At 40.3% G+C, this 69,738-nt stretch overlaps 1 protein-coding gene across 1 annotated transcript; it reads left to right on the forward strand.

Moving 5' to 3' along the window:
* Positions 1-13,734: 13,734 nt before the first annotated feature.
* ndufs6 (NADH:ubiquinone oxidoreductase subunit S6) lies at positions 13,735-33,702 on the forward strand. The gene is made up of 4 exons (XM_067997796.1): positions 13,735-13,929; positions 24,130-24,183; positions 32,130-32,252; positions 33,527-33,702. Exons 1-4 carry the CDS (start codon positions 13,777-13,779, stop codon positions 33,593-33,595), a joined length of 399 nt encoding a protein of 132 aa, XP_067853897.1. The 5' UTR covers positions 13,735-13,776; the 3' UTR covers positions 33,596-33,702.
* Positions 33,703-69,738: the final 36,036 nt, after the last annotated feature.

Genomic DNA, 69,738 nt, shown 5'->3' on the forward strand with positions numbered 1-69,738 from the left:
ATAATAGGGGGTAAGGTTGGTATATTTAAAAGGGGTGATGACAGCAGTTTTGAAAGGGAAGGGAACAGTACCCGAGAAGAGGAAACCATTTACAATGTTAACTAGGATGGTGTCCAGGAAGGGAAATTGGATGGTCAGCAATTTAGTGGGAATGGGGTTAAGGGAGCATGAGTTGGATCTCATTGAGACATTATGCTCAGTGAAGGCATTGGGGAGATGGGAGAGAAACTAGAGAGACAGCAGAAAAGACTGAATGGATGGTCTTTATCTTAGTGACAAAGAAGTCTACAAGCTCCTTGCATTTGTTCTTTGAGAGTGGACGGGGTAGGGGAGAAGGGTTTAAGGAGATGGTCAGTAGTGGAGAAAAGAAGCTGTGGTTATCTTTGCTGTCCAGGGCAATCCTAGAGTAGTGGGCAGTTTTTGCAGAAGAGAATGAGGCCCAGCAATGCTTGTTGTGGTCCCCAGATCTGGTGATGGATGGCTAAGCCAGTTGTGTACCAGATACACTCAAGTCCATGCCTCTTCGATTTGATGGGACCCATACTGGGGGAACGTTTGGGATGAGAGTGGTTAATATGTTGCAGGGCACAAGGGCATCTAAGGTAGCGGTGAGAGAGTAATTGTGCAAATTGAGCTGCAGAGGTACCATGGTGAATGGATGGCCAAAGGCTAGGCAGCTGGGAGTTTGAAAGCGCAGTTATGTGACTTGGGAAGAATTTTATTCTAGGGGCAGATGCAGAAGGAAGCGAAAAGGGGTTAGAGCAGTGTAGGTAGTGGGGAATACACAGGAGTGGTCAGAGATAGCCTTGGCAGAGATCGACAACACGGGAGTAGAGTCCATGGGATATGCAAGGTTGGGGAATGGCCGTTAATATGCTTAGGAGAGTTTTGATGGAGGGAGAAGATTAGGAAGGAAAGGAGGGCAGTCAATTTAGAGGAAAGGCGGCAAAGGGAGCAGAGATTTTTTTTAATCGTTCATGGGATGTGGGTGTCACTGGCAAGGCCGGCATTTATTACCCATCCCTAATTGCCCTTGAGAAGGTGGTAGTGAGCCACCTTCTTGACAACTGAGTGGCTTGCTAGGCCATTTCAGAGGGCGATTAAGAACCAACCACATTGCTGTGGGTCTGGAGTCACATGTAGGCCAGATCCGGTAAGGAGAGCAGGTTTCCTTCCCTAAAGGACATTAGTGAACCAGATGGATTTTTATGACAATCCGGTAGTTTCATGGCCACTATTACTGATACTAGTTTTTTTTAATTCTAGATTTTGTTTAATTAATTGAATTTAAATTCCCCAGTTGCCATGGTGGGATTTGAACTCATGACTCCAGATTATTAGTCCAGGCCTCTGGATAACTAGTCCTGTAACATAACCACTATGCTACTGTACCCAATATGGAAATTGAAATAATTGAGGATGAGGAGTCAGAGTCATAGCTGGGAGGAAAGGAGATGATATCTTGAGATATCTCGGTGAGAAACTCACATTGGGATTTGGAGGGCTGTAGTAAATTAAGAATTTTAAATGAGACGAGAGGGGTGTAACAGGGTGAGGTGTTTGAAGGAGAGAAGATGCCAGAGAAGTAGGGGAATAAAACAAGGGTGTGACCTGCTGGTAAGGGACACAATACCACCACAAAGGTATTGGAATGTATAGACAGGCGGGGATGCTTTGATTAGAGGCAAGATGTCGCCACGTGAGCCAAGTTTCAATCAAAACCAGGATGTCAATGCAATCACAGTAAGATTCCTGTTGGTGAGTAAACAAATGTTCTGGAAGGATAGGCAGAGGGGGACAGTAATTGTTGATCTGCCAGCACAGTCTTAGTCCATTTCAGCATACATTAAACTGACTATAGATAAAGTAAAACATAGCTGTAAGTACAGAAGAATCACTTCTCACCACTGTGAATCTAACGTGTTGTCTCCAACTGAACTGAAGCAATCACCAGCAGTTGTCCAAATTTATTCCCAACCTACACTGCCCTAGAAACTGAACTGTCTACCAAAAATCAGAACGAAGACTCATTTGTAGAATGGTCAGTATCCTCGCTTGTCACTCAGGAGACTGGGGTTCAATTCCCTAACATAGATATAGCAAACTTTGTCAGTTATCAGTCATGGTTCAGTGGTAGCATTCTTGCCTCTGAATCAGCAGTAAGGGCCCAAAAATTAGGTTGGTAGCCTTTGGCTCGCTGTAACTATCCTTGGGCGGCCAAATGCCTGCCTACAACAAGCAACAGGGCTTTTTCCCCATATAAAACGGTGTCCTAATAACGTAGTTAGCACCCCGGTTGCAATTTTAAGGGACACATGGTGGTATTTCATAAAAGATCTTTTTACTGATCAGGAAATCACAATGTTGTGGTATGAAATAGTCAATTAATTATTTCCTGTTGATATTACTGACATAATTCACATCAACAGAAAGGTGGCTAAAAATAAAGGCTATTGACAAGATTGGTAGTGCACTTAGAGGTGTTTTGATGAACTTTGGTGCCCATCAAGAGATACCAGTGCTTGAGAAAACCACAAGCTATGATGTCTGTGTCAGCCTCTGGCACAGGCTAATCATATATCTTCAATAGTGACACACAGTTTAAAAATATTATTGAAAATTCATCAGATTATTATTCTTATACCAAGGAAATAATGATTTGGAAAACTATATCCATTTAAAGCTTTATTAACTTCAATAAATTTAAAGCTTATTAAGGTCAGCAGTGTTGGTTAATAGAAGGGGGCATAGTTCTGCAAAAACCCAAATCAAGGGGCTGGCTGAAACTACTTTAATATTAACTCCCAACATTCAAGAGATAAGTAAGTAGATAATTAAAAATATATATGGACACAAAGGAAAGAATTATAGAATGTTCAGTTAGTCACAAGTGAAGATGATGTAATATTTTTCACTATTGTACATTGCATTTATTCAACAGGTGAGGGACTGGCTTTGTTTAAATTATAATTTATTTTACTGGAATCATAGAAAGGTTACAGCACCGGCTCGATGCAAGAGCATTCCAGCTAGTCCCACTCCCCTGCCCTGTCCCCATAGCCCTACCTATTAGTGGAGATTATTATAGGGAAGATAGCAATTTCATGGTGGTTCAGATGATAGTAAATGAAAACATAACATGAGATACAGGCCTGACTTTTCCAATTGTAATACTTCAATGCACATAGATCTTGAGTAATGATAGAAATATTTTCTCCCCTTGCCAATTTTCACTCCTCCTCTGAAAGTACTAGGATCTTTGCTGATATGGTTCCATGGCCACTTGGATGAACTGCCTTCTGACAGCTTGTCCAAGTTTCCACTATTGTGCAAACCTTCGAGCTGAACACTGGCAGCCTCTAACTACCACAGCAACACTGCCAAGCCTGATACTGTACCCACCCGATGCCCATATATGCACCCTTCCAGCAAAGGTGGGGGTCAATGGATAATGATTAGTCCAAGGAGGTTGAGACCAACTGTAGTGTCCAGAGTGTTGCTGAAATCAGGTAGCTCAGCACAGACTGGGGATCAAACCCATGACCTTCCAGCTGTAATATCTCAGCTAGTCATTGGATAAACTCGAACCATTGAGGTTAGCGAAAGAAAAAATATTCTAACTCGTTGCCCCACCTTGGCCCAATGTACTTCTTTATAACTAAACATACTTGGGAGAAAGACCAATATTTGTTCTGGCGTTTGTTGTATGTACTGACTTTCTCCACAGAGTTTAATCTTTTCAATAGCATTTAGAAAAGCTTTTTAGTGTATTGCAGTTCTAGTTGTGAAATTGTTTTTAGAAGATTGCTTTCACCTGTTAATTACAGCAAGTACCATGAAATAATTTGCCTTTATAAATAATTAATTAATACTCTGGTTTCTCATCCCAAAGGCTTCGATAGTTTTTGAATCCCTTTTGGTGACGTTATGGTTCATTACAGCTTATTTGACTGCCGTTGGTGGCTAAAAATAATGCACTTTTATTGAAGGTACCACCCTCCCTCAAATCATACTTCACTTAAAAATCCAGTAGCTGAAATGTAAAGGAGATGTTAAAAATCTATCTAATTAAATGTCACTATGATACTTCAGGATTTCTGACTATATTTCATCAGAAATTATTTGGAAAAATGGGTTACTGGGTGCATTTTTTTTTAAAAAGCAAAGAGGTTCTTAAAATACTAACAAGCTAAGTTTTGATGTTGTTTCCCCATAGACTAAAGATAATAAGCAATTTCTTAGCTTGTCTCAACATTCGATAAACACCTCACCCACTCTGTCGGGATGTGTCTCTGTCCCTTCTGGCTGTGAACACAGAGCAATTCAGAGACATAAGCAGTCAGTTAGGTTTTTAAAACAGAAGCTGTGAGGTCATTCTTTGATCAGGCTAAGGAGAATACTGGAGGGTAATAGGACCTATTTTGTTTAAGTAAGATACCCCACCGATGTGGGGAAATGTAATATATTCATTATTTTGTATTATTGTACAAAGATCAATTGTACTGATTGAACTAAGTGAATCAGATCATAACTTTTGCTTCATATGTTCTCTTGCTGTAATTTAGAAGAAGCTTAGTGATTCGAATATTGACTTGTCTCACCAAGTGTTTTCTCAGTCCACCTTCGAAGAAATTGAAAAAGCATGTGCAAAAGACACAAATATTCAGTTATGATCACAAGGGGATACTATTGTTACAGCCCTTGGTTATGCTACTGTATACAGATATTGGACAATATGGCCACACCCCCTAAACGCAAGACACTCAGACCACATACGGGATGACTATCACTGCTGTACTCGAGAATATCCAAGGCAAGACCTTAAACTTCTAACATTCACATTCAGTTCATGAAGAGTGAATTTACAGTTTGCTAGATAGTAAACATTTTGCAACCTCATCTATTTGATACGTTTTATTTGCAGAACTTGAGACCCTCTCCCTACCTTCAACGATAACAGTATTAATTTACTACTATATAGCACATCAGAGTTCAGAATATAACTATTTCAAACAAAAATATGGAAATTAACTCTGTAAATTTAAAAAATACATTTAATAATTTTGATTCAAAGAAAAACAAGTTATTTTTTAAATTAATGGTCACATTATTGAGAAATGCAAAATTCTATGCTGAATGCACATTAATTTCCACATTGTGGTTTATGGTAATTAAAGTTTCTGTTCCCAGGTTAGCCCTGCCTCTGTTTGTGCCTGGGGTGGGTCTTGCAATATACATATAAACGTCCCCGTCTACGCACAAAGAAACAGTCCTTGCAGCGTTTCTTTAGAGCAGACTTTGTTTTCATTCCTGCAATTTCCTGTACGCCTTGCAGTTGACTTGGTTCAAGAAAAGATACGGCAGTCGATCTCATCGTCTTGTAAGGATCTGGCCAAATCTTGGGCCTTATTGTGACCGCAATACTCAAATGCTTATATGTCACAGAACAGATCGATGGCCAACGGAGGATTGAACACCAGTTCAACCGCAACAGAGGCCTGTTGACCACCTGGAACAGATTCTTGACAAAACAAGCCATACTGTTAGCACCTGCAATGAAACGTACATGTTTAAGACAACATTAGAATATTGTTACAAATTCATTTTCCTCTATGAAATTAATACAAAATAAATTTATGAAAAAGCAAAGGAATCTAGTTAGTCAATTTCACTACAGATTTTTAAGTTTCCCTACATATAAATTACTTTGAAGCATAGTGATTGCTGTGTGAAGTGCTTTCTTTTTTCTATTACCTTATGTTTACACTACAATGTCTTTTTTTATTAAAAAACTGTCTAACCACTACAAATGCAATACAACTTATGTTTGATCTGATTTATTTAATATCAAGTATTCAGACCAGTTATGTACCATTGCAAAGTTCTAAAACACCATCACATTCAAGATAAAAATGATCATTTGACAGTTCAGTGTGTAGCTGAGCAGCACCGACCAGGAAGGTACCAGCTTCAATGTCCATACGCTGGTGAGTTAATTGATTTCAGCTGGTGGCAGCAACCGTGGTGCTATAATTGGCCTCAGCATTTTAGGGTTAGAGAGGGAATAATCAGCCAGGGTTCCTGTTCCTCACTGCCATCCACAGACCTCTGCTGGAAGCATGTTAGTGTGGATTTTAAGAGAGGACAGGATAGGGCTCAACTGTAATTATCCACTGTGGTAGAATTGCCCACCAACATTCACCATCAAAGCTTGGATAGTTTCTTCATTTTTGGATTTTGATCCTATGCAGCCTCAAGACAGCCAGGCTACCGAAATGGAAGAAAAAATGATAATAAGATCCTGCCGTAAAACTCGGCAGGACCTCCACGTCCCCGCCACGTTGGGTTTGTCGGCCGTTTTTGGCCTCCCCCTGCACCTCGTAAATATTGGGGCTCATATTTCTGATTTATTTTTAAATATAGAAATCTGTTTCTTTCCATTTACTTCCATGTCTGAACAACCCTAACTCAATGACAGTAGAGATTAATAACTGCTATTCAATCAAAGCATATTTCATGGCAATTGCCTGAGCTTCAACTACCATCCCAAATCAATCCAAGATCAGGGAATTGTTAGGACTGAGACTTGCAATAAAAGAGTGTGAGCTTAATCACTAACCCACTTAAATAAATGGAGCTATGTTTATTTTTTTGGTTAAGAGCAAGATAGATAAAATAGAATTAAAGAATGTTACAGCACAGGAACAGGCCATTTGGCTCATGAAGTCTGTGCTGGCATTTTTCTCCACACGGACCACCTAGTCTACTCCCACTCTCCTGTCACCTGAAACAGGCGAGATTGGCAAGTCAAGATAGGACTATAACTCATTTACCCACCAGAGTTATGTACCATTGCAAAGTTTAGCATCACAGCATCTAGCAGTCCCTTGGCTCAACTGGCTTGACAACATGCATTGATCACTGTTTGTCTAAAGAACTTCCTGATACCAGTCCTAAATTCTTCTTTTGCTGGTTTGAACTTATGTCCCCTTGTCCTACTCTCACAATGTAATTTGTATTGCTCTGATCTACTTTTTGTCACATCCGTTACTATCTTATATAACACCATAAGGTCCCCTCTCAGTTATCTCATTTCAAGGCTGAAAAGCCCAAGTTTTCTCCATTCTGTCCTCATTGCACCTTCCTTGGATGCTAGAGATCAGCCTTTGGAGTTCTTTGCACCACCTCCTGAGCTTGAATGCCTCCCTTGTGTCTCACTGACCAGCACTGGACAGAGCACTCAAGGTCAAAAGTAGCCGGGTTAAGCACAGACCCATTTAAACATGGAGCAGCCATCACTTTGAGAAACATCGAAACAGAGGAGGGGGGGGAAAGAGGAGGAGGAGGAGAAAGAGGAGGAGGAGGAGGGGGAGGGGAAAGAGGAGGAGGAGGGGGAGGGGAAAGAGGAGGAGGAGGGGGAGGGGAAAGAGGAGGAGGAGGAGAAAGAGGAGGAGGAGGGGGAGGGGAAAGAGGAGGAGGAGGAGAAAGAGGAGGAGGAGGGGGAGGGGAAAGAGGAGGAGGAGGAGAAAGAGGAGGAGGAGGGGGAGGGGAAAGAGGAGGAGGAGGGGGAGGGGAAAGAGGAGGAGGAGGAGGGTATTTTAAGCCGAGTGAGACTTGCCCCTGAAGCCCCTGCCCGGCCCCCTGTTGAACCCTCTGTGACTGGCAGTGTCTCTGGGCCTCGTCACAGACCCTCGAGGTTCCAAACACAGGAGCTCGCGCGCAAACGTTTTCCGAGAGCGAGCGCACGGGACGTGAACACAACGCCAGAAGTGACCGTTGACCGACCTGCTCCCGCTCGTGCTCCGGCTGCCCGTTATGACGCCGCTGGGTTCTCACTTTCCCCCGAATCGACTTCAGGCGGTTCTGCGCTTGCGCTGTGAGGGATGTCGGGAAAATCAAAACCCCTTCCCCCCCCCTCCTCGTATCAGTGACGTTGATGACTCTGCCTGGTTGCATTCCGCAGGGTCCTTCAGTCCGCCTAAACACAAGAGCGAACGTGAAAGTGAGATGACCATTAAGGACAGAACACCATAATGTACAAATCGTTAATAATAGCAAAATTGAAACTCTCTCTCTCTCTTTAGAAGAAGAATAATCTGTTCTACTGTGTTACAATCATAGAAAGGAGGCCATTTGGCCCTTCGAGTCCGTGCTAGCTCTCTGCAAGAGCAATTCAGTTAGTCCCACTCTCCCGCCCTATCCCCGAAGCTCTGCACATTTTTTCGTTTCAAGTACTTATCCAGTTCCCTTTTAAAAGCTATGATTGAATCTGCCTCCACCACCCTCTCGGACAGTGCATTCCAGATCCTAACCACTCGTTGTGTAATAAAGTTTTTCCTCATGTCACCTTTGGTTCTTTTGCCAATTACCTTAAATCTACACCTTCTGGTTCTTGACCCTTCTGCCAATGGGAACAGTTTCTCTCTATCTACTCTGTCTAGACCTTTCATGATTTTAAATACCTCTATCAAATTTCCTCTCAACCTTCTCTGCTCCATGATGTGGAGATGCCGGTGATGGACTGGGGTTAACAATTGTAAACAATTTTACAACACCAAGTTATAGTCCAACGATTTTATTTTTAATCCCACAAGCTTTCGGGGGCTTTCCCCTTCCACACCACCTGAGGAAGGGGAAAGCCCCCGAAAGCTTGTGGGATTAAAAATAAAATTGTTGGACTATAACTTGGTGTTGTAAAATTGTTTACAATTCTCTGCTCCAAGCAGAGCAATCCTAGCTTCTCCAGTCTATCCACGTAACTGAAGTCCCTCATCCCTGGAATAATTCTAGTAAATTTCCTCTGCACCCTTTCTAAGGCCTTCACATCCTTCCTGAAGCGCGGTGCCGAGAACTGGACACAATACTCTAGTAGTGGTCGAACCAGTGTTTTATAAAGATTCATCATGACTTCCTTGCTTTTGTACTCTATGCCTCTATTTATAAAGCCCAGGACCCCATATGCTTTTTAAACCACTTTCTCAACCTGTCCTGCCACTTTCAATGACCTGTGCACATTTATCCCCAGATCTCTCAGCTCCTCGACCCCTTTTAGAATTGTGCCCTCTAGTTTATATTGCCTCTCCTCATTTTTCCACATTAAACTTCATCTGCCACGTGTCCATCCATGCCACCAGCATGTCTATATCCTCTTGAAGTTTATCACTATCCTCCTCACTGTTCACTACCCTTCCAAGTTTTGTGTAATCTGCAAATTTTGAAATTGTGCCCTGTGCACCCAAGTCCAAGTCACTAATATATGTGAAGAAAAGCAGTGGTCCCACCTCGACCCCTGGGGAACACCAGTACACACCTCCCTCGAGTCCGAGAAACAACCGCTCACCACTACTCTCTGTTTCATGTCATTTAGCCAATTCTGTATCCATGTTGCTCTTGCCCTCTTTATTCCATGGGCTGCAATCTTAATAGCAAGCCTACCATGTGGCTCTTTATCAAATGCTTTTTGAAAATCCATATACACTACATCAACTGCATTACCCTCATCTACCCTCTCTGTTACCTCATCAAAAAACTCTATGAAGTTGGTTAAGCACGATTTGCCTTTAACAAATCTGTGCTGGCTTCCCCTAATTAATCCACACTCATCCAAGTGACTGTTAATTCTGTCCCGGATTATCATTTCCAAAACTTTCCCCACCGCCGAGGTTGAACTGACTGGCCTATAGTCGCTGGGTTTATCTTTACACCCTTTTTTGAACAAGGGTGTAACATTTGCAATTCTCCAGTCCCCTGGCACCACCCCCATATCTACAGATGTTGTGATAGTGCTAGTCTGCACAATTTTACGGGAGAGTTGAAGATAACTTGAAAGACAGAAGAGCATAAACCTTTTAAGACATGTTCATTAGGAGCAACAGTCACTCATTTTAAATATTTTGATGCACATTGCTCTCAAAAACAAACACAGTTTTATTAGTTTAAGTAAATTTACAATTTGTGTCACTCTTTTACATAATATAAATCTCAGTACTACCAGTTCATCCATGTTAACAACCTTATAAACCCCACTCCAGAGACTAGAGCGCATAATCTAGGCTGACACTTCAGTGCACTACTTAGGGAGTGCAGTACTGTTGGAGGTACCGTCTTTCAGATGAGACATTAAACTGAGGCCCTGTCTGCTCTCTCAAGTGAACATAAAAGATCTTATGGCACTATTCAAAGAAGAACAGGGGAATTCTCCCAATGTCCTGGCCAATATTTATCCCTCAACCAACGTCACTAAAAATAGATGATCTCGTCATTATCTCACTGCTGTTTGTGGGATCTTGCTGTGCACAATTTGGTTACTTTCCTACATTGCAACAGTGACTACACTTTCATTGGCTGTAAAGTGCTTTGGAAAGTCCTACGGTCATGAAAGGCGCTATATAAATGCAAGTTCTTTCTTTCTCTAAGCAGACCTGACAAGTGTCACTCACCAGGAGATTTAATCACTCATTTTAATTTAAAAATCCAACCTATTTTGATGAATGTCACAATTAAAAATAAACACACCTCCTTAACTTTCAATGGTTTTGCAATCTGCTCTCCTTGCCCGTCATAATATAAAACAGGGAGGTATTGCTGCAGTTATATAAGGTATTGGTGAGACCGCACCTGGAATACTGCATACAGTTTTGGTCTCCATACTTAAGAAAAGACATACTTGCTCTCGAGGCAGTACAAAGAAGGTTCACTCGGTTAATCCCGGGGATGAGGGGGTGGACATATGAGGAGAGGTTGAGTAGATTGGGACTCTACTCATTGGAGTTCAGAAGAAAGAGAGGCAATCTTATTGAAACATATAAGATTGTGAAGGGGCTTGATCGGGTGGATGCGGTAAGGATGTTCCCAAGGATGGGTGAAACTAGAACTAGGGGGCATAATCTTAGAATAAGGGGCTGCTCTTTCAAAACTGAGATGAGGAGAAACTTCTTCACTCAGAGGGTAGTCGGTCTGTGGAATTTGCTGCCCCAGGAAGCTGTGGAAGCTACATCATTAAATAAATTTAAAACAGAAATAGACAGTTTCCTAGAAGTAAAGGGAATTAGGGGTTACGGGGAGCGGGCAGGAAATTGGACATGAATTTAGATTTGAGGTTAGGATCAGATCAGCCATGATCTTATTGAATGGCGGAGCAGGCTCGAGGGGCCGATTGGCCTACTCCTGCTCCTTGTTCTTATGTTCTTATGTCAAAAATCTTACCCCTAACATTTTCCCAATGCCACAGCTCTGCCTGTATTTACAGGGTAAAATTAATTTTATTAGTTGATTTTTTCACCTTAATAATCAGTTGTAGATTAACAGAACTGAAAAAGAATTACTTATTTTAGGTCTTATTAGTTAAAATCTGTCATCACAAATCAATATATAATGCTAGCTAAACACAATTACCTTTAGATAAATGCATTCCCATAGTCAATCCACAGTACAACTGAATTCAAAGACAGCAGCTCATTTTAGCATTCAGGCACTGGGAATCAGCTCATTTTTGCATTCTCTTTAATTGTTATGGACTTCATGTCTGCTCTTCTGTCATGAAAATTCAACTATCATGATTGTTCCTATCACACTTATTAGAAAATAGTACAAAAATGACAAGATGTGAAAGTAAAGCCATACAAATTTTTAATTAAATTTGCTGTGACAAAAATTTTCTTTGTCATGTAAGCAAGGTTTTATGGATTGAATTAATAAATGGATGAGGTAGAAAGATTTGCAACTTTAGTTTTATTTGCAGTTTATACAATTTCTGGTACAATCGTGTGTTTTGCACTCTTCTCTGTGAGAAAACAACATGATTCAGGTACTGTCCATTGTAATTTACCAATGCACCATCCAACAAAAACTTGTATTTATATAATGCCTACAATGTAGAAAAAACATCCCAAGACGCTTCACAGAAGCGTAATAAAAACAGGATATTGAGATAAAGAAGAAGATATTAGGAGGGGTGACCAAAAGCTTGGTTGAAGAGATGGGTTTTAAGGAAGGTATTAATGGAGGAGAGGGAGGTGGAGAGATGGTGAAGTTTAGGGAGGGAATTGCGAAGCTTAAGGCGTAGGTGGCTGAAGGCAGGCCGTCAATGGTAGGGCAAAAGTGCGGGGGATGCACGAGGCCAGAGTCACAGGAACAAAGAGTTTGGGGGGTGTTGTAGGGCTGGAGGAGATTACAGAGCTAGGGAGGGACAAGGCCATGAAGGGATTTAAACATGAGGATGAGCATTTTAAATAGGTGGCATTGGGGGACTGGGAGCCAATGTAGGTCAGTGAGGAGCAGGGTAATGGTTGAGCTGCACTTGGTGCAGGTTAGGATAAGAGCAGCAGAGTTTTATGGAGGGTGGAGGATGGGAGGTCAGCAGGAGGGCATTGGAATAGTTCAGTTTGGAGGTGACAAAGACATGGATGAGGGTTTGCAGAAGATGTGCTGAGGCAGGAATGGAAACATGTGGTATCTAGTTTGGCCTGAGACAGTGTCTGGGGTGGGTGATAGAATCAGTAGCAAGGGTACAGAGTTTGTGGCAGGAGCCGAAGATGATGGCTTCGATCTTGCCAATATTTAGCTGGAGGAATCTATAGCTCATCCAAGACTGGTTGTTGGACAGTTTGACAACAAAGAGGCAACAATCACATGCTATCCCACCAAAGAGTTTTCTTACATTTATTGTCATTTTATATATGTATATATATAATATATAAAGCTATTTTATTTCTTTGAATAAATCCCAATACCGCTGCTGTTCAATTCAAGTGGTACAATACTATTTCTGTCTAGTCCATCCATCATTCTCAGCCACTACATCTCTACCACACCAAAAAGTTGAATCATAAACTTTGTAAATATTGTCTGAATAAAATATTCTGCAGTGTTTCTGAAGACAAGAAATTATTTTGGACAAGAAATGACTTTGATAAGACACTCAAGCTTCAGTCTTAGTGTTCATAACATCATCTCAACACTTAGATGCTTTATTGCCTTGTAAAGTACATGTTATTCAATACATAACACTGCAGTATTTTCTGATGAAGTTGGTACAATGTCTGGAGGTGTTAGCAGTTGTCAATTTTGCATGGAATAGGAAATTCACAAATAACACATATACTCATTTAATGGGAATTTGCTTAAATTATACAGATAAACCAGAATAGGTTAAATAATATTGCATGTTTTTTCTACATTAAAGGTGTTATATAAATGCAAGTTGTTATTATGCACCATATTTACCATGTTCTTTATTGAGAGTGCATTTGGAAGAGTCATATAATATGATAGGCATCTTGTAAGTAGCTGCTCCTGCCAACATGGATATGTATGCACTTAAATCCCCAACTATTACAGTACTTGGTTAACAAGTCAAAAATGTTCACTGGGGGACTGGTGGGTCTTCAGTGGTCTCCAAGAATATCTCGTATGCATGTTAGTTGAGTGCAGGATAAGGCTTCGCTCAGATCCCCACAGCCTGCCGAGACTCACTGATAGGCTCACATTAGAGGTAATATTCACTTAGGAAAGAGCAACCTGCACCCAAGTAAAAATCAGAATCTTAAAGAAAGAAGGGTAGAAAATTGTCGGGAAAGGTATGTATTATAAGAATTCAATGTACGTTTCTTTGCTGTTGTGCAGTATTTGCTTTGTTTAAATTCAGCTCTGAAGTTTGAGTAGTTTTGTCGCTCAGACGTGCTGGTGGGTACAGGTCAGTGTATCGCCGAGGCGGCAGGGCACTAGGACCCGGCGGAGTGCCGCCCGCCCGCCCGCTCTGAAGGTGACTGAGGGAAGATGGCCGCCGCCTCTTGTCTGCGCCTCTCGCTCCTGAACAGCAAACTCCTCCCGGCCCTGGCCTCACGGAGCCGGCTGAGACCCCCATCAGGAACCGCCGCTGTCTTCACTTCCAGCCCTCGGGCAGGGGAGAAAGTAACTCACACAGGACAGGTATGAGGCGTGGGGGGAGGGGGTTTGGAGGGGCAGTGCTGGGGGGGGGGGGGGGTAGAGGAGAAGATTGAGGTGGCAGAGTGGGGAGGGAGAGGCAACAAGTTGAGAGGAGGAGGGAAGTGGTGCTGATATTTTTCCTTCAGCTTTTTCCTCTTCTGAAGATGGTGACCCCTTCTTTCCCTCCCCCCTCCCCTTTCTGGGATGCAGTTCCACGCGGAGCAGGTACCTCTAGTCCCTGTTTCAAGTGGCCATTAGCTCCAGTGAGTGGAGTGGGGGCGGTCTGTTTGACATTGCAGCCCACCCTCTTCCATCTTTGACGTTCACATAAGCACTTCCAGCCATGGTCACTCGACAACAATGAACAGCAGGAACCTCAAGTCTACTTTTCACCCTTTTCTTAGCCCAGGATGCTGAGGGTAGTTGTAGTATTTTTACTGCCACTCTGACTAGGATCTGTTATGTCACCACAGACCAGTGATGAAATCTGGTGCCTTCCTGGTCTGCATGGCTCGGTTTTTGCATAGGATTAGTACCATGTAATAATATTCTGGATAAAAAACACATTAACTTATTTATATTGATGTCATGTGGAGATTTTGGCATTATCATTCCTGTTTTTTTTAATACTGATATTTCTATTTGTTGTGGTTTGAAGGACTTTTTTTGTTCATATCTGTGTGTTGCAGGTGGCAGCCCTCACCTATTGGGTGTGATTAACAGTCTTCTGTTTCTGGTTCAAAAAATTAATGTATCACTCGTATACATAATATAAATCTCAGTACTACCATTTGTTTAATAGGATATTTGCACTGTATTTTGTGTTGTTATAATGTGATTTTGGTTTTAACAGAAAATGCAGGAATCACTCAGCAGGTTTTTTTTGATAGAAGAATCCTAACTATATCAGACAATTGCCATTGGGTGTGAGATTACTATGAGGAGGTTGTTTTGGTATGTGTACCCCTCAGATCTTTTTACTTGCTTTGAAGAAAACCAGGGAATTCTCCTGTCCAACATTCCTCCCTCAGCCAAAAATAGGTTAACTGAACATTCATTTGTTTGCTGTTTATGGGATCTTGCTGTGTGCAAATTGGCTGCCCACAATTTACCTATGTAATAGTGGCTGTACTTAAAAAGTAACCGGGCTGAAACTACAAATCAAGTTTATTAAACAATAGCAAGAACAAAAATAGCAGATTTTGGCTAGTTTACAATGCTTCACTTGTTTCAAAACAATCAATAAAAGCTCTATAGTTTTATAGTTCTCTTCTATAACTTTGGACTGATAATTCTATGATGGAAAGCATTATTTGGGACTGAATTCTCACCTACTTCTGGCATGCGTAGCAAACAGTGAGTTAGAAAATCACAGAAGAACCTAGACCGCCAGCCTGATTATATTCTTCTCTTCCTTTTGAAATCAAGTTGGTACATAAGGTAGATAAAACGGTACCTAACATTTAATCAAGACTGTCAATCAAAATAGATTTCAAAGCCATAGACTATAGGTATAGGCCAGTGATATCCCATATGTTAGCCACTAGTTACATGTGGCTAATTGGAAATCCAAATGTGGCTAATTGCATTTTTGATTAGTAACAATCGGATAGCATCGGGACCAGCAGTATATCTTTAGTGCTAAGAAATGGAGCACTTATCCATTTCGGGTGCCTTGTGTCGGCATTGAGCACTCCCAGGTCAGGTATACCATGGGTTAGATGTAGAGCAAAAACTTCCTTGATTTTTGCCTCAACGATTTGCTTTAAACACAGCTTTATAAAATCAGTGGTTCTTCGCTATTCCAGCATGACCACCTTTTTCACGCTAGTCATACATATGGCTGCTCTGTGTGATATTGTTAGTTTACAGTTTTGTGCTGTTGATCCATGCAAACTGTGAACTGAGACCACCCCAGCTCATTTCATTTTTGCACCCTTACTGATTCACTTTTGTTCAAATATTTGGATTATATTCAAACCCAGGTCCTAAAGGTTGAAAGAGCAGTGTTGTAACTCACTGCACAACCCAGTCCCTGAGCCCCCACATCTAATCAAATTCTAAAATTCCAAATCTGTTACTGTATGGTGCAGCAATACATCTTATTCCCAAAGGCGATGTTTAGTAGAAAAGCCAAACTTACACAAACTGTGTCCCATTGGATTTTTAGTAGGATCAGATCGCACTGACAAATTACTCTTGGGGAGTAGCACCATCTATATATACTTCCAGATACTTCCCCTAATAGGCACACTGGCTAAGCATAATCTATTTATTAAAAGTTTCCAGCTTTCAGTAATTTAGTATATGGCAATAAAGGTCCAGCATGTGATGGTCTAAAAGCCTTAATAAGAACACTGCCTTTCTGCTCACTATTTTCTTCCACTGTAAGAAATGTCTTGCCAGAACAGCCTGAAGAATTACAACACTAACTTTATTTCACCTTATTTATTGTATTCTTTGCAGGCTTGGAATGCTGTGGTATTTCAATATGGTGGTCATGCTGGAATAGCAAAGAAGCACTGAGCATTTATAAAATATAATGTGGAGTGCTGTTATTGCTCAGCTTCTATACAGTATATTGAAAAGTCCTATTACAGAACCTCTGCACGTCGTAAAACATCCAGAATGTTTGAGGAAGTAATTAAATTTGAGATTGATGTCATATTTATACCATATCCACCATTTTAAATTCTTCAGTTCACTTTGAAAGCGTGATTTTAAAATAGGCTGCTTTTCTCTAAATTTATATTTAGGTAAAATAAATGGGAAAAGTTATTTTGTCATAAGACTCACTTTTTTTTTAAAACTTGTTCTCGGCTACGTGGATGACACTGGCAAAGCCGCATTTATTGCCCATCCTTAATTGCCCTATAAAAGTGGTGACGGGCCTTCATGTTGAACTGCTGCAACCATTGTGGCAATGGTGCCCCCACAATGTGTTAAGTAGGGAATTCCAGGATTTTGACCCAGCGATGAAGGAATAGCGATACATGTCCAAGTCAGGATGGTGTGTGACTTAAAGTGGAACTTGGAGATGATGCTTTTCTCATGACATTGCTGCTCTTGTCCTTGTCAATGGTAGAGGTCACGGGGTTGGGAGGTGCTGTTGAAGTAAGTTTGGTGAGTTGCTGCAGTACATCCTGTAGATTGTGAATGCAATATGTGCTGGTGATGGAGGAGGTGGATATTGAGACCAGGGACGCGAACTGTTTTGCCCAGGATGGTGTTAAGTTTCTTGAGTGTTGTTGTGGCTGCCCTCAACCAGGTAAGTAGTGAATATTCCATCACTCTTGTGACTTGAGCCCTGTAGATGGTGGAGAGGCATTGAAGGGTCAGGAGGTGAGCTGTTGGTCACAGAATATTCAGCTACTACCCTGTTTTTATAGCCATGGTGTTGATATGACTGGTCCAGTTAAGCTTTTGGTCAGTGGTGATCCCCAGGATGTTGATGATGGGGAATTTGGTGATGGTGAAGGTCAGGGGGTGGTGGTTGGATCTTTTCTTGTTCAAGATGGTCATTGCCCGGCACTTATGTTACCTACCACTTATCAGCCCAAGGCTGCATATTGTCCATGTACAGCTGTAGACTGGTATGACTGACTTCATAATTGGGGGAGTTGTGAATGAAGCTGAATACTGGAATCATCAGTAAACAGCGCCGCTCCTGACCTTATGATCAAGGGCAGGTCGTTGATGAAGCAGCTGAAGATCTTATGGCTGCACACTGTTTCTGTCTATAAAACCTTATTTCCTGCTGTCCGTTTTTCTGATTATAAATTGCTATGACCACATTTATAATAGAAACTGTCTATGTAAACTTGTCATTCTGTCATTATACCTTTCTGCTAGTGGTGGCACGATAGCACCTCGGTTTTGCATTGCCCTGCTCCTCAGCTTGTTTTGCTGTTTAACTATTAATCTATCTATTATATATCAAAAATGGCCTCAACATTCTAATGCTATTGCGCTTGTAGGTGGTGCTGTGATACATTTTCTATAGTGCAGTAGATAAAGGTGAGTAAACTAAAGCGTTTTTTACTTTTTCCCGGGCTTGCTGTCCGTCCTGACAACAAAAATAATTTATGAACTCCACTCTCGCCTAACTTTCCTGATCAATATAACTGAATCATTGCTCTGCATCACTTCAACCCAATGGTTCTGTCGCACTTTGGCCTGATAGCTCTGAAAACCTGCCGCATTTTTCCCAGTGGCCCTCCTGATCCCGGGCCCAGTGATAACCTCAGCTCACGGGCCCTCGAACTTTGTTTCCAATTGCTTTGTTGTGCACTTCTCCTGTTGATTCTGCCACATTTTGAGCCAAATGGACGTCCCGATCCTGGGCCCAACCCTATGTTTAAACCTAGTGCATCTTTCCTGATGGCTCCACCACTCTTTAACTCAACAGCCTTCCCGAATTCCGGTCTGATGGCCAGCCTAACCATTTAGTAGTCGATCGTGCTAAATTTCTTCCCAATGGTCCTTGCATGCTACTTCGAGCATTGGTGGTAAAGCCCATAATTAAGAATAATTGCATCTTAGTGCACAAGACACCAGTATCACCCTGACAAAATTTATAGATTAAGCTCCTTGTCTCAGCATAACAATGTACAGTTTGCATCTTTTTGTGTACAGCAATAAACAGGTAACTTCATTGGTCTTTCTAATAACAATCACTGGTACAGAGGTTTTACAGAAAGGGGCTTGGATCACTTAAAACATTTTTTTAATCCCATAGAGCTGGCAGTGAATCTTTACTATCAGTAAGCATGTGTTACCAATAAAAATTAGCAGTGACATCTGATTTGTAATGGACAATTTATTCTTCTGAAATGTTCCAGAGACAGACCACCCATTTTCTTCCAGTACTTTTCCTCTTAAGAAGGCAGTGATTTATGCTGGTTAAATTTATCCATTGAATTTTAATTTTTGACTTTTGATGCCTTCATTAAAGTTTTTACTTGTAGGCCTCAGCCTCTCTCAAGCTTGGACTTGAAATTTTTGCATATGCACACTTCCTGTAAGTATTGCACCTACTTCCTGAATCACTATATCCCGTGCTATTTCTTTAACTCTAATGTGTTACTGTTGATATGCTTACCACTGATTGAGGAGACAGGGATGCCAGGAAGAGGGAAAGGAAGATACAGGACTGTGAGGGACTAGGGGTGGGCAAGCAGGAGGGGCTGGATTGAAGAAATGTGGAGAAGGAAGGATATGGGAAACAGAAAATGGATAAGGATAAACGTGATGGGGCGGAGCTGGGTGGGAGGAGGAGGAAAACAAAAAGGAAGAGAGCATGGGGAAGCGATAGGTGAGGATATGGGGAGGGAGAACATGGATGGGGGAATGAATGAGGACAAGGGCAGAAATATGTAGAGAGAGGAGGTGACATGGAGATGGGAGGGAATGGCACAAGACAAATAGCTGCTATGGGAGTGAATGCATGTAATCGAGCATTGCATCCTGTAGTATACCCATGGCCACTGGGACTGGTATCAGCCTAGTCGTGTAGTATAACTGCAATTTCAATCATTTGAATTTTGATGATGCACTTAATATTTGATCATAATGATTCTTCCAATTCTTCAGACAGTTTATTTTCACAACTGAGTATCTTGCAGTCTCATACACTTTGTTTCCCGTTAAACATTATTTTGTGAACTCCTCCAATATGTATAAGTACGATGCCTGGTGTCACACTGAGGCATCCAGTTCAGGAAAATCCCATGTGTATCTTATATCTGTGCTGTGCTGTCTGATTTCAACCAGGATAGTGGTAGGAATGCAGCTGTTGGTCTCGGTGTCCTTGGGCTCGGGAGGAGAAAATTTGCTGGGGCACCATCTCCTGATCAATGTTCAGTGACTCCTGCTTGAAAGTGTTCATGTTTGGATGTCTGCCAAGGATGGAGTTGGGCTGAGCTGTGTTGCCCCATATTGAATAGACATGAAGAATAATTACTTGGGTGAGTCACCAGAAGGTTGCTACCCACAGAACCGTACATTGAGAGGACAAAGTTGGGCAGGAGCAGCAATTATTTTGTGACCGCCATAGGGCATTGTAACTTTAAATATTTAAACCATATGTATAGTAGTTGTAAATATGTGGAGAACTTTATTGTGACAAAATCTTAAGTTCTGAGTAATTTCATACAACATTCAAAGTTTGGCGATATTAAATAGATTTCACACTCATTCATAGCTCCATCCCCTTGAAATACATTGAAAGTGAGAACTAACAGATTTTTGGGACTGCTATGTGAATACTTGAATTTGAAATTTTATAGTTCCAATTGTAATTGTTTTGTAAAGAAAAGTTCAGTAAAATAGAATATTCGATTGTTTAATTTTATGCTAAAATTGGGTAAATAAACTGAAAATAATACTCCTTTGTTCCACCTAACACTTTTATCAGTAGATGTTTAGTTACCAGTATGATCAGTTGCATTTCATTTTGTGTGGCTCAATCACCTTTGAAGGCATGCACGCACTAATTGTGAAACATAATGCAGATATTGGAAGAAGACTGATGTCTTATTTTCACACAAGCCACAACAGCAATTTTTAAAATGTGAACAAAGCTGTTTATGCTGAATAGTATGAATATAATTTGCAAAACATTTTTGAAGCACTTTAAGGGGAAACAGATCATTTTAAAAGCACTCAGCACTTTTGTGCTGTGTCTGTTTTTCTTTAAATGACCTCCAGTTTGCAGAGAAATTAATAAGTTTTTTTTTATTCGTTCATGGGATGTGGGCGTCGCTGGCAAGGCCAGCATTTATTGCCCGTCCCTAATTGCCCTTGAGAAGGTGGTGGTGAGCCGCCTTCTTGAACTGCTGCAGTCCGTGTGGTGAAGGTTCTCCCACAGTGCTGTTAGGAAGGGAGTTCCAGGATTTTGACCCAGCGACGATGAAGGAACAGCGATATATTTCCAAGTCAGGATGGTGTGTGACTTGGAGGGGAACGTGCAGGTGGTGTTGTTCCCATGTGCCTGCTGCTCTTGACCTAGGTGGTAGAGGTCGTGGGTTTGGGAGGTGATATTGAAGAAGCCTTGGCGAGTTGCTGCAGTGCATCCTGTGAATGGTACACACTGCAGCCACAGTGCGCCGGTGGTGAAGGGAGTGAATGTTTACGGTGGTGGATGGGGTGCCAATCAAGCGGGCTGCTTTTTCCTCGATGGTGTCGAGCTGCTTGAATGTTGTTGGAGCTGCACTCATCCAGGCAAGTGGAGAGTATTCCATCACACTCCTGACTTGTGCCTTGTAGATGGTGGAAAGGCTTTGGGGAGTCAGGACGTGAGTCACCTGCTGCAGAATACCCAGCCTCTGACCTGCTGTTGTAGCCACAGTATTTATATGGCTGGTCCAATTAAGTTTCTGGTCAATGGTGACCCCCCAGGATGTTGATGGTGGGGGATTTGGCGATGATAATGCCTTTGAATGTCAAGGGGAGGTGGTTAGACTCTCTCTTGTTGGAGATGGTCATTGCCTGGCACTTGTTTGGTGCAAATGTTGGAAGCATCCTCCATAGAATTCAGAAGACATCCATCTCTTTGACTCCACTAACTTACCAAGCAGATTATTCCAAATATTTATCATCCTTTGTGTAGAGACATTTTTCTAAGATCTGCTTTAAATTTACGTCCTCTTGTTCTACTGCCCTGATTAACCTTAAAGCAATGTTCTGGAATTACCTTATCTATGTCATTTAATACTTTATGAATTTCAGTGAGGATCCCCTTAGCCATATTGTGTCTGATTCCACCCCTTCACTCTCTCAGAAAACATTTATTTTAATATAGAGAGAGTGAAGGAAACCTCAATTACTAATTTTTCCAAGATAATTAAAGGGGATTGGATGATACTGGGGGTGAGGGAAGGGGGGTAGTGATCACATTTTCCAGAAATCTCTCAAAGCATTTCACACAAAATAGATTATTTTGAAGTGTAATGACCTGTTGTGTATTCAGACATAGCAACTATTTTTCACACGGCGTGGTTTCATAAACAGCAATTGGATAAATAACCAATTAGTCTGTTATTGGTGGAGGTGGTTGAATTTGAGGGAGGAATGTTGACTGTAATAGACGTGGAAATGTTTGGTACTAGTGTGTGTGTGTATATATATATATCAAAACATCATGGAAGACTTAAAGCATTAAGTGAAAGTGCTTGCCCAGACACTTACCTTTTTTGTCACATTACTTTTCCAAATTGGCATACGTTTCTTTGTCTTCTCTGATTTATTTGATAACTAATGTAAATAATATCTGCTGCATGTGTGTTACTTGGCATTCTTACTTTTGAGAGGGAAGTGTACAATCTCATCACATCCAAACTGTTCTCACCAACTTCTTGTTCCAGCCAGACATTTCCTTGGCTTAGGCTTGATTTCTGTTCACTTCTCGAGGATTATTTAAAACTTGATGAGATGAACTCCAAACAGAGCTTCTTCTAAGATGAAGTTCAGGCTGCTGGGACTCATGAACATAAACTTCGAATTTTAATAATGTTCTCCAAAAATATGTTGGCCCGGAAATTGCACTGAGCGGCGAATGAACATCGCCCACCACTCGTAAGTAACTAACTCACCCACAAACTTTTTGCGGGTTTCTGGGTGCCAGCTTGCTTCAATGGAGACCTGCAAGAGGGGCAGCGGCTTTCCCGGGCTTCTCTGAGCTGTGAGAGGAGGAAAGGATCTCTCTCTCCCCTCAACCAATCAGCTTGAAGCATGCTCGACAAGCCGCACAGACTAAGAACCAGGAAGTGTCAGGTAGATTAGTAAACTCTATAAAATTAATTAGAGAAAGCAAAATAAAGAGAAGGTAAGATTAAAAGCTTAGAGGTAAAAGAGACAAAGAATATGTTTTAAAAAAAATAACCATTTTAAATTTTTAAAATTAAATTTTTTTTAAGTGTCCCGAACAACAATTAATATCGGGAGGAATAAGACTCCACATTTTTTAAAGTTACTTTTCAATGCCAGAGTGGTTGAATGGCAGTCATTAAGACATACCACGCTGTTGAAGTTAGTTTAGATCTTAAAAACCCAGCGTACTTTTTTTTATGGAGAGATTAGTTTGTTTCCAGCTGGGCAGTGCAGCAAGTTTGCACTGGGCCAGTCATTTAACTGGCAAGCTGTCTTTAACGCAAAGCTTCCAAACGAGCAGGACAAATTATAGAGCAATTTCTGTGTTTGACTGCACGTGCACTCTCCAGAACTCGCTCTTTCATTTGCCCTGTTAGCCTCGTCGTTATTTCATGAGCAATTTCCGGGCCATTATTTTAGGATAGGACCACAGAAATTCACCTCAGAGAAAATGTAAAACATTTGAGATTCCTGAACGTTTCTGCTGGGATTCCCGATAAATTAAGTCTGGAGTTTGAAGTATTTAGCTTTATTAGTAACTCTATGATGATGAGAATAACAATGTTTCCAAACTCAATGACTTTTTTCGAACGAGGTTTGACAGTATTTTTAATTGTAACCATAAGTACGTCTTAAGAATTGAAGCGGGTATTAAAATTTGTAATCTTTTGAGTCATTAGTACATCAAATAGTGTTGATAGAAATGAGACATAGTATGAGATGCAGTCCCAGGAGAAGTTTAATCCACAACATGGATGTAAACAAAGTCTTCAAATTAAAAAAAATAAAATTCTGTACATATGCACTGTAATTTTACACCTAGCTAAGATTTGATACCTATATAAATAAATGGCAAACTGTAAATGTTGAATGTCTAAAACAAAAATGAAAAATGCTATCTGCTGTGAATTAAACTTACTTTATCTTGCACCATTTCTTATTTTTATCAATCCAATTGATGTACTAATGAAACAAAAGATGTCAAATTCTACCATTTTATTACCCACCTCATTTTCTGATGAAGGGTTACATCTGAAAGATGAACTTGTCTGTTTTCTGCACTGATGCTGACAGTCCTGCTGAGTATTTCCAGCATTTTCAGTTTGTGTTAAAGATTTAAAACCTTTCTTTCAATCATAATTGTAGGCAGTGTGAATCATGAGACATTGTAATTTGTGTTTGAATTATAGTTACAATGCTAACCAAATTAATGTTATTACATTCCCTCTCCCCAGCATTTTATGCATTATACGTTAAAGTTCGTGAAGATTGACAAAAATGAAATTTGCACTTTTAAGTGGTTATAGTAAAAAAAAACACTTTCTTTTGCTTCAGGTTTTTGAAGAGGATGATTACAGACAACTCAGATTTGTTGGGCGACAGAAAGAAGTAAGTTTTCCGAGGTTTTAGTGACATTGGAAGCTTTAATGGTTAGGCTGTTGACAGGTCCAGGGACATTTTTATCTCCCTCGTTCTGCATGTTTTCAGTTCAAGCACTGCAATACTGAAAATAGTACTGATATAACAATAGTAAAGCCATCTAAATATCAGCAATAGCTTTAGCACTAAAATACAATGTTAACAAAAATAAAATAATGTAAACATTTCAATTTCCTTCTATTGCCATCTTTATTTTAAATTTATTTGATTACTTCCCTCTCTTTGTGCTATTTTAATTTTTTAACTTTAATTTCACTTTTTTCGATCTAGCCTAAATGATTCAAACCTTCCTCACCTCCAAAGAAGAAAAAATTAAACCTGTAACCTATCGGCTTCTTTCTCCCATATTCCAATTTGAGGATATGCAAAACAATGGTTAGAAAAACTTTTTTAAGTGACTGAAAACTGGCTTCAAATGCTCACAGGGTTAAGGTAAATGTTGGAATACAACTAAGTAGCATCTTTCACTAGCATTTACAGCACATCGTCTTGTAATGTTTTAGCATTTTTATATGATACACTATAACATGACTTGGAGTCGTGTGAGTTTCTGCTATTCATCTAATTTAATTATTATTTTTTAAACAGCAATTGCAGAACAATTTTTTTTGATTATGTAAACAATATTGCTGTTGACTAGATGGTTATTTACTAACCTTGTTAATTATCCAGAAAGCTGAAATGCTGCTGGTTGTGTGGTATCATCACTCAAGGAATATTCATTGCACAGTCTTCCTTGTAATAATATACAAAATGCTTATCTCTCAAAATTCTTGAGGGAGGAGTGTATTTACAAAGTTTATTCCTGAAATCTAGTGATAGAAAATTCACGTTGGAGCTTTTGTATCTTGCCCCTGGCTCATCATGCAGCAAGACTGTTTACCACTTCTGAAAATTGTTTTTTATGTCCCTATCTTTTCTCTACTACTGCTGAAACCCTAATCCTTGCCTCCATCATGTTAAGGATCAATTTTGCAAATGCCTCTCCTTGCAAGCTGCCTTGCTGTGACTTTTCAAGAACTTCAGCTAATCTAGAACTCTGTTGCCCAAGTTGTCTCCTGCATGAAGTCTTGCATATCCATCACTCCTGTCCTTGATCAGCTTCAATGGTTCTCTGTGCCCACTGAATCAATTTTAAGATCCTGTTCCTCATTTTGAAATTCCTTCTTGACTTTGTTTGGGGTGGGGGGGCGGGGGGAATGCGTGCACCAGTTTTTTTCCGGATCCATTTGGGCCCTCAAAATGCATTATGTAGGTCCCTGAAAAAAATCCTTGGTGCTTTTGCGTTTTAGATTTCATGATCTCCAATGACTCAACAGTACGAAAAAGCCATCAGATGGGTGATATGTTACTTGGAAGGAGTCGTGTGTGGAAAACGTTGTCTTCTTTACAGTCCGTAGAATGTGGTTCCTGGATTTTTTTGTTTGTTTTGAATGTTATTTGTGCCTCGAGGACAGTGAGAAAAATTAACTTTACTCACTTTTACTAAGATGCCTGCAATTCTCCAAGGAAGCGATTGCTGCAGCACAGTCTGGTAGACAAAGTTAGGAATTGCACCTAAATTGTGTCGGCAGACTTACTTAAGATAGTTGATTGATGGTAACATAACATTATGTAGGGTGTCACTTGGGTTAATAAGTCATGTAATGTTATGCTAACATCTCTGCCTGTAGGTGCAATACTATTAGAATGTTGGAATTACTCATTGTTTTCAATATGTAATAGGTATAAATGAACATTAAAATTCAAAATTTTATAACAACATTACTAAGAAATATGTGCTTGCCAGAAATTAATCGGTAGAAACAATGATCACCTCAGTACAATTTGGAATCCTGTCTTGAGCAAGGTTGCATCCTTTTGAGATTGACCTAAATAAGTTTCTTTAAGCTGCAAGTTTCGTTTTCAGAAAGTATAGACTGCAAGCAAGTTTCAGTGATTTGAGGTCTACTTACACTAGCCAAAGCAACTTCTTTTTTGGCCAAATGTACATGGGATGCTAGAGTTTTAGAATACAGTAATTCTAAAATTTAACCACAACTCTTTAAAATATTTTGTATGGTTTTCAATATTATGACTTCCAAATTTGTAGCAATTCTCCCAGCTTTCAAACATGTGAAAACCTAAGATTGTTCACAGAAATGTAACTATTTAGAATTATATTCTGTATATGATGCTTTTATTTTCTTACAGCACTTGGGTTAGATGACAGTGTCAACAGCATAGAAGCTAAATTATTAGACCTAACCTTTTTTCATTTGAATTATTCTATCGGAGGTAGCACACATGATCCTCACTTTTAGTGACAATTTTAAATTAATGATCCCTCATCACTACTTCCGCAAACAGAGGAAATATTAACTCTATCAATGTTCTTCATAATTTTAAAAAGTTGTTAAATTTCTTACTGTCCTTCTCGGCTCCAGTGGAAATAGTACCAGTATTTTAAGTCTCTCCTCATAATTACAGTTTCCATCTCCGGCATCATTCAGGTGAGACTATGCTCTTTATGGTTTTAATGTCCTTTGTACAATGGGGTGTCCAAAATTGCGCAGTCCTCTAAGACCATTAGACCACAAGAGATAGGAGCAGGAATAGGCCATTTGGCCCCTCGAGCCTGCTCCGCCATTTAATGAGATCACGGCTGATCTGATTTTTACCTCAACTCCACTTTCCCACTCTTTCCCCATATCCTTTGACTCCCCTGTTGATCAAAAATTTGTCTAACTCAGCCTTGAATGTATTCAATGATTCAGCCTCCACAGCTTTTTGGGGTAAAGAATTCCAAAGATTCATGACCCTCTGGGAGAAGAAATTCCTCCTCATTTCCGTCTTAAACGGGGGACCCCTTATTCTGAGACGATTCCCCCATGAGGGGTAACATCCTCTCAGCATCTACCCTATCGAGTCCCCTCAGAATCTTGTATGTTTCAATAAGATCTCCTCTCATTCTTCTAAACTCCAATGAGTACAACCTGTTCACTCTTTCCTTCCATACCCGGAATCAACCTAGTGAACCTTCTCTGAACTGCCTCCAATGCAAGTATGTCCTTCCTTAAATAAGGGCACCAGAACTGTACGTAGTACTCCAGCTGTGGTCTCACCAGTACCCTGTACAGGTGTAGCATTGACTTCCCTGCTTTTATACTCCTCCCCCTAGAAATAAAGGCCAATATTTTGTTCGCCTTCCGGATTACCTGCTGCACCTGTATGTTGACTTTTTCTGTTTCATGTACGAGGACATCCAGATCCCTCTGTACCGCAGCATTTTGTAGTATTTCTCGAATCAAATAATATTTTGATTTTTTAATTTTTCCTCCCGAAGTGGATGACTTCACATTTTCCCACATTATATTCCATCTGCCAAATTTTTGCCCATTCGCTTAACCTGTCAATATCCCTTTGCAGACACTTTGTGTCCTCATTCCAACTAGCTTTTCAACCTATCTTTGTATCATCAGCAAATTTGGCCACAAGACATTCTGTTCCTTCATCCATATCATTGATATATATTGTAAATAGTTGAGGCCCCAGCACTGATCCCTGCGGCACCCCACTAGTTACAGATTGCCAATTTGAAAATGAGCCTTTTATCCCAACTCTTGTTTTCTGTTAGTTAGCCAATCCTCTATCCATGTACATTACCCCCAACACCATGAGCTCTTATCTTGTGCTGTAATCTTTTATGTGGCACCTTATCGAATGCCTTTTGAAAATCCAAATATACTGCATCTATTGGTTCCCCTTTATCCACCCTGCCCGTTACTTCCTCAAAGAACTCTAATAAATTTGTCAGACATGATTTCCGCTTCATAAAACCATGTTGACTCTCCTTGATTATATTATGAGTCTCCAAATGTCCTGCTACTACTTCCTTAATAATGGATTCTAGCATTTTCCCAATGACAGATGTGAGGCTAACTGGTCTGTCGTTACCTGTTTTCTGTCTCACTCCCTTCTTGAATAGGGGTGTTACGTTTGCGGTTTTCCAATCCGCTGGGACCTTTCCAGAATCTAGTGAATTCTGGAAGAATGCATCCACAATCTCTGTGGCCACTTCCTTTAAGACCCTCGTATGCAAGCCATCAGGTCCAGGGGACTTGTCAGCCTTTAGACCCATTAGTTTACCTAGTACTTTTTCTCTAGTGATAGTGATTGTTTTTAGTCCCTCCCTCCCCTTTGTCCCTTGATTATCTACTATTATTGGTATGTTATTGGTGTCTTCTACTGTGAAGACAGATACAAAATATCTGTTCAATTCCTCTGCCATTTCCTTGTTTTCCATTATTATTTCCCCAGTCTCATCCTCTAAGGGACCAATGTTTACTTTAGCTGCCCTCTTCCTTTTTATATACTTGTAGAAGCTTTTACTGTCAGTTTTTATATTTCTTGCTAGTTTACTCTCATAATTTAATTTCTCCCTCTTTATTATTCTTTTAGTCATCCTTTGCTGGTTTTTAAAGTTTTCCCAATCTTTGGACTTACCAGTAATCCTTGCCAGTATGCTTTTTCTTTTAACCTGATACCATCCTTGACTTCCTTAGTTAGCCATGGTTGGTTCACCCTTTTTGTGGAGTCTTTCCTCCTCACAGGGATATATTTTTGTTGGGAGTCATAAAATATCTTTTTAAATGTTTGCCACTGCTCATCCACCATCATACCATCTAATCTGTTTACCCAGTCCACCCAATTCCGCCCTCATTCCTTTATAATTGCCCTTATTTAAGTTTAGTACAGTAGCTTCAGACCCAAGATCCTCGCTGTCAAACTGGATGTGAAATTCTATCATGTTATGATCACTGCTTCCCAAGGGATCCTTTACTTTGAGATCATTAATCCTGTTTCGTTACCCATTACCAGATCCAAAATGGCCTGTTCCCTGGTTGGTTCCCCAACGTATTGGTCTAAAAAACAGCCTCTAATACACTATGAACTCCTCCTCAGGTCTATTTTTGCCAATTTGATTTGTCCAATCTATGTGAAAGTTAAAATCGCCCATGATTATTGCATTACCTTTTTTACAAGCCCCCCTTATTTCCTGATTTATATTTTGCCCTACAGTGTAGCTATTGTTAGGGGGCCTATATACTGCTCCCACCACTGATTTCTTTTGCTTGCTATTTCTTACTTCCGCCCAAATTGATTTGACATCTTGATCTTCTGAGCCAAGATCATTTCTCACCTATTATACCAATTTCATCCTTTATCAACAGAGCTACCCCACCACCTTTACCTTTTTTCCTATCCTTCTGAAATGTTAAATAACCCTGAATATTTAGCTCCCAACCTTGGTCACCCTGCAACCACGTCTCTGTAATGGCCACGAGATCAAACCCATTTGTTTCTATTTGTGCAGTCAATTCATCTATCTTATGAATGCTGCCCGCATTCAGACAAAGAACCCTTAATTTTGTCTTTTTACCATTCTTTCCTACCCCGGCCCTATTTGCTAGTGCACTCTTATGTTTGTACGCTCTGTCCCTTCCTGACACACTCTGTTTATCATTACTCCCATCACTTTCCTGTACTACTTCCTTGTCTTTTCGCTTTATCAATCTAAACTTCGCCCCACCTGAGCCCCCCCCCCACCTATTTAGTTTAAAGCCTTCTCTACCGCCCTAGTTATTCGGTTTGCCAGAACACTGGTCCCAGCATGGTTCAGGTGAAGCCTGTCTCGACGGAACAGCTCCCTCTTTCCCCAGTTCCCCAGTACTGGTGCCAGTGCCCATGAATCGAAACCCATTTCTCCCACACCAATCTTTGAGCCACGCATTCATATCTCTGTTCTGATTTACCCTGTGCCAATTTGCTCGTGGCTCGCGTAATAATCCGGACATTATCACCTTTGTGGTTCTGCTTTTTATTTTAGTCCCGAGCTGCTCAAATTCCCTCAGCAGACCCTCTTTCTTGGTCCTACCTATGTCGTTGGTACCTACGTGGACCTCGACAACTGGATCCTCCCCCTCCCACTCCAAGTTTCTGTGGAGATGTCCTTAACCCTGGCACCGGGTAGGCAACACAGCCTTCGGAACTCTCTATTTTGGCTGCAGAGAACAGTGTCCATCCCTCTAACTGTACTGTCACCTACTACAACCACATTCCTTTTTACTCCCCCCACTTGAATGTGGCCCCCTGAACCACGGTGCTGTGGCCAGTTTGTTCATCCTCCCTGCAGTCCCTGCACTCGTGCACAAGGGCTGCAAGAACCTCGTATCCATTGGACAAGTGCAGAGGCTGAGGCTCCTGCAATGCTACCTCCTGGATCTCGTACCTGCCTCACTTGCAGTCACACCCTCCTGTCCCTGACCACGTGCCAATTCTACAGTATTTAGTTTAAGGGGCGTGACTGCCTCCTGGATCAAAGTGTCCAGGTAACTTTCTCCCTCCCTGATGCATCGCAATGTCTGCAGCTCGGACTCCAGCTCCTCAACTCGGAGCCGAAGTTCCTTGAGCTGCACACACTTACCGCAGATGTGGTCGCCCTGGACAAAACTGTCCAGTTGCTCCCCCGTATTGCAGCTGCAACACATCTCCTGCCCTGTCATAACTATTATTTATTTAATTGATTACTACAATGCCAATCAAATTATTTTTAGTATCAAGTACTGGCCTTGTTTAATTTATTAAATTAAGTTTAGTTTATTTTTAGAAAAAATTTAGTTTTATGCTGTAAGTTACTTAGATCACAGTCCTAAGAAAGAAGAAAACAAAAGAGATACTCACCACCAATCACTTACCTGTGACGTCACACTGCAGTTTTGTTGTTGTTGCTGTGACCCGCTCTCGGGCTCTCCTTTATCCACCTCCGATCTTGCTTAGCTCCGCTCTCGGGCTCTCCTTTATCCACCTCCGATCTCGCTTAGCTCAGCTCTCCCGCTCTCGGGCCCTCCTTTATCCACCTCCAATCTCGCTTAGCTCAGCTCTCCCGCTCTCGGGCTCTCCTTTATCCACCTCTGATCTCGCTTAGCTCAGCTCTCGGGCCCTCCTTTATCCGCCTCTGATCTCGCTTAGCTCAGCTCTCCCGCTCTTGGGCTCTCCTTTATCTGCTCCGATCTCGCTTAGCTCTAACTATGGGACAACCACTGCTGTGTATAAATCTATCATTGTACTCAATGACCCTATTTCTAAAACCTAAAATGGTGTTGGCTTTTTTTTTCTGGGGCTTCATCCACCTGTACTCTCACTTTTAGAGAATTATATATTTCAACCCCTCGGTGTTTCTGTTCGTCCACACTCTTCAGCATCTTTGCATTTAGTGTATATTCCCTTTCCTTGTTTTTCCGCCCAAAATGTATTACCTCACTTTTTTCCACATTGAGTTGTATCTGCCACTTGTCTGCCCGTTCTGCTAACTTGTTTGTGTCTTCCCAAAGTCTTTTACAGTCTGCCTTACTGCTTGCTAAACCCACTATTTTTGTAGTCATCAAATTTCAATATTGTGCACCCTTATTTGTACTTCACTTACTACAAACTTTTGTATTGTTCATAGCTCTCTAGATGGAATAAATTTTGCAATTAGCGCTCTCGGCTTAAGGGTTTGTGTGACGTGAGAACATATTGGAAATTGTTTAATTCATAGCTTGCACAATTTTTCATCTGTTAAAATTATGCACTCCTGCCACACAAAGTTCTTCACCAAGAGTGCAAAATCATAAACTTTAGCCATATATTTTTTGTAAGGTTTTTTTGAGATGTTCTTGTGGTAGATTCTTGATAAATAGCCTGCAACTGTGGGTCACTAGTAGTAATTTTCAAAGAACAGGTGCATATTACATCACCAATGTATACAAGAAATGGAGCATTTTCTTTGGCGAATACTGTAAGAAAAGTTTTGACATTTGTTTTGGTCAAAGTTAAACGTCAAACCTAGTGCTCTTCCAATTTTATTTTGGTAGGTAAATGAAAGCTTTGCCATTGATTTAATAGCTGAGGAGCCAATAACCGAGGTAACAGATAGAGTGGTTTCATGCGATGGTGGAGGTGGAGCCCTTGGACATCCTAAGGTGTACATAAACTTGGTAAGTATTTGGCAGTAAAATGGCCGTAAAATGTTTGATAGTAAGTAGGAATCTGTCATAAATTTTCCTAAGGTTTAGATAATGAGTATTGGATATATATTTACATGTGATTCTTGCAAAGAAAAGTGATCTACTTTATATACGGATAAAACTATTGTGCACACAGGTTGTATGCGGCAAGAATGTATTAAACTTGCATTGGTTCAAATTTCCTAATTACATGAAAAATATGATTTTTTACCAGATTTCATAGGTATGTTTCCTATTGAAATGTTAAAAGCTTTCTAGGTTATGATTTTTAAAAAAAATCTCATTATTAATCAATATTTGTATGGAACAAAACTCTCTGATCTCCACATAGCAAGTGTACTATTTCAGAGGTCAATTTTGTCTGGGCTTGTCCCATGAGTTCTGTTTTCCCTGAAACTACAAGAGAAATTGGAGCAAACGTAGTCAATTCTTGGACACCACCTACTTGCTGAGTACAGAATAACATTGACAGAGTTCTCAAAGCAGGTCACCTACTTGCCCTGTTAGGCAGTGATGTGTGACTTGGGAAACCTTAAAATGAAAAGATGAATAATCGAAAACGTTATTGTGAGATGCTGCAGCCTTACTTATTCAATGATCTGTATAATGCACTTAATGTTTCTTGGAAATTAATTTAATTCACCTTAGAAGGTAACAAAAATTGCTTTTTAATAGAATGACTAAAGATAAATGGTAAACTTTATAATGGCTACAATTTGTTTTCTGCATGAAGAACTCAAGAAGCACTTTTTCACACAAAGTGTAGTAGAAATCCAGAATTCTCTGCCCCAAAAGGCTGTGGATTCTAGGACAATTGGATCGCTAGATTTCTGTTAGGTAAAGGTATCAAGGGATATGGAACTAAGGCAGGCAAATGGAGTTGAGGTACAGATCAGCCATGATCTAATTGAATGGCCTCCTGTTCTTATGTTCCTGTGATCACTTGCTGTGAAATAATACAGCTTAATCTGTAACTGGCAATGTTTTACCAAGTGTGTTTCTCAGTATGTCAAGAAAAAAATATGCAGTTCAGATAACAAGGGGATCTGATTGTTACACCATTGAATTACGCTATCGTATAGTTAGATATTGGGTAACATGAGCGCACTCCTAAACACAAAACTGCTCATAATTGCAAAATAAATATTTGCTGCTTGATATTTAGTGAATGAAATCTCAGATTAAATATTTTGAGTACTCTCCAAATTTAGAACAATCTTTTGATTTTTTTTTTCCTTTATTAGGACAAAGACACAAAAGTTGGAACATGTGGTTATTGTGGACTTCGTTTTAAGCAGCTACATCATCATTGAGAGGGACCATTTGGAATCTCCATACTTTCTTTCTCTTCTGTATGACAGCCTTATATAGACTTCAGCTATAAAAGCTACAAAAAATAAATTAATTGATGAGCTCTGCATATGTGTGTTGCTGTGTTTAAAGTGAAGGAACAATGAAATCTTTCTCGTGAGACCAATATGACTAATCAGTATGCAATATTCAATTTGCACTAGCTTCTACAATGCTACCCCCTCCCCCAGATTAATGTACAATAAGCTAGTCCTTAACTGTTTTGATCAGATAACTCTCATTTCTAGTTATTCTGCTTAGCGTTACACAAGTTTTATGCAGCATCATGTGGCTGACAAATTTACTAAATGGCTTCTATGTTGGCTACGATATGTGATTAAAAGCAGTTGTTTTAGTCTGATTTGAGATCCATGCATGATGTGCCTATTTAATGATGAAATGCATTTTTAATACTTGCAGTAATGGCTCAGACTTGCTGGAGCGGGGCATCTCGCAGTGTTGGGTTTTTTCCCTCACCCTTCAGCTCGAAAATTATTTGCTCTAAGTTGCTGGAAGTGCGAGCTGATAATGGCGTGGCGAGAGCAACGGGGCCTTAGTGAATGATGGGACCAACAGTCTATCTCCTTTACTAATGAGATGTTAGGATTGAGAAAGAAATCGAGAAAGGATGGAGATGCAGGATGAATTAGGTATAGAAAGGGAAGTAAAGGTCCCAATATTTACGGGGAGGTGGGCGGTAGCGGGGGAGAAACCTTGAAATCCCTGGAACCCGGAGGTCCTGCCGACCTTAATGGCAGGATCTCTATCATTTTTCTTCCGTTTCCCGCCTGGCAGTGGGCAAATTGACAGGATGCTGAGCAGGAAAGATCGGGGCTTAGTGCGGGGGGAGCCCAGTAATCGGGAGGGAGAGAAGCAAAGATTGGGGCGTTTGGGGGGTGGGGGGCGGCGGGTTGGAGCCCGGCAGGTGGGAGGGAGGGAAAGATCGGTGGTTGGAGCGGGGGTCGGCCGATTGCAGGGCAGGCCGGAGATCGGGGGTTGGAGTGGTGGCTTGCCGATCGCAGCAGCGATCGACAAGAGTGTCCAAAGGTTTGCTTGAGGGGCGGTGGGGAGCTTACCTGCTCCTCCTGGCCCACAAGCACTTACCTTCTGCAGACAGTTGCTCCCGTCTCCATTTCACTGCCGGGTTTCCCAAGCTCTGGAAAACCTGGCTGACAACTAATTAAATTTAAATCAGGCTCCCAACCGCACTGTGGGAGCCTAATTTAAATATTATAATGAAGTATCCCGTCCCTCCAAGACAGCACATGCACGGCTCAAAACCCACTACCGTAAAATGGCAACAGGCGGGTCGGGGACGGGTTCCCCGATTTTTAATTTTCAACCCCGACCCCCTCCTGCCCATCGTGGAGGGGTTAATGTTGACCTAAAGAGAGAGACAGATTGAATTAAGTGAGAGAGAAAAAAAGAGACAGAAAGGAAAATAAGAAAAAAAATGTAAGAATTTTAAATTTAAAACAGCTCTAATAACAATTTACTACCTATAGGAATGAGTCTCCACAGTTTAAATTGTTCCCTTTCTGGGCTGCAGAGGTTGATTGGCATTTCAAGAACATAAATAATCTCCTCACTAAAAAGGTACTTACGCTGTTAAGTGCCAGCCCTAACATTCTACAGTGAGTTTATTTGGCAATTATTTTGCAAATTCAGGAACTTTGTGAAACTCACGGGAACGTTAAGGGCGAGATCCCGTTTTCGCGCAGCTAACAGCGGAACGGCACAAATTGTCCAGCATCTTGTTGTGATTCACAATTCATGGGGTATCTCTTCCTTGCCACAAGTTGCTGGACGATTTACACATTAATAACAACAAACACCTTGAAACTTGCCATTAAAGGGCGGCCTTTAAAGAGGAGATGGTTCGGGTACAGTCCAGGCACATTCCCACGAGGCAGAAAGGTAGGACAACTAAAGCCAGAGCTCCCTGAATGACAAAAAAGATAGTGAGTAAGATGAAACAGAAAAAAGGGGTGTATGACAGATGTAAGGCTGATAATACAAATGAGAACCAGGCAGAATATAGAAAGTTCAGAGGGGAAGTGAGAAAGGAAATAAGAGGAGCAAAGAAAGAGTATGAGAATAGACTGGTGGCCAATATAAAAGGGAATCCAAAAGTCTTCTACATGCATGTAAACGGGTAGTAAGAGGAGGGGTGGGGCCGAATAGGGACCATAAAGGAGATCTACTCGTGGAGGCAGAGGGGATGGCACAGGTACTAAATGAGTACTTTGCATCTGTCTTTACCAAGGAAGAAGATGCTGCCAGAGTCTCAGTAAAGGAAGATATAGTTTTTTTTTATTTGTTCATGGGATGTGGGCATCGCTGGCGAGGCCAGCATTTATTGCCCATCCCTAATTGCCCTTGAGAAGGTGGTGGTGAGCCGCCTTCTTGAACCGCTGCAGTCCGTGTGGTGAAGGTTCTTCCACAGTGCTGTTAGGAAGGGAGTTCCAGGATTTTGACCCAGCGACGATGAAGGAACAGCGATATATTTCCAAGTCGGGATGGTGTGTGACTTGGAGGGGAACGTGCAGGTGGTGTTGCTCCCATGTACCTGCTGCCCTTGTCCTTCTAGGTGGCAGAGGTCGCAGGTTTGGGAGGTGCTGTTGAAGAAGCCTTGGCGAGTTGCTGCAGTGCATCCTGTGGATGGTACACACTGCGGCCACAACGCGCTGGTGGTGAAGGGTGTGAACGTTTAGGGTGGTGGATGGGGTGCCAATCAAGCGGGCTGCTTTGTCCTGGATGGTGTCTAGCTTCTTGAGTGTTGTTGGAGCTGCACTCATCCAGGCAAGTGGAGAGTATTCCATCACTCTCCTGACTGTGCCTTGTAGATGGTGGAAAGGTTTTGGGGAGTCAGGAGGTGAGTCACTCACCGCAGAATCCCCAGCCTCTGACATGCTCTTGTAGGCTGGCCCAGTTAAATTTCTGGTCAATGGTGACCCCCAGGATGTTGATGGTGGGGGATTCGGCGATGGTAATGCCATTGAACGTCATGGGGAGGTGGTTGGACTCTCTCTTGTTGATGATGGTCATTGCCTGGCACTTGTCTGGCGCGAATGTTACTTATCAACCCAAGCCTGGATGTTGTCCAGGTCTTGCTGCAGGCGGGCACGGACTGCTTCATTATCTGAGGGGTTGCGAATGGAACGGAACACTGTGCAATCATCAGCGAACATCCCCATTTCTGACCTTATGATGGAGGGAAGGTCATTGATGAAGCAGCTGAAGATGGTTGGGCTTAGGACACTGCCCTGAGGAACTCCTGCAGCAGTGTCCTGGGGCTGAGATGATTGGCCTCCAACAACCACTACCATCTTCCTTTTGTGCTAGGTATGACTCCAGCCACTGGAGAGTTTTCCCCCTGATTCCCAGTTGAGATACTGAATGGGCTAAAAATTGATAAAGAAGAGGTACTAGAAAAGCTAGCTGTACTTCAAGTAGATAAGTCACCTGGTCCGAATGGGATCCACCCTCGGTTGCAGAGGGAAGTAAGGGTGGAAATTGCGGAGGTACTGGCTATAATCATCCAATCATCCTTAGATATGGGATGGTGCCAGAGGACTGGAGAATTGCAAATGTTACACCCTTGTTCAAAAAAAGGTGCAAGGATGAACCCAGCAACTATTGGCCAGTCAGTTTAACCTCGGTGGTAGAGAAACTTTTAGAAACAATAATCTGGGACAGAGTTAACAGTCACTTGGACGAGTGTGGATTGATTAGGGAAAGCCAGCACAGATTTGTTAAAGGCAAATCGTGTTTAACTAACCTGATAGAGTTTTTTGATGAGGTAACAGAGAGGATAGATGAGGGCAATGCTGTTGATGTGGTGTATATGGACTTTCAAAAGGCACTTGATAAAGTGCCGCATGGCAGGTTTATCAACATTGCGGCCCATGCAATAAAGGGGGCAGTGGCAACATGGATACAGAATTGGCTAAGTGACAGGAAACAGAGAGTAGTGGTGAACAGTTGCTTTTCTGGAGGGAGGTGTACAGTGATGTTCCCCAGGGGTCGGGATGGGACCACTGCTTTTCTTGATATATATTAGTGACTTGGACTTGGGTGTACAGGGCACAGTTTCCAAATTTGCAGATGACACAAAACTTGGAAGGGTAGTAAACAGTGAAGAGGATAATGATAGACTTCACGAGGATATAGACAGGTTGGTGGCATGGGCAGACACGTGGCAGATGAAATTTAACGCAGAAAAATGCGAACATTTTGGTAGGAAGAACGAGGAGAGGCAATATAAACTCGAGGGTAGAAATCTGAAAGGTTGAGAAAGGGGTTAAAAAAGCATACGGGATCCTGGGCTTTGTAAATAGAGGCATAGAGTACAAAAGCAAGGAAGTCATGATGAACCTTTATAAAACACTGGTTCGATCACAACTGGAGTATTGTGTCCCGTTCTGGGCACTGCACTTTAGGAAAGATGTGAAGGCCTTAGAGAGGGTGCAGAAGAGATTTACTAGAATGATTCCAGGGATGAAGGGCTTTAGTTACGTGGATAGACTGGAGAAGTTGGGATTGTTCTCCTTGGAACAGAAATGGTTGTGAGGAGATTTGATAGAGGTATTCAAAATCATGAAGGGTCTAGACAGATTAGATAGATACTGTTCCCATTGGTGGAAGGGTCAAGAACCAGAGGACATAGATTTAAGGTAATTGGCTAAAGAACCAAAGGTGACATGAGGAAAAACCTTTTTACACAGCGAGTGTTTAGGATCTGGAATGCGCTGCCTGAGGGGATGGTGGAGGCAGATTCAATCATGGCTTTCAAAAGGGAACTGGATAAGGACTTGAAAGGAAAACATTTGCAGGGCTCCGGGGATAGGGCGGGGAAGTGTGACTAGCTGGATTGCTCTTGCATAGAGCCGGCGCGGACTCGATGGGCCGAATGGCCTCTTTCCATGTTGTAACCTTTCTATGATTTTGGCAGCAAATTTTGGGCCAATATGTATGAAAGTGATTCCATGAATGCGTTTGGTAATTTTGTTGCCCACACGTTGATATTTTCACAATGATAAGATAAAATGGTGTGATTTAAATGATCACATTGTATAACTGTTTGGTACATCTTATAGTTTGCAAGCAGTCTAATTATACCTATTCACCAATGATACTGCATTTTGCATTTACAATCTTACAAAAAGTGATTTATTAGTGTTCACTCTGATGCACTGAGTGAGACTTGTGTTCATCACTGTTTGAATTTTTTTTGTTCCCTATTTTTGCTTGTCAATAATTTCTATTTTTTCTTTCACATTTCGCTGTTATTTCACATTTGGTAGAATTGCTCTACTACTAATAACACACACCATTTTTAAAAAAAAATTATTTAAAAAGCAATAAAAATTGCTGAAGCACTTTTGGATCGGGCACACCATCTTGACATAGAGCTAAATGAGCAGATTGTGGCTGCATGTTTCTGCCTGTTTGTAGTGAGAGCATATTTCATAGGCCGCATGTAGTGCACAGACAAGACACAATAGAATTACTGTTATGTTTGTCACTGCTGTAGAAATAATTCCCCCCCCCCCCCAAAAAAAAATCCGCTTTGTGCAAGTAAGGGAAAAATAACTTATAATTGAATTTTTCTACTAAGTTTTTTCCAAATACTGACACAAGAAGATTAGTCTTAAAAAAAATGCACTTTGTCTCAATATTATCTTGGAAGAATCCCTTATTTTCCTACTGTACTGCAGTTGAATATTGAAAATGGAGGGAAATTTGTTCGTGCAATGTGAAAATCCAAATGAATATCAATGATTTTATGCATTGATATAACATCAATCCGTGGTAATCTGCAGGTTTCCAAAACTCTTAAGTGTTGAGAATATTATTGTAAAAGTGACTTCAGCAATCTGAATATTGAAATTCAAGCATCAGTTGAGATTTGTAAACTGCTGAAGCTTCAGTCTTCTGGTTTATACCATCATCAGAACTCATTATTCTCCATGGTTAACAGCACAGCATGGTATTCAAAAAAATATTTTAAAAAATGTTTCAGATTCTTTCAGGTGATGGTCATATGTTGAACAAACTGAATCACTCACCATTGACTGTGATTTTCAGACGTTCTTCAACTAATGACATTCTATCATATCTTAGTGAGTTATGAGTCTTTCATACTCACAAAACAAGTGCTGTAACTCACTGTCACTGTCTGCTATACTGGTGTATAACTAACTATAAGGTGTTCCATCATGCTGTAATTAATATGAGATTATATCCAGCTCAAGTCAGAGTTGAAAATAACTGAACTACATCATATGTGGATTATCATGGTTTGTTCAAGTTGACAAAACAGTCCTCAATCACCTGGAACACATTTGATCTGTTTGTTTTTCTTTCTGCGGGAGGAGGGAATGAATTATGAGACACGGGCCCAGATTTTCCAGGGGATTTGCGCATCTATGTCATAAGGACCTTTTGAGCGGTACAAAAGAAAGGAAATTATGGTGTAGGTGACTTGCGCCATTAGTTATGCCACTCCATATTTTTCTGGGATTTTTGTGCTGCTCTGCTGTTACCCTCGCTGAAAACAGTCAGGAGGTAATTATCAAAGCTCCGACCTCCATTAAATCAATGGCAATCACGATTTTCCTATGTTTAAGCCAGTTTTCACGTTGCTGCCACCTAGACTTATAATGGCACTGGTGGCCTGGTAGTGGTTTGATTTATTGCTCCAAGATCGGATTTAAACTGTTAAAAATATATTACTGTTGCTAGGATTAAACAACAACTTGCATTTATATAGCGCCTTTAATGTAGTAAAATGGCCCAAGGTGCTTCACTGGTGCATAATCAGACAAAAAAGCTAGGATCTTTGAGTATCCACTCACCTGCATCTGGGATTTTCAATTTTAATATTGCCACGCCCTAAGTCTTAGATTGTTTTCAGAATTTAAATGACTCCTTCCCTGTTTTCTCATAGTGCTCAATCTTACTAAAGCCTCTAACACAACAATCATCTCTTCTAATAACTCTAATTTTCTCATTAATCACTATTGTTTCAATCAACTGAGTAAATTGATGCACATATACCTCAAAACCATTTTGTAAATCTTTGCTGTCTACAAAGATTTGCGATCTTCAGTCTCATTCAAACCAAAATAATTATCAGAACTTTTCATTATTGAAAATTCAAGGTTAGCTTGCTTAGCTCATTTTATGCCCTTTTAATCCATGAAAATAAAAGTCAATAATTATTTTATTCCTAAATTATTAATTTATAATGTAGCGACTTGGAGTAGCCTGAATTCAAAGATCTCACACGGCAGTAAAACTGACAATCTCAATGCTTGAAAAGGGATACTAAAGCTTAAAATAATTGTAAAGTTTAAGAAGTTAAAATCTCATTCACTGAAACCCCCCTGTGGATATTCGCACCAAGACCGCCTACTTCCACCTCCGGTCTCTGCTCCTGCTTCAGCTCATTAGCTGCTGAAATCCTCATCCATGTCTTTGTTACCTCTAGATTTGACTATTCCAATGCTCTCCTGGCCGGCCTTCCTTCTTGCACCCTCCGTAAACTTGAACTGATCCAAATCTTTGCTGCCTGTATCCTAACTCGCACCAAGTCCCGTGCACCCATTCATCCCTGTGCTCACTGACCAACATTGGCTCCCCGGCAAAACCTCGATTTTTAAAATTCTCAACCTTGTTTTCAAATCCCTCCATGGCCTTGCCCCTCCCTATCTCTGTAACCTCCTTCAGCTCTACAACCCTTCGAGATCTCTGCGCTCCTCCAATTCTGGCCTCTTGCGCATCCCTGATTTTAATCGCTGCACCATTGGCGGCCATGTCTTCAGCTGCCTAGGCCCTAAGCTCTGGAATTCCCTCCCTAAACCTCCACCTCTCCTTCCCCCTTTAAGACGCTCCTTAAAACTTACTTCTTTGACCAAGCTTTTGGTCACCTGTCCTAATATCTCCTTATGTGGCTCGGTGTCAAATTTTGTTTGAAAACACTCCTGTGAAGTGCCTTGAGAGGTTTTACTACGTTAAAGGCGCTATATAAATGCAAGTTGTTAGAACCATAGAAAAGATATAGCACAGAAGGGGGCCGTTCGCCCCATCGTGTCCGCGCCGGCTTGAAGAACAACCAGGTGCCCATTCTAATCCCACCTTCCAGCACCCGGTCCGTAGCCTCAGTGCTCACTGCGACATATTCTAATTAGAAAACCAGCAAAATTTGGAGCAAGTTAATCAACGGCGAGATCAGTGTGCTAGACGGCAAGATTTACGATGTATGTCGCCAATTTTGCTGTTGCAGGAAAATGTGTACAGGTATGTTTGAACTCCCTGCACTAAAATAGAACAATGTCAGCTCTTGTGCATCTGAATTTTTTTTTTGACTTTTTATTGGAATTGGTCCAATGCATGCCAGATATTTGCCCTTAGTCAAACTAAAAGTAGGAAAGCTGCCTGTTAAAAATATGATGTAATGTTAATTTGAAAAAGAAGTGCTCTGTAGACTTTTTAAAATTAATTTCAAAGCTATTTCTCACTGCTAGCTTCATTATCTAAAATGCTGCATAGCCATCAGAATATTAATTGTTTTTGTTATGCTAGAGGTGATGCCAATCAAGTGTGTAAAATGTAATGCTGGAAGCACATATATTCTTAATGAATCTTCTGTTTCATAATGTTTGTTACCCAAACCCAACAAAAATGTTTGGGAAGAGAATTCTGTTTACAAAATGTATGCATTTTCATAGTCTGGGCAGGTAGATAGTAATAGCTATGCAGAGTTATAATTAGCATATCACATCCTTGAATGCTGTTATGGTACTTTATTGATTTTAATTTACAAATATGAAAGGGATCTGAGTGAGAGAGGTTTTCCTTTCACATTGTGCATGTAATACCGTTTTAATTCACCAATGTTACTTTTATTGTAGGTTTTTATTTGTTTGTCATTTCACTTTTTGTGGGAAAAAACTTGTGCATTTATAATGTTTTGTTAGGGAGATAACAATGCAGTTGAATTATTTGAATCAAATTCTGGAATGTATTGCTTGGTGCCAATTATGAGAATTTCACAGGTACTGGTTTTAACATCAGTCATACTTCTGAGGAGTGAAAGTAATGGAGTATAATAGAGAATAATAAATGCTATAAGTTGTTCAGCTGTTATTCAGTTCAGGCGTTCTGTTAACATCTTAAACCATGATGGTGAAGCTTTGATGATCCCTGAACCTCACGATTGAGTTACAAACTTCAGTTCACTCCTAGGTGTTAATTTGAGCCATGCAGTATTTTTGTACTAGTGTGATGGTTGAGCTTACCCAGTGACAGTGTGATTCAGCATCAAAGGTACTGCTACTGATTGTAATATTGGACTGGCAAATATACAGTATTGTGCCCCAAGACTTGTCATTTCTCAAGGGTTTCTGTTTTTATAATTTAGTGCTTTAATGGTTCAAATGCTAGCTATGTTATTGATCATGTAAGATGGAATCACAAGGAAGGAACATAGTTGAGTGGTTCAGTTGATGTCATAATCCAGAAGATGTTGTATTACTGGCTTTTGGTTTCCTTCTTTTGCTTTTGTGTGCTTGCTTGGTATTATCACTTTTGACTGAGGGTGCAATAACTACAACTATTTAACCATTACGAGACTTCACTTATATAAGACTTCTAACTATTCCATTTCACTTTTTAAACCAAATACTATTGGATATGTATATAAATGTAAGTTGTTGGATATGTTTTGTTTGATAAGTTTAAAGGGGAATAATTTAGAGGTACATCAGAAAATGGTTCACATTTATGATAAGTAAAAAGAGAAAACTGCAAATACTGGAAATCTGGAATAAAAACACAAAATTCTGGAAATAGACAGCAGGTCAGACCGCATCTGTAAAGAGAAAAGGCTAGTTAGGAAGTTTCAGATGTGTTTTCTTGGTCAGAACATTTTCTGTTTTTATTTCTAAAATCTACATATGTGCACTAACTCAGCTATAATTATGGGAAATTAAATGCAAGTAGATCTCCCATGGCATTGCTTAGTGAAGAATATGCTGTCTTAAGCTCCAATAGATATCATCCCTCACATTCCCATCAGCATCAGCCTTGACTCAAAGGTAGCACTGTCACCTGAGCCAGAAGGTTATGGGTTAATTCCCCACTCCAGAGACTTGAACACAGGTTGACACTTCATTGCACTACTGAGGGAGTGCTGCATTGTTGGAAGTGCTGACTTTCAGATGATGCGTTAATTCAAGATCTCATTTGTTCTCTAAGGTGGATGTAACACAACCCATGGCGCTATTTGAAAAGGAGCAGGAGAGTTCTTCCAGTGCTCTGGCCAACATTTATCCCTCACCTACCGCCACTAAAACAGATCATCTGGTCATTTATCTCACTGCTGTTAGTGGGACCTTGCTATGCAGGAAATGCAGCAGTCAAACAGTGACTAGTTAAAAGTTATTCAGTAATTGCGAAGCACTTTGGGATTTCCTGAGGTCATGAAAGGTACTATGTAATGGTGAGTTCTTTCAGAGTCCGACATGTCTTCCCAAAACTGCTTGTCTTCCAGTTTTTCTCTCAATTTCCCCCCATGCCTCAGTTGAATCTTTCATCCCCTCTCTTTCAACAAGTGTGTCCCTCCAACAATGTCCTTGACTCCCCACAGCAGAGTTTCTCTTCCTTTCTTCTCTCTGTGTAAAGGCCCTTTTGCTCCCTCCCTTTCCTTGATAAGAGTCTCTCTCTCTCTCCCAACCCACCTTGACAGATTGCGTGTGTCTCTGTATCCCTCTACTTCGTGTTCTCATACTCCTCTTCCCTCCCATTCAGGGGTCTCTCATTTTCCCCTCAAGAAGGTTTCTCTCCCTGCCTTCCTCAACCTGTCCTGTATGTTCTCTCTCTCTCTCTGAAATACAGTCAAGCATTTATTCATCTCTGATTGACTCCTGCATATCAGGGCTGCCATTGGTTATCTGCAGAAAGAAGCATGCTGCTTCACTTGTGCATTGAACTCTGGTCGTTAGTGCAATGGAGATGTGCTGCTGTGCATGTGCATTCTTTTGTTTGTTCACATTGGAGGGCATTACCTCGGAACTCTGTGGGATTGTCAGCTGGCCGAGTAGGGATTCTGATGCATAGGTGGGGATTTTGGAGGCCTGACAGGATGCATTGTGCTGTTTTGGAGAGGTTGGGGAGAAGTTGGTAATTTGTAAGTTTGCAGTTAGATCAGTAGGTGCAGTATTTGAAACTGTTAACACCCCTGCTGCGTTGCCCGGCTATGAATTGCATTCTGGCCACCAGGAGAGAGCTCTACAAATGCATGTAAATATGCATATGCAGAGTTCCACTTTGCTGGTAAATTTTTATTGTCGCAAGAGCTTGAGCAGCAGTTTCACTTTCTCGACATTAAACAAGACAGTTCACGAAGTGCCCATGGATCCACTGAACAATTTTAAACTCGACTTCTAATTGGAGTTATGCTCCACAAAGTGTCAATCCCAAGTGGTATCGTGGCCTTAGTAAGGTGGTCTCACACTGCTGTGTTGTAGAATCAGATCAAACCCGACTAGAGTTATGCTGCCACTTTCACCTTGATACTCAGCAGAAATTGCTGCACATCAATATGAGCATGCAGTGTAATTGCACCCTTAGACAATATTGAGTATTAGGGCACGTATATATCGGGATTTATCTTGCCAATGATGGTTTATTTCATCATAACAGCTTGTGATAGCTGGCTTAAGACAACTCTTCTGACAGGTTAATCGTTTATCCAAAGACATGAAATATTTATGTTTTAAATTGTAACAAATGTACATCATTCCGGGTTATGTAAAGACAGTAACAAACAAGCTGAGGCTTGGATTAATGAATAAGGTACTGGTGGGTAAAAAGGCATAGTCCAGAAATCTGTGATGTGTACCCCAGTGATGATGGGAGGAATGAATTCAGCAGAAGTCCACACACAAACCCTGGCTGATATTTCCCTCCCCAACCCAGCAGTGCTGAAGCCCTTACTTCTCCCCATCTGAGAGCAACCAACTCAGCACAACTGGGAATCAAGCTGTGGTCTTTCTGGTCTGTATTGACTCAACTACTGACTACCTTAACCAACTCGGCCATCGGGGAGCCCATTGAAAATGGTTTCATGTAAAGTTATATTTGCAGAGCAATTTGCCATAAATGTTCAGTTATAATAGCTGATTGCAAGGTCAGTCACACTATCCTCTAAAATGCTAAATTGAAACAAATTGCTAGAAATGCACACAAGTCAGCCAAAGAGAAAGATTAACATTTAGAATTGGACTCTTCATCAGCACTGATTTTCCTGACTGACCAGCTGTGCATTTGCAGCATCTTCTGTTTTCATGTCAGATTGCCAGCATTCACAGTTTGTCTTTTTATCTATACAATGCTAGTCTATTTTGAATGGTTATAGCAAGGGTAGGAATTGTGAAAGCTAGATTTCAGTTGTGAGTGAAGGGGCCATTAGGCCAGATGTTAGCAGCACCTGAAGGGGTTATCAAAATTTTTTTTTTGCCATGTGTAAAGGGTTTATTAACTGGGTTTTGGATGGGTTATCTGTCTGCCCATGGGAGGAGTTATCAATCCAGATTTGCTGACACCTGGCAGATAGAATGCCAAGTACAGCCACTCTGTGGTGAATCTTATTGCTGTTATTCTGTATTCCTATTGAAAATGCCTCATCATTTTTCTTTAGAAATGGTTTGTGCAGAGAAGAGCACAGAAAGGTAGGATGAGACTATTAAGTGGTGCCACAAGCAGAACAGAAAAAACCAAGTAAATAGAAATGACAAGTTCTGCAGTGCCACTGTCCAAGTACAGTTCTCTATTTTCTGGCATTAAAAGACAGCAACATCCTAGGATTAATTAGTTACAATCTACTGTAGTCTTCCACTCCCATTAATACATTTTAAAAAATTATTTGTCTTACCTAAGAGGAGAAATTCCAGTTCTTTGCATCCACAAAGCAGGTCAGGAATCCTGATCGGAAAAAAACCCACTCGGGTGACATGGTGAAATCCCTCTTTAGCCAGTTTTTGGAATGTTGAGCAGGTAATGGTATCCATTCTGATTTTTGATACTCATCCTATCCAACATAATTAAAAACTTAAGCATTGGAAGGGACTTGTGCCAGGACCAATATCAATCCCCACTTACTGGAATGATAGCAGGCCAAAAACAAAGCTACCACATAATATTTTCCAAGTAATCTTTCTGGCTGGAAGGTTTGACACAGTCAACAGCACACTAGTTTGTGGCTCCAAAAGTAGGAATTTTTCAGGTTTAAGTGAGATAGTTCTTCATTCCTTTCCAGAAGGTGATAATTCATGTTGGGAGATGGGTTAACCCTGCAGTATTTCAATCAAATAGCAATTCCTCATGCAGGATCCTAGATAGTAAATAGAAAGAAAGACTTTTATATAGCGCCTTTCATGATCTCAGGGCGTCCCCAAAGCACTTTACAGCCAATTAAGTACTTTTGAAATGTAGCCACTGTTGTAACATAGGAAATGTCATATCTGATGATAAGAACATAAGAAATAGGAACAGGAGTAGGCCATATGGCCCCTTGAGCCTGCTCCATCATTCAATAAGATCATGGCTGATCTTCTATCTCAACTCCACTTTCCCGCCCTATCCCCATATCCCTTGATTCCATTAGTGTCCAAAAATCTATTGATTTGAGTCTTCAATATATTCAATAACTGAGCATCCACAGCTTTCTGGGGTAGAGAATTCCAAAGATTCACAACCTTCTGAATGAAGAAATTTCTCTTCATCTCAGTCCTAAATGGTCAACCCCTTATCCTGAGACTGTGCCCCCTAGTTCTAGACTCTCCAGCCAGGGGAAACAGCCTCTCAGCATCTACCCTGTCAAGCCCTCTTAACAATTTTATATGTTTCAATGAGATCACCTCTCATTCTTCTAAATTCCAGGCAGTATAGGCCCATTCTACTCAATCTCTCCTCATAGGACAACCCTCTCATCCCAGGAATCAATCTAGTGAACCTTCGTTGCAAGTATATCCTTCCTTAGGTAAGGTGACCAAAACTGTACACAGTACTCCAGGTGTGGTCTCACTAGAGTCCTATATAATTGCAGCAAGATCTCCTTATTGTTATACTCCAACCCCCTTGCAATAAAGGCTAACATACCATTTGCCTTCCTAATTGCTTGCTGTACCTGCATGTTAACTTTCTGTGATTCATGAACAAGGACATCCAAATTCCTCTGACTACCAACATTTCTTAGTCTCTCACCTTTTTAAAAAAAAATTCTGCTTTTCTATTCTTCCTACCAAAGTGGATAATTTCACATTTCCCCCCATTATACTCCATCTGCCACCTTCCCGCCCACTCACTTAACCTGTCTATATCCCTTTGCAGCCTCTTTGCGTCCTCCTCACAACTTACTTTCCCACCTAGCTTTGTATCAGGAGCAAACTTGGATACATTACACTCGGTCCCCTCATCTAAGTCATTGATATATATTGTAAACAGCCAAGGCCCAAGCACTGATCCTTGCAGCACCCCATTAGCTACAACCTGCCAACCTGAAAATGACGAGTTTATTCCTACTCTGTTTTCTGTCCCTTAATCAATCCTCAATGCATGCTAATATATTACCCCCAATCCCATGAGCCCTAATCTTGTGTAACAATCTCTTTTGTGGCACCTTATCGAATGCCTCTTGAAAATCCAAATATACTACATCCACTGGTTTCCCCCTTATCTACCCTGCTAGTTACACCCTCAAAAAAAACGCTGATAGATTTGTCAAACCTGATTTCCCTTTCATAAAACCATGTTGACTATGCCTAATCATATTATGATTTTCTAAGTGTCCTGTTACTAGGTCCTTAACAATAGATTTTAGCATTTTTCCTACTACTGATGTTAGGCTAACTGCCCTATAGTTCCCTGTTTTCTCTCTTCCCTCCTTTCTTGAATAGCGGGGTTACATTTGCTACCTTCCAATCCATGGGGACCGTTCTAGAATCTAGGGAATTCTGGAAGATCAAAACCAATGCATCCACTATCTCTACAGCCACCTCTTTTAGAACCCTAGGATGTAGGCCATCAGGACCAGGGGATTTGTGGGCATCACAGCCGAGCTTGGTTTCGATCTCACCCAATGTCCACACTTGCACTTTTCCAGCATAGTGGGAGAAACCTTGATTTTTTTTTTCTTCTCCCTCACCCAAGGACACCGAGGCCAGTTATAGCACCCTTACTGCAATCCCAGCTGAGATCAGCTAACTCAGCACAGACTGTGAATCAAACCTAAGGCCTTCCTTGCCTGAATGGCTCAATACTTAAGTGGGTGGAGAGCAATGACAGATTTTTATAATTTTTTTTTATGGAGGAGTAGTTTTGTTTGATATACCCTCACCCCAAGCACATTTTGTAGCATTTGCTAAATCCGTACAAGCTGGTCAGTTTTCCAGTCCATGCACTGCATTGGTAACTCTACCTGTGTTTTGTTCAGCAATGATCTTCTGTCTGCAGTGAAGTGAGGAATCGTGGTGTGCTCAGAATATATTGATTGGTTTTATACATAATTCACAATGTCAGTACATATTCACATAATGTTTGTTATTCCACTACATCACTATCTAGCATAAGTAAAAGCTACATTCATTAAATCAAAGTGCTTAATAAAATTACAAGTATAATGAAGCCCACTTTTATCTAACTCTAATATGCATAAATCCCTATTGTATACAAGCTTTCTTCATTTTATGTTTAACTTATAAAAGTGTACTGTTATGCATGTGGACAGGGAGAATGCTGAACATACATACACTCTTCAGGGAAAAGCACTAAAAACCAGTGGAGAAAGAAAGAAATCTGAGCGTTCTAGTGCATAGAACTCTAACGGTTGATGAACAATGCTGTGATGTGATAGCTGGTGAATAGGGTGTTGGGGTGTATTTATAGGACAGTTGACTAAGACAAAACATACTGGGACAGAATTTACTGTCAAAACAATGGTGAGGCTAACAGCACTCATCGTTATTTATGCGCAAATCGGACAGTAATTTCAGGCGAGGGCAGATGTGCAGTTCAACACAAAAATCCGGAAGTTGCTGTCCGAGATGCGCCACTCCTCCATAAGCTGCGCGAAAATGGCATCTCGCCGTCTGACTCACCATTCAAATACATTGAACTGCGTGAAGTTCCTGTGTTTGCATGGTAGATACGAACTAAACTCGCCACAGAAAGTTAAGACATGTACTTTTCAGTCTAAGTACCCTTTTTAACAGTAGAATAAGTTTTACTTATTGCCAAACAACCTCTCTGGCACTGAAAATTAACTAGTACAAGTGTGGAGTCTCATTCCTTCAGCTTTTAATTGTTGGAGATTTAAAACAAAATAATTGAAATAACTTTTTTTACTTTTTCTTTGTCTCTTTTTCTCTCTCTCAATCCAATCTTTCTTTCCCTCTTCATTTCACTTTCTGTACCTGATTTGACATTGAAGTCACTATTCTAACTTACACTTCCTGGTTCAGACTGCTGGTCATTAATGATTCTCCAATCTGGTTAGTTAAGGGGACACACAATTGCTTGCCCTTTTCACACAGGTCCCAGATGCCCTGTAGAGGACGCCACGCTCTTTGGATCTCTAATTTACAGCAATTTTTAGGGCCAAAGCTCAAGGAAATTATATCGGCGGGGCAAGTCTAATGAATGGCAGGTGCCATTCATTTGCTGCTTACAGCAAATTCTAGCTCATTATCTTGTGCTTGTAAAAGACCTTGATCAGGCCTCAGTTAGAATATTGTGTCTAGTTTTGGTTCCCTCACATGATGGGTGATATTGAGGTTTTGGAAAGGGTGCAGAGAAGGGCCACAAGATTAATTCCCAGTTTGAAGCATCTTCGTTATCAAGATTGACTAAAAGAGCTGGGATTCTACACTTTAGAGAAGTGTAGATTTAGGAATGATTTGATTGAGGCTTATAAGATGATGGGAATAGATTGTGTTCGAGTAGACAGTTTGTTTCAACTAAATGGGTTAGGGAAGACCGGGGTCACAATGTTAATTTGTCTATGGCCAGCTCTACGTTAGATGTCAGGAAGTGGTTCTTTTCCTAGAGAATAGTGAACCTCTGGAACAGGCTGCCGGCTCGTGCAGTGGACGCCGATTCGCTGAATTCCATCAAACGAGAGTTGGACCTGTTTCTGGCTGGGGCGGAGAGCATCTTGTACAAAAGGTAGATACTGCATAGTATTATCAGGGTCAGAGTGATCCCCCAGACTAGTTTCTATCACCTAGGGGGTCAGAGAGGAATTTCCCCGATATTTCTTTTTTACCCCCCCTCCTAAATTGGCCTGGATTTTTATCTTTTTTTGCCTCCTCCAAGAGAAGCTTTCAGTTGGAGTGCAGAGTCTATATATTGTGATGCATAAGGCATCGCAAATGTGCTGGATGGACCAGAAGGTCTTTTCTTGTTTCATTGTTGGTATAATTCTTTTATAGTAATGTACAGTCAGCCATTTTATATGCAATTCTAATTATGTGCCATTTCTCCCCGCACTCAGCCTGATCTGTTATGTATAACAGCATACGGTTTCATTGTAAATATTTAGTGATGTAGTATATCTAGTTAAATAATACTGCTCTGTCTTGTTCTTTCATGCAGTAGACATGCACCAAACTTCCACTCTTGATTTATGTTACTTATAAGTATTCAAAATACTGTTGTTTTCAGGTCATTACTTGTATTTGTTTGATAGTATGAAAATATTTTTTATTATTAGGAAACCTAGAGCCATATTGCAGTGTTAAAGCCAAGGTTGAAAAAAGCAGAAGAGGCTATGAGATAAATTAGCAAGCAGTGATTGGGTTTTAAAAGAATGTAGATCGTAGGAGGAAAATGAAGACTGATGAAGGCAAGATGTTCCACAAATCCGAGGGCCCAGGAAAGAATGTGTTAGAGTAAGAGATGGTGCACTGTTACACAATGAGTCTTGATCTTTACACACTAGGAGTGCAGAAAGTAGGAGGATTGTAGGACAGTGTATTTGTAACTTAGGAAAAACAATGTAAGAATATAGGAAGGTGCAGGACAAGAAAAGATCATTGCACTTGTTTCTAGTGTCTAGGAAATATCATATTCCATGCTACTTCTGCTATACCTCAACAATTTTTTTTTACTAGATACTTATCCAATTCTGTTGAATTTTCTGATAAAATCAACCCCAATGTCTCCCATGGCAGTCCATTCTATTCTGTATAAAGAAGTTAAATATATCCTTACGTGTTATTCACCAATATCATGCATGAGTTATTATTCCACACTAGTCAACAGAAAATTATTTCTTGATAAACTAAAGACCATCAATTCTTAAGTGTGGACTTCATCACGCAGCAGTGACACAGTGCACCGCCATTCCCTTCCACATTGATTGATTATGTTAGTATAAAAACACAACTGCAGTGTGAATAAAACCATCCTATGATGTTCACAGGCGATATTCTACTACATGATAGTGGCGTGTGGCTGTAATCTTATCGCATAGTTCTGATGTTCTAAACATGTTAGAGTTTTGAGCTCATCATGTGTAACATTTGATCCCATTGTACATACAACTGCTTTATGATCATGCTCAGGCATCTTTTGTCTATTTAATTTGCTGGCAAACACATGATTATGTTAAGTGGGTATCACATTTACATGGCCCAGGTACTTCTGACCTGCCCCCTGGCATAGCCTAGCTCCAATGGAAAGGGAAGGAAAGTCAGGTACAACTGTATGCCTTGGAGATTGGGATCTTCTGGCTGCCAATGGAGATAGGCAGGCAGAAGGTCTCTATTCACCCTGAAGATCTCCAGGGGGGTTGTGCTTCAAGTGATCCATCCATGTTTTTTGGCTGCGCTGGGACCCCTCCATGGACCATTTGGTCAGTGGGGATTTTGGGGGCTTCTGCGCTTGGACACCCAGCAAGCATTGGTCCCAGAAAATAATGCAGGAGACAGGGTAATGCCCCCTTCAGTCTCATTTAAATGGCTTTGTTTGGCCCATTGCAAGTACAGGTTAAACTCCACCTCTGCAGGAAATCCCAGCGCAATGTAAGCGGTTGAAGACTTGGAGAAATGGGTCTCGCATCTTTTTCCTGCCCCCTTTGCTAGGTAACTGGGCATTCCCCGGACACCAGGTTGGGGAAAATTGACACTAGATTCTTAACAAGATTGCCAGTACTGAGAAACGGAACAGTTTTCCATTTTTACTTCTCACTGCATAGTCCACATCCAGAATAAAACTCACTCTACTATGCCTGCAAAATATGTCCAACCCCAGAATCACATCTTTTACTGCACCAATGTACTTCCATTTCCTTCACCCAAATTAGCACCAATTAGTATTGGGACATTTTGTGGTTGGAGTTGCTCACACTAGGAAATGGGTTATAACTGTCCAAAATCATTTCACTTGAACAATGTTATTAAAGAAAAAAGACTGTAATCACTTCAGCCTGGTTGGATTAAAATTCTGATCTCAAAGGTAGACGGACAATGTATGAACACTGCAGCACTCCCCCATGTTTTCATGAATATATATCTATTCCCAATTTTTACTGTTTCACATTTTAACATTCGAGTTTTGATGCTGGGATCTATAATCTGTTAAAACAACCAATTGTCCCTTACTGCCAACAACAGCCATTAAAAGTACAGAATTTTGTCATGTGTTTGTGTGTTACATGACAGGAAGAGGTGGTATTTTACAAGATTATGTCTGGACCAGTTCAGCTAAAACAGGGTTCTGTTGAAAAATAGGACGCTATGTTTCAGAGATATATCACTCAAATGTACTGTTTCCATGCTGCTTTTAGTTTTTAAAAAATAATTTGTTGAGCAGTTATTAGTTACAAAGTCAAAATCACCCACTATGAGTGCAGCAGGAATATTGAATTTCCACGTGTCAATAGTAGTTACACTACAACTCCCACGTTGCCTCACGTCAGTCACAGTACACACACTGACTTGTGATGAACTGATGGCCTTTTCGTCAGTTTGTGCACTGAATCTATCCCAAGATCCTGTGGTGTCATGAAGACGTTATGCAGAAAGAGGGCGCTGTTGGTCTAGGAAACCGGGAGACGGCACCTTGAAATTAACAATAAGCAATTATTTAATGTTGACGCAAAAACCATTGACCGAATTTCTGTCTGCCTACCTGTCCATTCATCTGTCTACCTGTCTGTCTGTCTGGGCCTGTTTACTAGTTATATGTACAAGCCCTCCTTTCTCTAAATATTTTGTACATGCCTGCACATATATTTAGAGACGAATGACTGCTCTTTTGTTTTGACTTGTTTTGACAAACTGGTTATCAGTAGGAGGTTTACTAAACTCTAATTAGTTCTATGTTATAATGACTGAATGTGGGTGGAAATGCAGTCATTCTTCATTCTTAAAGGTGGTGGATTATTCCAGTGTTGTCAAAATAAATTCCAATTTTTCCAATTTTCGTCTTTTCATTGTAGAAACAACTTCAAGTTTAAGACGTAACGACGTGTTTTACAAGGTATTACAGTATCTTAAGTGGATAGCGTACCATTGTGTATAAGATAAATCATGTATGATAAAGAAATGAACAATTCAAACAACGTTGCAAGTTGTGCTTTCATTAGTGGCCTCCTATTTTCTGTCTCCCAAACATTACACATTCTCTGTTGTGTGCCAAGTATTGAAGATTAAACCTTCGCTCCTTCGTTAATGTCATATTCCTATTTACCACCTACCGGCAAATTAAAACTATATTAAACTAAAAACATTCAATAATAAAACTACAACATACAGTTTTCATAAAAGCCAATCCGCGATTTATATTTATTTACTATTTGTATTGTTTGTTTTATGTATGTCGACAAATTTACACTTCTTAAGAACGTGTACTTTATTTGATAGCCAGCGATTTGTTGGCTACCGATGAAGCTATATTGTATTAGGTTATTGCATTTAGCTTATTTTGGGGGATTTTTATATACACTGCAAAAGAAAAGGGCATCTTGTATAAATAACGATAAAGAAATTTTATTACTGACTTAAGGACTATCTAGCTAACCAATTCTCTTATAGTAAGATTAGATCATCATCAAAGTATGTAGCTTTCCCGTGTTTTTATTGTGGTTTATTTGAGATAGGAGGCGGTGAATATAAAAAGCTTTTAAATTAATACTGATATAATGAAATCATGACCGTGCTGTTTATTTAACACAGCAGATGTGATTTCTAGTACGACGAACATCCTTAATACCCTGTTTTGGGGGTGTTAGTGCAAGTTGCTGGTTTTGTATCGGGCAGCCTCTGCCTATTTGAAGAATGGGTTGTATCACTATGTAGGAATTCCGGCACCCTGCAGGAGCGGTGAAATCTACATGAATGCTCATCTACAGTTTACACATTAATTTAAATGAGTAATTCCTAGGTGCAGTTCAACACAACAGGTGAGTTGCAGGTCATTACAAACTTAATGTTGACACCTACGGGAGGCATTTTTGAGTTTAAAACGTTTTTAGTCCTGTTTTCAGAATTGGAACCATCGTGTGCGTTAAGTATACGCGTTTAATTTCAGAAACTGTCACCAAATTATCATTCAGCAGTGTATCAATGTGGGGCGTTTTCTGATAATAGTTAATTTCAACTCTCTAATTTCATTCAATGATGTATGCGGCTACAAAAGACAAAGGTCTCTCCGTATTAGTCAAACTCAAGTCTTTTTCTTTCTGTGCAATCTTTTGAGTGAAGTTGCTTGGCTGTCAGACGCATGGCCTCGGCTGGCTGAACTCGCCTCATTAAACCGTCTGCCCGTTTATCCACCTCCAAAAGCTTCTGTATTATGTCAGAAACACTTATTTAGGCTCCAACCGTCAGAGTGTATTAACATTAATAGCAGCCATCACATGGGAAGAGAATGACCAGCTCCAAGACACAGAGATAGCATACACACACCAGGAACTTGCAATCAAATTGGAAGGAAAGGTCACATTTGCAATAAGTTGGAGGAAAATGCAGGTAATTGGTTAGAAAGCACTATGTAAGGCCGTGATATACCTTCAAAGAACCCGAACGGTAATATGATGGATTTGAACACTTTTCATATAATTAAACGTTCTTGCATTTATTATTTTCCAAAAGATAAAAGCATGCCTCAAATGTTAATGGCACCGTTTGTGTTACATGCAGCGTGGAATAGGGTGCAACTACAATTTTTTTTTATTTTACGTGAGATGTGGTCAGCTGACATTTTGATTCTGTACCCTTCCAATGCACATGGAAAAAGTTAAGACAAGCGTTAAATATTTGACCGCTTGCACTCTTAACACAAGCCGCGCCGTTAAAATTTGAGACATATTTTATTTTTTCGAAAAAAAATGCAAGAACACTACATTGAATTACGTCGAAACTACAGCACAGAAACAGGCCATTCGGCCCAACTGGTCTCTGCCGGCATTTATGCTCTATAGGTGCCTCCTCCCTTCCTATTTGGTCTAACCTTATCAGGATACCCTTCAACTCCTTTCTCCCTCATGTGCTTATCTAGCTTACCCTTAAATGCATCTATGCTATTCGCATCAACTACTCCTTGTGGTTAGTAGCTTGTTTCACATTCTTACCATTCTTTGGGTAAAGAAGTTTCTCCTGAATTCCCTATTGGATTTATTAGCGAATATTTTATATTTATGACCTCTAGTTTTGGACTCCCCACAAGTGGAATCATTTTCTCTATGTCTACCCTATCAAACCCTTTCATAATCTTAAAGGCCTCTACCAGGTCATCCTTCATCCTTCTTGTTGAATTATCTAAAAAGTGTTGAAATCCATCAGATTACCGTTCAGGTTCTTTGAAGGTATATAGTGCTTTCAAACCAATTACCTGAATTCCCCTCCAGTTGATAGCAAATGTGACCTTTCTTTCCAATACCCAGGTGCCAACATAGGAACAGGAGTAGGGTGGGGAAGGATGGTTGGGGGGGGGAGGGAGGGAGGTGATGGTGGGGAGCAAGTTCCAGATTTTCCACTGCCCTTTGTGTGATTTCACTCCTAAATGGCCTAGCTCTAATTTTAAGATTATGCTCTCTTGTTCTGGAGTTCCCCACCAGAGGAAATAGTATCTCTGTAACTGCCCTATCCAATCCCAAACTCGAGGCAATACAAGCCAAGTTTATGCAACTTGTCCCCATAATTTAATGCCATGTTTCTTTCACACCATTTGTTTGTATTGTGTTTCTTTTTTTGAGACAGGGGTGGGTTGGTGCAGACATCTCTACTGGGGGAGGAGTAAAACCTCTCTTTTTTTAGATAAATTCTGTCTTTCCTATTTTTCATGGCAACAGGATTAGGCCGCTCTCTGTTGGGGCAGATGGAGGATACTGCGTGTGCATGGCTCTCGGAGGGATTTGATTCAGGCCTTTATTTCTTGGACGGCAGTGGATGCAGGCCTCTTTAGTTTGATGATAGTAGGTGGAAGTATGTGTAGTCCTTTCCACTTTGGGGGCTATCTATTTTGGGTGAGTGGATGCTGACCTTTGAATTTTTGGATGAATGGGTAGAAAGTTCTGTTTTTTTCAGGAGAGTGGGTGCAGAATTGTCTGAATTGTAGAAATGGCTGAGCCCTTCCTATTTTCGGGGAATGGATGTCGTTTTTTTGGGATGGGTTTAGGTCTTCCTATTTTTGGAGAGTTGGTGTAGGCCTCCCAATTTTTAAAGAGTGGGGATAGGCTTCTCTGTTTTGGGGGAATAGATGTAGGTCTCCCTGTTTTGGAGGAAGAGGGGTTAGGCCTCTCTAATTTTGGGAGAGTAGGTGCAGGGTTGCCTTGCAATTCTGTTTGCTCTGAAAGTCTACATACAACTTCAAAAGCTATTTCAGATTGGGTAGCTGTCAAGTTTGCAACGTTTATTTATTTTTAATTGAAACAGTTAAGTTTTACAGATATCCAAAGGCACTGGACCAAAGTAATTAAACAATTTTGACGTAGATGAACGTTTCTTTTTGGAATAGTCTGGGTCAAGTTAAGGTTGGGTCTAGGAATACTACAGGAGACAAGAAATCCAACTGAAAAACAAGCTATTTTAATGGAAAACAAATTGCAGCAGAGCTGCCAGGTTCCTGACACGAGTCTGCATGAGGTTATTCTGCAAGGTGGGCTAAACTATCCCTCCATCCTTTAATAACTTTAGATATTAAGTGTTTAAATATCATTTGCAGTGATTTATTGATGCCTAATTGGTGAATTTTATACATTGAAATAAAATCATAGAAAACATACATTGCAAGTAACTCTTTCACTTTTCCTATAGTTAAATATGCAATGCATGGAAGCAATGACACAGGTAAAACAGATTTGGGTCATCAAAACTTCAATAAAAACATGGAAAGATAAATTCAATTTGAATTCTTTCATTTATATTAACTGACCTCCTTTTGTCTCTGTTGCTCCTTTGATATCTTTTTCTTATGTCCTTTTATGTCATTGGATATGTAATTTGAATTACATTTAACAGGGAGCTGCTACCCATCATGTTATGAAGACTTAGGAAAGCATGGAATAAGTGAAGGCCAGCTGGCTCATCAAGACTTTTCCCTGTACAATCCAATTTATCACTGATTCTTCCCAACACATTTTCTTGATGATTTTGTAAAATTTCTCACTGACACTCAGAGGTAAACCAGGCAAGACTTCAGCATGGCGGAGCAGGCTCGAGGGGCCGTATGGCCTACTCCTGCTCCTATTTCTCATGTTCTCATGTTCCATATATCTGCAACTCTGACCAAAAATACCTTCTAATCTCAAAACTTCCTTGAGGCTTGTTAATTTTATACTCGTGTATTTTAGTTCCCCTTGCTCACACTCCAGGCAAATGACCTGTTTCCATCTACAATATCCATTCCTCCCAGCATTTTAAACACTGGATCACACATGTGCTTAAACAATTAGGGAGTCCACAAAGAGTAGTTAAAATTCGGATTGTGTTGTGGGCAAATGGCCAAACACTAATTCCAGTAAAGCTTTCTGTACATTACCTGGAATAGTCCTCTACTTGTAAAAGTTCAGGAATAGTCACCTCTAAACCACGCCACACTAACACGGTATTATCATACATTCAAAACATATTGAAGTTAAATTTCTATGTTAAACCATTCCAAGATCATTGCTGAAGACCACGGCCCTATTAACTGCTTGGCAAATACTGGCGGATAGTCACAGTTTAATCACTGACTTTTTCTTTCTTCTTCAGCCCCACGATCAAGTACTAAAAACATCAAAATATATCTAATTACATAATATCGGTCAAGTGAATTTATTAATGGTTTATGTATTCACTTTGAGTATAAAATTGCAGAATAAACAGTCTATTTTAATAATTTCTGTTCTATTGATCACGTTCATCCCCTTGACCCATTGGGCCTGTGTCTGCGCGCGCACCTGTATGTAAGGATACAATTTGGCTCATTTCAGTTAAAATCCCATGCAATTTCACACTATTTTTTTCCAACTTTATCAAGTGGTATCTTCTCATTCGCGACAACGCGATGGAAATGGATCTTAACCATTCTTGAATATAGTTCTACAGAAAGGCTGGCGTGTAATAGTAATCCGTGCTTCAGATGAAATTCTACGCAATACGATTCCGAAGGATTCTGTAAATTTCACTCCTACAAATGGACTGCACTCTATCTAATCAATAACTCCTAGTCAGCTCGCTACATCCGGATGCATTAGGTGCTATCATCACCTCGAGATAAGATAATGGCGAAGTTATTACGTTGGAGCACTTTGGGAGAATAATCCAGCATTTTTTTTTTACATACGATTGGAAACATTTACCCCTTCACTACCATCGGTAAATTACACGCCTTGCAAAACCTTTAACCATGTTTATTGCCTTTTGCTTTATTTGTTATAGAACTTTGTAAATATTTTCGAGGAACTTGGCCCCGAAATCTTAAAAGATTTTAAACAGGGCCTTTCAGACTGAGATAAGAATGTATTCGGGGCGAGCCTGGAGCAATGAGCGCTGGGAGTTATCTTAGTTTGACCTTTGCGGAGAGTTTTGGGGGGATTGTTTTGGCACTTGTATGTATCTGGAGGTCATCGCGGGCACAGAGCCATCTAGCAGCAAGATGGTGTCACAGCAAGGACTAAGTGAAGACAGAACAGATCTAGCCTCTACCCCAGTCTGTCAGAACCACATCAATCCAGCACTGCCAGTCTGCAGGCACCTCTCGCAGAACTCCCATCAGCTCTGGGAGGTTGTGAGGCTCTCGGATGCTGATTAACCCTTTATATTCTTTCTCACCACTATTGTCACCAAGGGCGTAATACTCATTAGCACCCAAGGGGCTAGACGGATCGTTTTTTTTGTGTGAATCATTATTACAAAGCATGAGGAATGTTTGTTGTTAAAGTAACCCATTGGTAAAGCGTTATTTTGTTCATTTCTTTATACATTACCAGCACGAGTGGTGACTACTTTATCAGAAAGAGGACTGTGTGAAAACCTCAGTGCACTCTGGCACCGAATAACAAGTTAATTTCGAGAGCTGGAGCAAGATTCCCATTACCCAGGACTGAAAGCCAAACTTTGCCGGGCCCCCAAAACTGACATAAATAGCTCCTCTAATATGCATTACTGTCTTGTAAACTTGGAAGAAACATTTAATTATTAGTAAAGCGAAGTGCATTCCAGTCCCTCCTAACACGCGTCCATCTTTATTCCATGTGTGAAGAGCGCACAGATTCTGATGGCCGGAGGTTTGACAGTGTGCACTTCAAAGCGTTTCTTTAACGTTTGGACTCAGTGTACCTATTACTGTCCAAACCTTTCTTAAAGCAATTAGTTCCTTCTGTGACAACAGATGATTTATTGAACGGGCGATTTGCAAATCATAACCTAGCTCTCAGACTTTAACCGCACTCCCTCCCGACCAAAACATCTGACCAATCTGATACAACTGGGAAACTACTTTTGTGAGATGTGATCCTGCGATAACTCCAACCCCCCAATAGGTGTTTAGGACTGAAAACCCAGATAAAATGGGGTCATGCGGAATGCATTTTACTGTTCATCCTTTGAAATTGCCGTTTTGTGCATGAATTGAAAATTTGCATTATACCCATTGATCTCACAGATAAGGTGGTAAATATATCCTAGGCTGGGTGACTGGCGGTGACAAGGATTTTCTCTTTATCGGGAGTCACATGAAAAGTAGAGTTGCGCGCATTTATACTTGATACAGTTGTGACTGCTTGGTTGTTTCAATACGGAACTAGTCTTCAAATAGGTGGATTTATTGAGCGATATATCTGTGCAAATATAATTATGCACCTTTTATAATTGAGTTTACAAAGCTCAGAGGAGAGATAGTTTACGTCTTGCTTCCTTTCTGACAGTAACCCATTTACTCTTAAAATTCTCCTTAAATTTCAGCGATACAAGATTTAGATCTGATAATGTCGACAAATGATTCTCTTTAAATGAAACTAACAGGAAGTAGGAGTATATCGGCATTCGTTTTAGGCTGCAAAAAACGCTTCAATTGCTGCCCAACTCTCGTACACTTTATTTTATTGACAGAATCGGTAGTGGCAGCGAGGGGAAGGGGTCGTTTAATTGAACTTTCAAAGACACAAAGCTAAACCCTTTGATAACGTTGTTGCTCGCGACAGAGTGTTGGTGTAGTATTTCCACTCATAATCCCTATTTAAAAAAATCCGAAACATGCAAACTTCAGAAGCAGCTCGGTATTGAGCTGCACTACCGCCCACACTGCAGTTTTAGTCACTGCTTTAATCTGACATGGGATCCAGCATCATGCATTTCCAACCAAATCCGTTCACTGGAAAGACAGAATGCCAACAAGACTTCAAAACGGGAAGATTTCTATTCTTTGCACAAAAAAGCCTATGTAACTTTCATCCAATATATTCGCAACCAGAGCTACCTTTAGAAAATATTGAATTGAGTATAATGTATAGCAGGAGAAGGGACAACTCCGGCAACACAAAGTTGATTTAAAAAAAAATCATATCAACTTATCTCGTCCTTTTCGTGCTGTTGCAAATGCTTTATTGTGTAAAGTTAGAATCAGGGGAATTACTACAACCTTGAAACACACATCTGTGAATTGAATCGACCACTATAAATACAGTACATGTGTAGGAGAAGCAAACTAAAAAAATATTAAAAGTTAGGGCATGCTCTTTAATGTTGCATAGCTTTTAGCTTTCAATGTAAACGACAATCCAAGTTTAAAAAGCGCTGTTGGAATTCTCAGTTTTAATAATGTAAAACCCGTACTGTCAAAGGAGATGCTCGGGAGGCCCGATTATACTGAGCACCCCATCCTGATTCACCACGCATACGATACACCCCCTTAGTTTCAAATCCAACCACGCTGGAGATCAGAGAAGTAGCTTTAAAATCACAGCTCTGTGGTTAACACATATAAACAAATACATAAAGTTATGTAGTGCACAAGAAACCGAAAGTAGAGACATATTATTTGCAGTTATGGGTTGTAGTCTATTGTCTACGTTTATATGCAAAATTGTTTTATAAATTGCAATGAGCTTTTTCATCTCGTTCAAACAGGCAGGAAAGCCGTAACACTACTATTTAGCCAAATGAGTTGCCAGAATAGGTCGGAAACAGCCCCCCTTCACCCTTTAGGTGGGATCTTGTGTAAGGATGTTTACTTGCCCGTGTTGTTACCACAAAAAAGAGCTGGCTTTACAGTGCGTCTGTTTAAATACCCCAGAGATATAGTTTATTTCCAGAAATATGCTTTTGATTCACCAAGACACTTGGATTAGCAGCTAAAAGTCAGATGCAAATTGTCATTATTATTTATTATTCCATCTCTTACTTATTTATAATATGAGATAAAAATGAAATGCTCAGTTGAGCCCACGTCTCATTGCGTTTAATTATTCAAGTTAGATATATTTAAGCCCATACAAACTTCTCAGGGATCCTTCAGTCTGATAAATACTTAACACGATCGTCTCTTGGCGAAGCTGTTTTATCAGTGTAAATAGTGCCAGAAGTCACTTACATAATATATGCCTCTCTCCCACTTATATTTGCCTGGGTTTATAACACAAGTGTATTTTAGAAACCAACCATTTAATAGCATTGTTCTAAGCACAGAGTTGAAGTAATCTCATACTTCCAATACAATAGAGAGCACTGCGTTTGTCGGGAGAAATTATGGAAAAAATGCATGTTTTACAAGCGTGGCTATCGTCTATGTAATGCCGTGAAAATATACCATGGAACACCTCTCCAAAAAATACAAAAGCGATCAAAAATCTAGCCGATCTGTTTTACTACAGGATCCAGAAGGATACGGACTGTGAAGCAAAATACTGGAGCAATATGGCACGTAAACACAGATCTTTCACCTGCGGAGAGCCGGGTTCAATTGGATCCAATCCAAACAGAGACAATCAATCACACACTTAATCCCAACACCCCGGACACACGGACAACGCAGAACCCAGACACACAGGTGGTCCAGAGCTTCCCGAGGTAGTCCATCAAACCAGACACAATCAATCTAATAACCCAGACACAGACAATCCAACATTCCAGATCCACAGGCAACCCAACATCCCAGACATAGACAATTCAACATCCTAGACACAGAGGCAAGCATTCCAGATTATAAAATATCCGACATCCCAGACATACAGGCAATCCAGTACCCCAGACATAGACAATCCAATATTCCAGACAATCCAACATCCCAGACATGTAGGTAATGCAACATTCCAGACACACAAACAATGCAACATAGGCCCCTCGAGCCTGTTCTGCCATTCAATTAGATCATAGCTGATCTGTACCTTAGCTCCATTTACCCACCTTGGTTTCTTAATGCTTAATACCCTTGCTTAAAAAAAATCTATCAATCTCAGTTTTAAAATTTTCAATTGACCTAGCCTCAACAACTTTTTGGGGGAGAGCGTTTCAGATGTCCACTACCCTTTGTGTGAAGACATAGAAGTGTACTGTAGTGTAGTGATTATTTTACTGGACTAGTAATCCAGATGCCTGCACTAATAATCCAGAAAATGTGAATTAAAATCCCACCATGGCATTTTGAGAATTTCAATGAAAAACAAATCTGGTCTCAGTAAAAGCGGCCATGAAGCTGTTGGAATGTTGTAAAAACCACAATTGGTTCACTAACGTCCTTTAGAGAAGGAAACCTGCCATCCTTATCTGGTCTGGCCTATATGTGATTGTAGTCCAACATCCAAATGTGATTGATTCTTAACTGCCTTCTGCAGTGGCCCAGCAAGCCATTCAGTTGTATAAAAGCCCTTCTGCAGTGGTTCAAGAAATTGGCCCACCACCAACTTCTCAGGGGAATAAGGAACGGGCAATAAATATCAGCCTTGTCAGTTACACTCACATCTTGAGAATGAATAAAAAAAAAACAGACAATCCAACATCCGAGACAGGCAGTCAATTCAAAAACCTAGGTGCAGAACATTGCAGATATAACACACACAGACAACCCTGATACACGTGCAGTACAGGCAGATGCACAGACAGACCAGGCAGGCAATTCAACCATCTGAACACATAAACAATACAGGTGCACTAGTTGAGACATATGAGTGATGCAAAAACCTAGACTCACCGGCAATCAGCAACTCTCTGAAGAAATCCATGGGTCCAGAGATGCAAACAGTCAAATTATCTGAAATAGACAAATAATATGCACATAGACAGTACAGTAATGCAGCTTCACAGACATCTAGAAACCTGTCTATTTCAGATATTTACATTTTTTGTATTTCTGGGCTCATTGATTTCTTTCAGGTGCACAGACAATTCAGGTGCACAGATATACACGTAATCCAGCTTGAATGTATGGGGAATCTAGCCTGGTACACATGCTATTCAACAGTCCAGACTTACAGGCACTCCATTAGTCCAGACCCAAAGAACATCCAGTGACATGAATGCACAAGGAAAATCATACTAAATGCGTAGGTGGATTAGATACACAGGCAGTGGAGAAATCCAGACACAGGCCATGCACTTGAGAAACAGGCAATCTGGCAGCCCACAGAGGAAATCTATCAGCCCATACACAGAAGCAATCCATCATCCAAGATGCACAAACAATTTATCAGCCCAGGCACAGGCAGTCTAGTAGCCCATGCCTAGCGAAGATCTAGCAGGCCAAGTGCACAAGTAATCTAGTTGAAACATACTTATAATTTAGCACAGAAACACTTTAAAATCTCGCCCCCCACCTCTTTCTCTATCTCTCCCTCTTTCTTCCTCGCTCACAACCTTCCAACCTCATTATTTTTAATTCACTCATCTCCACCTCAAAAAGCCACCAAAATAATTAAATACTTTTACATACAACAGAATTCATAATGGATACTTACCACAAAATCAAAATATATACGACTGGATTAACACACATCACATATCATTTACCTTAGGTTAAGGGGGAAGTATTGTACTGGAGGTACTGTTAAAGTGTACAATGTTATATGTCAACTACACTTTGCCCCACCTGCAGCACCCTATCAAATGCAATATCTAGTAATTCAGATCAGTTTCTGAGGGCCCAGTTTATATACACTGGGAAATAGTGTTGTCACATACTTGTGCATTCCCATCAGTAAATGCACGTAATGCAAGTCACCAGCAGCCCAAGTTTTTGGTATTAAAGGGTACGAGCCATTCAATATTGTTATTTTCAATGCATAATATTATGTTCTACTTGTCAACAAGCATATTCTTCTTAACTGGATGTGAGGTGCCTATACATAAATTGAAAGGCAAAAAAAGGAAATCTATTTTGACAATATATATTTTGCTTTCATTCGCCAGTTGTTTAATTATTCTACATTGTTCTATGAACTCATTTTGCTTACATGGTCAGTAAAACAAGTGTTAAAATTATAAATTTATGGCAATGATGGAAAATCAAAACTTTTATATAGTGCACATGCATTCACATAGATGTGCATACATATACACACATGTATATGCAGGCACACATACAACCACATATATACTTTTTAACTGCATATTACATTCTCAGAAATTCACCTTCTACTGTTGCCAAGGTCATTGTTGTACTACAAGCAGCAGATGAGACTGGCTCTAGCTGAGAAGCACGTGTGGCCAGCAGAGCCGAGTTATACCACCACGCTGCTAAGGAAAACAGAGCTTTATGCATGAGTGCTTACGAACAGAAATGTAGAGTTCTTCTTACTGATATCCAAATGTCAGCTAAATTTTAGTGTTAACAGAGAACTGCCAGGACAGTGGGCTTTGCTAATATAAAAAGATAAAAATAAAGTTTTAAAAATTCCTAAGTTTACCTTTACTATACTGAAGTTGATGTGAAGTGGGACTCTCTATGAATGGGGTCTGATACCAACACCCTAATTGCGATTTGGGTGACTTTGTATCCGGAGTGCATTACATAGTCTGCAACAATGCAAAGCCAAAACCACTTTGCATCAACATAGACTGTATAGTTTAACTAGTCTATGTTGACTAAAAGCTCAATATACTGAAGCAAACCTCTCCTAGTTCACTTTATTGAGAATAATCTTTAAACTGCAGTACAGTAACTTCATATTATGATATCTTATAGGAAGAAAATCCTAGATATAACACTATGTGCCAAAGAAGATATATTATTTTACTATTATTGTAAGTCCCAGTGTTCTGATCTAGTCACAGGATATGGAACCCAAGAGAGCAGGTTGAAAAGAGGTGCTCCATGTAAACTGGCTGCTCTCATTAGTTTACTCCACAGATAAAATCTTTATCTTTCTTTGTGTGTGTGAGTGATTAAGTGAGTTCCTAATTATACTGTATTTTTAGAACTGGACTAGCTCCAAAATCTCCTAAATTATGGTTCCCAAAGTACCGAATAATCACACTAATTTGTTTACCAACTGACAGAGATGAACAAAATAAGAAAAAAAATAGCAAATTTTTACCTTGGTTTGATCAGAAATGACCAGAAACTTACTGTGTATAAATGCCAAATTTTGGGTTCTGAATTATATCATAGAATCATGGAATGATACAGCATAGAAGGAGGCCATTCGTTCCATTGTGCCTGTGGCGGCTGTGACTAAGAATGCATTGTGTGACGATGTACATGATATCAATGAGTGGTATGATGAATTCTGGTAGATCCACAAATGCACCACAACATTTATAAATGTTGTATCATAACTGGTCTGGACTTGCAAAATCCACTTTTATAGATTTGAACCTAATGTGCCATGCATAGTGGAAGTCTCATACAGATGCAACTGCTGAAGTTAGGACTAGAATAGTATTACAAAAGTTGCAGTGTAGTAGAAGTCAGAGGGGGTGACTTCAAGTTATACATTTGAAGTAGTATTAATAGAGTATTATGGCTGAGCAGCACAAATGAGCTATAAATATGACATAAGGTGTCAGCCTTTGCTCAGTGGTAGCACTCTCGTCTCTGAGTCAGAAGCCCCACTCCAGAGACTTGAGCACATAATTCAGGCTGGTGCTTCAGTGCAGTACTGAGGGAGTGCTGCCCTGTTTTTCAGATGAGACGTTAAACTGAAGTCCCATTTGCCCTTTCAGATAGACGTAAAGGATGCCATGGCATTATTTGAAGAAGAGCAGGGGAGATTTCCTTGTGTCCCGGCCAATAATGATCCATCACAAAAACAGATTATCTGCTCATTTATGTCATTACTGTTTATAGGACCTTGTTGTGTGCAAATTGGCTGCTGCTCTTCTCTAGTGTCAACAATGACTACACTTCAAAATTCCTTCATTGGCTATAAAGCACTGTGGGCCATATCCTGAAGTCCTGAAAGGCACTATATAAATGCAAGTTTGTCCTTCCATTCATCTTTCTTTCTTTCTTTCCTTCTCAAAGTTAGTATAACTAGAACATTTGTATGGTATTTTCAATTTTAAAAAAGAAAATTCAAGATTGGCAGCAAGTGTTGGCAGATGGAATGTGGCGCCCTATGGGAAGAGGATGGAACCTATGCATATGGACCTGATGAAATTTGAAAAGTAAAATAGGGATAATTTAGCAACAAGTCTGCTTCAAGTCAGTTCTGTGACAGACCAGATAGTCCTAGACCTGAAGTAGGCAGGCCTGAAATATCCCAAGGCACTGCAGATGATTGACTAGCCAGCTTGGCTCACTAATGAGACATGGATAGACCTGTCACTGAGGCCTGGGATTCTTGCACTTGGATCTAGATAACCCTGCACGCCAATACCCTAAAGGATAGTGTAGTCCTAGTGGGAAGCTTACCGCTACTCTGTGGTTAAACTCCAGCAATACCCCATAGCACATTTAGGGAGGCTCTAAGCTTTGTCTCTTAGCGACTTGTATCTAAGCTCTCTGGACTTAATTTGTGGCATGTGTCCCCAAAGAGAAAGAGTGTACTTCATATTGGGCAAACAGAAACCTGTCTGGATTTCTCAGTAGCTAAATTTAGATACTCTCAAGCATGGTGATAAGTATTTTTTTTGCATGTGTAAACAACCAACTGACAGAAAACATGAGTTATACTTTTATGTATCTATATCTTGTCAGCATCAAACCAACCACTGAACTAAGTGGCATTGATGGCATAGGTCCCCCTGCAGAAATATTTTGTATTGGTGACCCGATTTTGGTCAGTTCTACATCTAATGCAATTTCCAAAACAGAATATAACCATGGCATTACACTCATCACATTGTGTGGCTTTTGCTCTGTGACTTTGGGTTATTAACAGGCGATTAATGATGCAGACTAACAGAAGGGTGAAAGGCCACTTCAGATCACTGAAGTGCACTGCAAATTAAAACAAATGTTTAGAAACGAGCAGCTTGTTTTTTTGACAGGCATTTAATGACACAGAAATGAATTGGAGAAGTCCTTCCATGGAAAAAATGTGATTAAGTAGCACTTTCTCTTAGCTGATCTGGGCATGTCTTACATGTAGGAGCCTCCACATGCTGTGGGTCTGAATAGTCCAAAAGTTATTCATATTATAACTGACTATAATAGACTACATTTTACCAGTACTAAAATAAGAACAAACTAAGACTTGCTAAATATTTGCCCATGACAATAATTTGCTCACAGATGATTTGCATACAAATGAATTTAACCACTCTTGGTATTCAGTATATTTATATTGACACAGTATACGTGTGTGTATGTATATATATATATATATATATATTTGTATGCATATTTGGAGCTACCAGTTAAGGAACTGAATAATTTTTGTAATACCGAATGTTGAACCTTGCTTTTGGCTGTGCATGGAAGCTGACTTAGAACTATTCTGCAGACATTTCTTTTTAAAAAAACACACAACTATAATCATTTTAAAATAGAAAATTCATGTGAGCAATTGACTCATTTTCATGGTGAGCTAGCCATCTTTTTTGCTTCATTGTTCTTGTGAAGGCTCCATGTTGACGTGGTGCAATACATAAATCTTCCAGCATGTTAGCACTGCCTGGACCAAATTACTTTGTTTTTTTATGTAAAATGTGTACTGCTATTTTATTTTAACTGTAACTATGTCAGTAGCATAGATGTTTGAAAAAAATGAAATGCGGGTATCATAAATCATAAATATTCTCATGTGTCAATGATTTTTAATTGGTTGATTTTCAAATATCGTTTAAGACTGCCTTTTACAAATGAGAAGGTGTTGTGTCAGAGTCTATTACCTCGGCTGGACATCTTTCTCTAAGTTAAAAAATAGAACCATCAGCAAGGGTTTGAGAGGTCGATAAAGCTTTTAGATTTTGAGATGTTTTCAGGGAGTCCATTTCCTGCGGCTAAGAGTTGTTAATGGAGCTTAAGGAATTATCTTATGACTCTCTGTTTGAGAGCAGTTATTTCCTCGCTTATGTTCCCTTGTCGAGGCTGAATATGCTGCTGTCAAACTCGGTTAATGAAAAGTAACGCGTCGGTGATTACAGTTTTATTTGGGCTCTATGTAAAAAGCGCTGTTAATTTAGCATCCCCTCCTCTGTGTGTTTGAATTTGCCACGGCTGAATGATTTAGAGTACC

The sequence above is a fragment of the Heptranchias perlo genome, chromosome 2 (assembly GCF_035084215.1).
Source record: "Heptranchias perlo isolate sHepPer1 chromosome 2, sHepPer1.hap1, whole genome shotgun sequence".
In the NCBI taxonomy this organism is placed as follows: domain Eukaryota; kingdom Metazoa; phylum Chordata; class Chondrichthyes; order Hexanchiformes; family Hexanchidae; genus Heptranchias; species Heptranchias perlo.

Bases quoted from the DNA above. Each gene is read 5' to 3' on its own strand.
- ndufs6 (XM_067997796.1), top strand. From the start codon at position 13,777: ATGGCCGCCGCCTCTTGTCTGCGCCTCTCGCTCCTGAACAGCAAACTC. The intron at 13,930-24,129 runs GTATGAGGCGTG...CTTTTGCTTCAG, and splicing joins AAGTAACTCACACAGGACAG to GTTTTTGAAGAGGATGATTA. The intron at 32,253-33,526 runs GTAAGTATTTGG...TTCCTTTATTAG, and splicing joins CTAAGGTGTACATAAACTTG to GACAAAGACACAAAAGTTGG.